The sequence below is a fragment of the Erpetoichthys calabaricus genome, chromosome 13 (genome assembly GCF_900747795.2).
Source record: "Erpetoichthys calabaricus chromosome 13, fErpCal1.3, whole genome shotgun sequence".
Classification (NCBI taxonomy): Eukaryota; Metazoa; Chordata; class Cladistia; order Polypteriformes; family Polypteridae; genus Erpetoichthys; species Erpetoichthys calabaricus.
The window spans coordinates 145,588,752-145,649,699 of NC_041406.2; the positions used below are offsets into that span (position 1 = coordinate 145,588,752).

Sequence of the window (60,948 nt, forward strand, 5' to 3'; positions counted from 1 at the left end):
AATTACTAAAAAGGATAGAATAATCTGAAATGGCAGAAGATAAAATGCTGAAGCCCTGTCACAGTAAGGCACTATAAAGCCGTATGGGCGCGTTTCTTCACACACTTGGCTGAAAGTCCTCAATGTCAGCGTGTCAGAGGGTGTGTGTGTGCAGCATCATTCATACTGGCCCTCAGTTCAGTCTTCACTATGTCCTTCACTACTACCTCCCCAAGGTCCAGAGGGCATCCCATAACTGAGCCTGCTGTCTCTTAAAATGGTGATTCTGACCCAGCACACCACACTGGCTCTCAGAGTTGTGGAACACGTAGAGGATGTCACTACCAAACAAATTTCCCTCTGGGATAATAGTCTACCTCAGCCAACCTAATCTACCAATAGTAAAGAAACAAAGTCTCATAAGAAAAAGAAAAGAAAAAATCTGCTCCGTCCTTTCTTCTCTGGTTCCTTTGTGTTACTAAAGCAGTTAAGCCTGTTGTGGATGTGGACCCCAAAGTACTCGCAGCAGTGCACCACCTCCACATCCAAACCCTGAATGGTGACTGGGAGTAGAGGCCCTTTGACTTTGCAGGAGTGAAGATGCAGACAATCCTGAAAATTATCCACCCGACTCCAATCTGAGATCGCAACCCTCCTTTGTTGATACACCAAATTTATGCAGAATCATTGGACATTTATTTTCTGCAAGTGACTTGAGCTGCCATTGTATAATCCAAGGAGTGTACAGTGAAAAGAAAAGGAGCTAGGCCTGTTTCTTGTGGTACTCGAGTGTCACTCACATTCATATGAGAGAGACAGTCCTCGAGCCTCACACACACTGTGGTCTACTGGACAGATGGTCCATTCTCCATTAATAGTGTTCTGTGGAGAGAGGAGTCTTAAGTAGACCTGTTTGGACAACACAGGCCCCACTATGTCCGACTTTAACATAACACAGCGGTCAACAAAAAGAACATCATACCTAGATAAAAACATGGGGGATGCTTTGGAAGACTTTCCATCGTTGAAGGAACCAGGAACTCTACACTTTCCCAGAATATTCTTGAAGAGAATGCCGGATTATCTGTCTGGGACCTGAAGTTGAAGTGTCATACAGTTATACAGCAAGACAATGACCCAAAACACAACAGCAAGTCTACAGCTGAACAGCTAAGAATGTGTGGCATGACTCAGTCAAAGTACTCACGTGAACCTGATAGATAAGATCTGAAACGGGCAGGTGACACTCACAGAGATGCATGCCAATGTGCCTGAATGAAAGCAGCTCTGAAAAGAACAGTGAGCTTACGATTACTCGACAGAAATGTGAAGGACTGAGATCCAATTACAGGAAGTTTAGTAGCAAACCATTGCCCCCCCCCCCCAGTTTCAAAACTTGGTTGTGGCAATTACATTTTTACATGGGTGATGCCTGTGTTGAATATCTTTGTTACTTGAATAAAAAAGCCCCTATTTAAAAGTGTAGTGCGTGTTCACTTGGATCCCCTTTCTCTAACTTTGCATTTTGTCTCAGGACCAAAGGCCATTCATTCTGTAGATTGTGAAGAAAACAATGACATGAGGGGTAATTACTTTTTCACAGCACCGTATGCTTTGTGTGGTTTATACTTTTGTGTGTGTCCCTGAACCGAATCATCCCTGTTCTAAAGAGAGATGTTAAGTGGGAATTTCACCACACTGAGTACACAAGACAATGGCAGACATGATGGCACATCCACAAAACTTCTAAGTCAATATGTGAATAAGTGACATCCATCTAAAATGTTAAAATTAATATTTTGGAGAAACGTGTTGTGACAATACAAATAACCAGAGAACACCAGCCAAAAATGTTGCAAACTGATCATCTATAGATGGCGCTATTGCACTAGAATCTGGTGGGAGTGGGCCCTGAGTGTGTCACAGTGCGTGAAAATGCATCAATTACAACAAAGTGTAGTGCAAGTCAGGGTGCTACTTAAGGTCCCAGAACAGACACCTATCTGTGACAAATTACTAAAGATATGAACACCTTGCTAGACACACAAGGCTCATGAGATGGCCGACTTCTTCTGTTTTTTTGTCTAGCTTGAAGGTGGGCTTTATCTTAAAAAACTGTGCCAGCGTGAGCGTGTCTGCTACTAAGCCAGATATGGTACCTCGATCTGCTGGATGTCCTTCTGTCCTTTCCAGTGCCAGGTTCTTTTCATCTGTGGTTGTACAATACAGCAAGTGCTAAAACTCTTGTCGCTGTCATCTTGACATTTCCTGGAATTCTGTGGATAATTTTCTTAGGTATTAAATAAGAAAAATTATATAAGCTGTTGATTCAAATATGTAAGAATGACACATTTTCATTTACACATCAAGTAACGTTGCACATGTTATAAGAACAGTGTGCGATGACAAAGATTTCAGCTGGAATTAAAAACACATGTGCTAGGATAAACCATTCCGACAGTCTGAAAATGGTGCACAAAGAGGGAAGTGTGTGAGCGCCCTTTCAAAAAGCCACAGAAGGTCAGCCATAAAGACTGTGGAGCATGGAGGCCAAATGCATTTATGTGACCTACCATGTTAATGACAGAGACCTGGCCGCAGACGAGAGAAACGTGGCGGAGCGAGGGCTGAGTATCTGACTTCTCTCAGTAATGGCTCCGCGTCCGGGCATCTCGTCCAGCACTTTACCAGGTGAGCTGGCTGGAAAAAGAAAATGTGCATTAAAAGGGAAACCTAACAACTTCTAAAATCATCAACGGTATGACGGCGGCTAGCAAGGTGGTCTAAAGATGATAAGGTTATAACCACCAAAGAGCTAATGTAAGATTTATCTAGAAACAAGATATTTGATAGATAATTATCTAACGCACTCTTCCAAATATTGATTGCTTCCACATGAAGCAGATTTGCTGTCAACATACATATACTTGATAATGAAGGCTTCTTCAGGTTTGCAGTTGCTGAACTTGAACTGCAGTCCATTAAAGCGACGGCATTGTTAAATGTAACTGAATCCTACCCTGGCGGCAATGGACTCCTCCTGGATCCTGGGGGGATGGCCTAAACACAGCTGGACACACAAGCTCCATCCTGGATTCACCCAACAGCCTGGAAGCAAGTCTTAAGAAAACTTGAAGCTACAATTCTAATCTTCAGCCAGTATTTAAATTCCCAAAAAGAGACAAATATAAAATCTTAGCTACAAAAAAATTTTAAATAAAACGAGTACATTAAACAAGTGTTAGAAAAAGGTTAGAAAAGGCAGCAATGACACACAAACAAAATACAATCAATGGCAGCACATTATTTTTAAAGGTGATGAGGAACCTGCTCTGTCCAGGTAGTTAAAATGTCACTTCACCGATCTACATAACACTTTGACGATGCAGGAAACAGAGCAGTCCTGACTTTATGGACGCCACTATACAGGATGCACACGTGACACTTAAATGCTCATTTACAACCAGTGTGGTTCAAACATGAACCGAGGACACCTACTCACGTCACACGTCTGTCTGGGTGACCCCAATGATAACATGCACTCCTCTTCACTGTAGATTTGATTCAGTTCTTTGTAACGGGATTCACCAATGAGTGGATACACCTCAGGTGCTGGATATAAAACGTTTAATCATCAGTCAAGTTAAAATGAAAGTATTAACAAGCAAGTTAAATTGTACCTTACAACTGAAAAAGGAAAACATCAGAAGGAGGCTGAATTAATGTAGTAGTAACTTATAAATAAAACCTTCATCCAATATTACCGACTCAGTCTTACGTGGCCACCGGCAGGTGGTCAATAAATTAGACAGGACGCCAACAGTAACAAGTCCCAGTTATCAGTTATGTTGGTGATCAGTCCTTTATTGGAGCTACTGAGCCGATCCTTTTCATGTTGAACTCCATAATGATGACGGTAGTGAATGCACAGTGTTTAAAGATGAATTCTTCTCTGAAAAGCTCCGGTGGTGTGGCGAGCAAAGCTGCCGGTCGACAGACAACTTGACTCAGGTCTATGATGGTGTGATCTGCATGGCTTCCAACATGTCCTCCACCGCCTTCACTGAGCACTTTGTCCCCTTTGCTTCATGGCCAGCCAGCTAGAATGAAACGAGAAAAAAATATTAACTGTAATTTAACTGAAACATTTAACAACAGCATCAGTACAGGACATCTAAGGTAAAGACTGCTGACACACAAAGACTGGCGTAAACCTGACACCGCCAGTCCTTCATTGTAGATCCTGAATGTCACCGGTAACTATTGGCAGTTATCCATAGATCACCTTGATGTCACCAAAACTGGACTCCATGCTGTTTTGAAGAAATTAAATGAATAGGGTCAGTGAGCTTGCTGGGCTGAACGGTCCGTTCTTAATTGAATTTTCTAGGCTGTATAGTGTGCTGGGGGCAATGGCTACTTCAATCATGGGAGTCAGGATGGACACACTGCAGGTGGTGGTAGAGCAGATAGTTACCCCATATATAGCTTTGACTAAACAGAAGAGCCCCTTCGGTGGACTGTGTTGCTGCACAGAGCGCCATTGCCTGGTAGTATTGTGCATAAAAGACCCCCAGAGGTGCTTCTTGGCACACCATGGATGGGATTTTTCATGATGGCAGGTAATTTTGCCACCATCCTCTGATCCACAACAGCTTCCAGTGAGTCTTGGTTCGGCCCTGTGATGGTGCAGGCTTTCCTGATAAGTTTTTTCAGGCATTGTCTGCCTCAAGATGGTTCCCCAGGAGACCACATTGTAACTCACACTCCATCTAATACAGACTGGCAGAACATTTCCAGCAGCTTGCTGCACACATCAAAAAACGGGAGTCTCTTCTGGAAGTTCATACAACTGAAGTGTATTTGTACCTTGTTAGCTTATCAAATACTAGTAAAATATAATAGTAAGTAATAGTAATAAAACCATCACAAAATTCGACCACCGCTTCAGTTAAATGTCATATTTGCAAAATAAATAGCAAAACAAAAACAACATTTACATACTGCTAGTTAAAGTAACAACAAAATCAACACCACTGCCAACTTTCCATGATCCCTTTCTGCTAAATGCTCTCATTAAAATACGAGCTAACTGGAGTTATCAGACCAGCGGCTGCTGTATGTGTCGTTTTACTATTCATTTGAACATTACGTATATGTTTACAGTGTAGTTTTTATTTCTACATGGTTGCTGAATGCAGCAGTTTGCCTAATAATGCACTTGCACCCAAGATAATTCTGGATGTTCTATATTTGCCACAATTACACTCCAGAAAGAGCAATGACTTCTAACACAGAAGGTTGTGAGCCTGATTCAGCATATTACAAGATGGACTGTGAACTAATAACCGAAGTCACTGACCATTTGTTTAGAGTGCAGACATAACTAATCAGCCCCTTTCAGTGGTTTATGACGCCCAGGGTGACCGTCCAGTGCCAGTTCTGAACAAGCAGTTTCAGTCAGCTACTCTTTCTGGTTTCTTCATTCATTGCGTGGATAACTTTATTTATTTACTTTTTTAATAGTTTCAGTTTGTATATTTAATTTTCCTCCCATTAAAAATCTCCACAAAGCCTGCTGCTGCTCTTTTGATAAGCAGGGGCCTTCTGAGCACAAAAGTGAGCGGATGCCGCTTGTCTCTTTCATGTACAGAAACAGCGGACCCGAGAGCTGCACTGATTGGCATTTAGTCCAGCGGATCTCAGCCTCAGTCCTGGCGCCGCCCGGTGGCTGCAGGTTTTTCCTCCAACTAGTTTGCAATTATTCAGTCATTTTCTTCTAATTGACCTCATTGTTAAATGAGTTGGTCATTTTTTCACTTCTCTTATTCTACTTTTAGAAAAGCACAGCACTTGCATTTATAAGACATTTAGAAATTAGTATTTTTGCTTTAAATGCTTAATCCTGTTTTCCTATTAATTTGCCATTTTCCACTTGATTGTAACTTTATAATGAGAATTACAAAGAAGCAGTGCAGACACCCAGGCAAACGACACTGAATGATGAAAGGCTGGCACGTCCTACAGTGTCAGACCAGATAATTAAAGGTCATGTCACACTTGCTGACTTTTCCAGTGGTTTTCAGCTGTAGCCAAGTCAGAAGCTGTTGACAGTGTGCACCTGTGAAGGCCATTGTGAAATCTGACATACTGTACGTAGTAGCTCGCCCCCAGACAGGTTTGATTTTGTCTTTAGATGTAGGGGAAGCTCTGGGTGCAGAAGAACTGACAACCAATGACAGGTCAGCTGGTACTACAATGCACATAATGCAACAACGTGGAGTAAGGGATGTGGGTACAATCAGTGAAGAGGCTCATCAGTCTGACGTTTCATGTTTTAAATACGACGACAGAATGGGGGGGAAAGAGGGAATGAGACTGCGGCTGAACTTGCCATACATGTGTCACACACACACACACACACACATGCGTGCATAGGGCTCCCCCTCGAGGCTCTGTAAAGCCAGGCCCTACCACTCTGGGGCAACAGGAGGAACTCTCGCCATAACTTTCACATCTTCCTGCAGCTCTGAGTGGCCTGACTAGGATAATGCATGACCGTGTCTTCCCTCAATTCACAGGACCTACAGTCCCCCCATCCAGGAAAGGCTCTATATAAACTGTCACGCTTGGGTCACAGATTTACACAGAAACACAGGAGGTTGTAGAGACAGGAACTTTATTCAAACACTGCAGACATACATTTGTCTCTTTTTCAAAAGTTTAAACGTACTCCAAGGCAAGACCAAAAAAACACGATAAGTTTATAGAGGGCACTAAACTAGGAGGAAGGGCAGAGAATCAGCACATCTCGACTTGACGCTACTCTGGAGAGCAAGACTGGCACCAGCGTTGGGCTGAATGGCCTGCCCTCACGTTTAGGATATCTCTGTTGATAAGCCCCAGCACAGCTCAGCACAGCTCTGGCCTCTTCCATGACATTTTCAGCAATTCTCTTCGGATCAGCAGAATCAAGGACTGGCTTAATGCAACTTGACAAACACTTTGAAGTTGAGTTTAGAAAACAAAAATGAGGGGCTGAGTCACCAATCTGTGCCAGTTTTGAGCTCCGAGTCACCAACCTGTGCCAGTTCTGAGTGCCACATAATGGGATAAGGACACGGTGATAACATTAAGAATACCAATTGCTGTTTAAATTGAGGAAGCAGGTTCTCTCCCCTCTTTTACTCCATTTATCTTTATTCATTTATTATTTTATCTATGCATTTGTCTTTACTAGCTAGTTTTACACTGCTGGCCCAGCTCTCTTTCTCGGGGGTGGGGGTTGTTTTTTCTTTTTCTTTTTGTAAAACTCGAGTTGTGTGTATGGAGTGTTATCTATACTAATAAAAGGCAAAGCCCTCACTGACTCACTCACTGACTGACTGACTGACTGACTGACTCACTCATCACTAATTCTCCAACTTCCCGTGTAGGTGGAAGGCTGAAATTTGGCAGGCTCATTCCTTACAGCTTACTTACAAAAGTTAGGCAGGTTTCATTTCGAAATTCAAAGCGTAATGGTCATAACTGGAACATATTTTTTGTCCATACACTGTAATGGAGGAGGCGGAGTCACGTATCGCGTCATCACGCCTCCTACGTAATCACGTGAACTGAAAACAAGGAAGAGATTTACAGCACGAGTCACACGCGGGAACGAAGGTAAATGACGTTAATTTTTGACTGTCTTTTAATACTGTGTAAGCATACATATTAACACATGTGCAATTAAACGTGTGCATTTACGGGGTGATTTCTCAGGCTTAAAAGCTCACCTTTTATCAAACGCGGGAACAAAGGTAACTGACGTTGTTCACTGTCTTTTAATACTGTGTAACCATACATATTAACACATGTCCAATTAAACGTGTGCATTTACGCGGTGATTTCTCAGGCTTAAAAGCTCGCCTTTTACTAAAAAGGTAAATGCAAAACTATTTTCAATCATTCTATGATCTGCTTCTCACAACTGAAGGCACCGTGGCTGATGGTAAATGACGTTAATTTTTGAGTGTCTTTTAATACTGTGTAAGCATACATATTAACACATGTGCAATTAAACGTGTGCATTTACGGGGTGATTTCTCAGGCTTAAAAGCTCGCCTTTTACTAAAAAGGTAAATGCAAAACTATTTTCAATCATTCTATGATCTGCTTCTCACAACTGAAGGCACCGTGGCTGATGTTACGTCACTTGCTGTCCGACCATAAGCTTTACCTGGTAGGTAGCCGGACACTCACTTCACTCCCTTTCGGGGATCGAACCTCTCAGGTTTTCTTTTGTTCTTAATTAAAATTTAAAACCAATACTTCACCGCTGCTAAGCCCCTCTAGCTCTGACGTCTGAGGTTCGATTACCGTAAGCAACTGCAGTGAGTGTGTAATTACATTCACGGCATTCGTAGTCTGATTCACAATCTGATTGTATGGGTGCTTACTTTCAGGTAACGCTTACACTTGGCCACCAAGTCAGCTCGAAGTGATCACTCGAGTAAAGGCAGCTTCACAAAAAAAACTGATCCTTAACAAACTGTTATTAGTATATTTTCCCTCAATTTAAAAACGTTTTATTTTCTTCTTAATAAAAATTTAAAAGCGGTACTTCGCCGGTGCGAAGCGCCTGGATTTCACCGACTGACACATACAGACATATTCATGAGTGCAGGTACTTCGGAAAGAAAGCACCGCGTAAACCTAAACTTTAAATTAACTTCATAGACCTACAAAAGGTTGCCATTCATTTGAGGCAAGATTGCTTTTCTTCTGTACAACTATACGTTGCATTCTCAAAAGAGTGTGCTTGCACGGCTTCGGATATAGATATATATATATATATATATATATATGTATGTCTATATATAAATATGTAAGCTTATAAGTACTGCTTTACTTCTCTTTAAGAAAGGAAGATGTAATGATACTTGATTTAAACGATTCCATGTCTTCCTGGGTTTGCGTAGCTTATTGTCTAAAAAGGAGAAACCCTCATTTATAAAACTTTGCTGCAGATGACTTAGCTTATTGTCAATATCTTTACACGTTTTTTTAACACTTATTGACTGAAACGGGCTTTCACGAAAAAAGTTACGGCTTTGCTACAGGATACACCCTCCACAAGTTAAGCAAGTAAAAATAAAATATATATTTCTGTTTTATTTAAACCTTTTAAGTTCGTATGCATAGCCCCATTTGGCTGTTTAATTTTTTTTTTCTTTCTTCAGTAATATTTAATCTCCTTAAAGAAAAAGAACATATCCATTTTACTTTTTTTCTATCTCTGTAGTAATATTTTAGTGTAAAACAATAACCAGTATTTAAAGTTTTTATGTTACTTTATACATTTATTTTACACAATGTTGAAAAATTAATAAAAAAGCTACATATTTTGGCAGCTGCTGCTTTCATTTTCAATAAAATGAAAAAAGCTCTCCAAGAGAAAACGTCAATGAAGAAGAAACAGTTTGCACTATCTAAAAATCAGAAACCCTCATTTATAAAAGTTTGCTGCAGATGACTTAACTGAAAATAAATGAATAGTTCCTATGTGTATAATACATATTTATCTATTTTACTTATGCCTTTATTCCACCAACTTACAACATCTGAGGTACAATTTGTTACATTACTTTTGTTTTTTGCACAACATGCAGGTGAAGTGACTTCCTCAGGGTCACACAGTGGTGTCAGTACCAGGATTTGAACTGACAAGCTCCGGGTTTACAGAAATATTACTGAACAAAGAAAAAAAACGAAAACGGGCAAATGGGGCTATGCATACAAATGTCCATCCGTCCATTATCCAACCTGCTATATCCTAAATACAGGAGCCACTAAGTACATATGTATATATACAGTGTATATATATATATATATATATATATGTGAATGTATGTATGTATATATATATATATATATATATATATATATATATATATATATATATATATATGTATATATGTAGATATGTGTATATGTAGATATGTATATAAGTATATATGTTTATGTATATATATGTTTACATAACCTCTTTAACACACTACTTCTCCGCTGCGAAGCGCGGGTATTTTGCTAGTTTGATTTTATAAAATTCAATACAATTTAAAAAAAAAAAAAAAAACTAAAAGAATACCGATTGCTATTTTTGTTTTTAAATCACTGCCAAAGAGCAATAGCAACACACACTGGAGGAGTTCCAGTGAAGACAGATCTGCCTTTACATCTTATAGATTTTATGGTGGCAGGCCTTTGTACATCAGGATTTGTTTGTTTTGTTTAAAACTTAAGAATATCACTCAGTCCTCTCTACTGATATAAGAAGCACTGCTCTCCTGCAAAACTGAGAAATATTAATAAAAAAGCTAAGCAAATACTTATGTCTCCACTTTTAACTGGTTATTTCAGCCAAACCACTGATTATTATTTCCAGTTTTCAAAAAATTATGTAATAATTTTCACGAATTTTCCAAACCAAGATTGATAACATCAGATGTCAACTTTCAATGACTCACCACCATGGCATTTCACGTCACCCTCTCCCCTTAATGTCTTTACGAGTCGCACTATCAACTCTAATTGAAGTCATGATTACAGCTTCATTTTTTTTTCTTAATTTGTCAAAGTAATTTGCAATGCAAACATTTAGGTAACTAAAAAGTTTGAAATGATTTACAATCGAGCAAAGCTTCTCAAAGGCCTCATTCACAAACAGCACATCCTCGACCTCCTCGTCATCTGTTTTGGGCAAATCCCTAAACTGTTTAAACCTCTGCTTATTATGTCATAATATCATTACTTTAAGTCATTAAGTCTGCTTATTACCCAAAACAAATTAACTACAGAAAATTTATAGTGATGGCAATGGAAAAAGAACGAGGCACACTAGTAAGTACAGAATACACAGGCCTTTAGCTTACTGAACTGACAGTCATAATAGTAAATCGTGTAAGAAACCCTGTGACTCAAAAAATACTTTCTACCTATTTGTGTGTGTGTGTGTGTGTGTGTGTGTATATATATATAAAAGCTGTTGTGGGAGGACAAACAAACAAAGATTTTCATTGTCTTGAGTATATTAAGTATTATGCACATATAACAACAAACATGCACTTGGTAATTCAGGAATGGAATTTAAGATTAATAATCTGCAATTAAAGAGGCCTAAAGCAGAAACAGCCAAGTGATGAAGGCCTCAAAGAGGTGCACAACTCCTTATATTTGAAGATCTGGACTACAAGATACAAGAAAAAATAAAAAGAAATGGCGGTGTTCTCCTAGCACTGAACTTAATGGGCAGGTCGGCCACCCAATACCCATACGTGCTGAAGGCACTGAGGCGTCCACAGCCTCAATGCAAGTCACATGAATTTTTTAAATGGCTCTGAATTCTCAAGTGGAGATGCACACTGCAATCACATCCATGGTGCGTGTTTGCTTACTGTCACAAGGCGCTCCTGCTCTTTCTCTGATCTTCTTTATGTCAACTGACGGCGCTAAAATAAACCTCACCTTGCGTTACTCACATGGCACAATGTGTGAAATGGAGACCACCACACAATACGCCTTCCTTCGTGTGAATCTCACTGCGTTTTGCTAAAACAATTTTTTTTTAAATGAATCTAAGTTTCCCCACAAATTCAACTTCTTGTGGATCACTAGCTCATCACTAGAGCAGCCTGTGAGGAGTCTGTTCTTATGAAGACCTGCTGTAACTCTGCCATGCCTTCACTGCTCCAGTTGGGTGTTTTGTGTATGGTTGGTTTCTTCTGTTTCAGGTGTTGCTTGCATTTTGGAATTAGATGAATAAAAAGGACGCACCCACAGCTGCCCCATGATACGAGTTTTACACTCCAGAAGTGTTTCCATAACCTTTCACTAGTTTGTTCCCCCTGAAGTATTAATACTAACACAGTGATGGCAGTGTGGCATTCCAGTTTACACAAGCTGACATCACTCATGTTTGAATGAGCTGCATGAAGGCGTTTCCAGTTTTTGAATAATTTAAAAAAATCATTTCAGTTACAGTTGCCACATCCACATGTGCTGTAATAGAAAAGAGGTTAATCTCAAGCAGCAGGTAGTCTAGTAGCTCAACCTTTAGGCAGCAGAGTGGTCTCCGATGGGGAGATCTTCATTAACACACAGCCAAACCCAATTACCAGAAGCTGAGCTCCTGCCTTCACTGCCATTCATTGACAAATCTACCTATTTGATTAGTTGGTCTGCTGTAGTAAAAAAAAAAAGACCAGGGCTTAAATTAGCAGGCGTCACCCTCAACGTGATAACCAGAATTCAATATGGACGTCTTCATATAATAAACACAGGCACACAACCTGCTGCTTCCACTATAAAATGGCAGCACTCGGCTTGTCCAGAGAAATCAAGGACAAGGGCGCCCCAGCGTAAGGGGCATCACATACAGAATGAAGGTGGATGAACACATGACTTTAAATGGTCCGCCTGCAAAGTATCTCTGTACAAATTCATGCAAAGTCAAAAGACTTACTATTCATATTTACTATGTTTGTCTTACTTTACAGATTTCTTTGCACACGTCATCTTTATCAATAACACATATTCAGATATTGGCTGAAAATATGCGGTGGGTTGGCACCCTGCCTGGGATTGGTTCCTGCTTTGTGCCCTGTGTTGGCTGGGATTGGCTCCAGCAGACCCCCGTGACCCTGTGTTCGGATTCAGCGGGTTGGAAAATGGATGGATGGCTGAAAATAAAAGTACGCTTTCTAAAAGGTTTTTTTTTTTTTTTTTTTTGGACAACGTTTGCTGCCCACTTTCAAGAATATTTGGCTAAAACAAAAACAGCCCAAAATACACCTGTAACCTCCAAATGCAGAGGCAGCAGCTGCATGTTTACCTTACTGGCAGACCTGAGAGTGGTGGGTGAATCAGCATACAGAGGTCACCATGAAAGCTGAAACAATGACGCCTTCATGCGCCTGCCCTAAATGCCGACACCCCATTCCGTGTTTTCATCGATGACACCACTTAGTACGCGCAGAGAATCCCGTTTTCCTGAATGGCTGTGTTTTCAAGTGTCGCATTCGTATGAAGGCTTAAGTTCACTTGCTTAACTAAAGCAACAGCTCTCGGGTCATAACGACTTCATTCTTTATGGACACACTGCTAGCAAAAAGGTAAAAATGTTAACATAATGGAAACACACATTCGGCACAAACTTGCATGTACAGGCTTTGACTCCTAATTTTTGACTAATATGAGAATAGGTGTTTGTGTTTAATACTGAAAGTCAAAACTCAAATTGAAAATTTCACAGTACAAATTAGTGCATTAGTTTGGCAACACCCTAAGGCTTCTGATGTGCCCTCTCATCTCCTGCTTTTGCCCTTTTCTTGGTCTACTGTTCATCTCCTGGTCTTTCCTTCACAATTGCCCGTAACATTTTTATTTTATAAAAGTATTCTGTAACACAGCTGACTGAGGTTGTTTCCTTGCATTGCACAATTCAGTGGTGTTAACACAGTTAAGTGTGAGGTCTTGTCAAAAACAGACGGCAACTGATAAGCAGAGAGGTGAGCTAAGAAAATGTCAAGAGGGTGGCAAAAACACAACAATCTTTTCTAAAGTAACACTGAAATAATTCTTCTAGAAGAGGTCGTGGCCAGTCAGAGCGAACAACTCGTGCACTGTGCCAGCCACCAGATGCTGTTCCATCCGAGCCAGACGGTAGCTGGCACTGAGTTATGGGGTTTGACGCCACCTGGACGGGAGACAAAACGTATAAACTTGACACTGGTATACACTCAGTGGATGAACTACATCTATGGATTTACTTTGGGAGTATCTCACACTTTGTGAGCGGCATATCTTTATGAAAACAATGCTAATTTCCTTTTCTATGACTTTAGAACCAGTTGCCTAGGCCACTATAACCATTACACAGAATACTAACACAAATAACAGAAAATATTCCATGTAAAGCACAAGCACAACAACGGTGGTCTCTAAGTCAGCAGCCATGTCACCTGCACTTTGAACAGGTAGTCCCCCTAAAGCTAAACATGCTCAAGCCTGGTCAGTACTTGGATGGGAGACCATCTAGGAAAAGCTTGGGTTGCTGCTGGAAGAGGTGTTGGCAAGGCCAACAGGGGGCGCTTTTACCCCATGGCCTGTGCGTGGGTCACAATGCTCCAGTGCAGTGATGGAGACACCGTGCTGTTTAAAGAGTTGGGTGTTCCCTGATGATTGCCCACCACGGACTGGTTATTCAGGCCCCCTAATTGTCCCTGTCCTTTATTAGCTAACTATCTGTCTCACTCATAAAACCACTTGATACAAATGTGTGGTGAGCATACTGGCGCAAGCATGGATGCCACTACACGATCCATGTGTATTTTGCACACGGGTGGAGCTTGAAGTGGTTGCTCACTGTGTATGTTAAGCACTTTGGATGGGTTAAATAACACACTATATTAATGTCATTATTATTAGAATAAAGATGACATAATGAAGTGCCAGGGACACGTCTAAATAACACACAGTTTGAACCCACTTGTCTCAATTAAGGGTTGGTGTTTAACCCTGCGGCTGTGACGACAAAGCATGAACCAAATCCCGATGAGGTGCCAGTTCATCAAAAGGCAGAGACCTAAGCACATCCATCTTGCCAGCACATTTAAAGATGCCAATGAATCAAACCTGCAGAGACTAAAGACATGGGAGGAAGATCAGGGTTACCAGCAGCAGACCTTCACACCAACACGGGAACTTCACTGAGACAGAGAACAGGGTTAGGGTTCAAATCCTGTCTCCTTGGGCAAGGAGGCACAATTGAGCCTCCCCATGAAGACTACAGGACATTGAAGGACTCAAAACCTGAAAGGTTCTCATTACCCTTTGTTTGAATGATGCAGGTTTTGGAGAATTTACATTATTAGAAAAAGGCAAAATGGGAATAAAGAAAAATGTATAAATATATTAGAAGGAATACATCAAAAGACACTGTAATTGAGATTGAAAATTGTTTGAAGCTTCCTCATTTAAAAAGTTCTATTAGCAAACTATTACTTGCCTACTGCCAAGTTTGCAGGTTCTTTTATAATTCAAATTTGAATTCTTTTTCAGCAGGTTATTTCTTTAAGGAAACTTCAGGTCGCCTCGCAGAGATGACACATTTCCGTTCCCTTTACATGCCCTTGAAAACTGAGATCGCCTGTGGCATTTGCCACCCATTAAATGTGCTTTTTCTTTGCATCAAGTATGATAACAAGCAATTTCCACTGTAAAATATCTCATTCTACCATTAATCAAATGTGCCCCCACCGTGATGGGCCACACCAACATTTCATTTTTTTTCTCCTACTTAAATGCCACTTTCAACCCCTAAGGCACAATACAAAACCCTTTAATTTTACTCTTTTCTGGAACCAGTAGGTGCAATCTACCTTTTCAAGCATACTTTTGGTTCCCAGAACTGCCTACTGCGATTAAAACACTTTTAAGCAGTAGCAGAGCCTGCTTATTACTTCCTTTCCCCAGCTGATAAAGACAGTTATGCCTGAGACATGAAGGGAACAGAAGGGCTTTTCTTTTATGGCTCCTATTCCCAGGCGCACAGAAACGGTCCTAATCAGATGCTTAGGGAGTTCCAATTCCTCAAGAATGAGCTTTGATGCAAAGAGAGCTTAAATTCCATTATGGTTCTTGGGAACCTCAAGATAAAAATCACCGAAGCTTGAAAATAGCGAGGTCATAAGTCCTTGCTTAACAGCTAAAAGTGAAAATTCACAAGTGAAGAAAATGCGTGTTTACCTTGAGCAACTTTCATTTCTGCGTGTATCTCAGTCGGAGATCTGACCAAACGCTGACCTGCCCTGTGATGTGACAATTTTCAAATGTGTGAAACGTCTGGACAACTTTAAAAAGTGAAACAGCCAAGCAATCGCATGTGAAGGCAAAAGAAAGGAAGTAATGAGACCTAACAGATGTACACACTGATGGTGTTACATGAAACGACTTGACTGCTACACACTCCTCTGATCGTTCACTTCTTATCCTAAACCTGAAGATTTAAAACCTTCAAGCAGGATTCATGTGTATAACTCCTGTCTTGTGAAGCCCCTTCACACTGAGAGGGGACCCCTCAAAAAAGCCAGCACAGATTACACACCGGCTGACCGACTCTCATTCAAGAAACCAGCAATGACATTTTTAACAGTTAATCCCTAAATCAGCAGCATATTAACAATACTAGTATTTCCATCTCAACAGAGTACTTGTTTGGAATAATTTCATTCACTACTCCATGGAAACAGTACAAACTGGTCGGCCATCACCAAGGATGTCATATCATTTTTTCCTCTTGCAGCAGCACATCAGCGGTGTGGCCAAATAGTTTCCTTGTGAAATTCTAAAAAGCATTTTTGAAATTGCAAGTTATACACATTTAACAGATCAGACTCGCATGAGCATTAACTTGACAAAACTTGTAAAAGTGAAACAGCAAACTTTACTAAACACTTGCTAATGATGTAGAAGTTCTATTTCCATAATCACAGGAGCTAAATGTCCTCAGCTTCTATAGTTCTAACTATGACAGCCATCCCATCCATGCTCACTTGACTACCAGATCACAAAACTAACAACTGCTACACAATCGCCTGAAATACCGGCCCTCTGCATCTCAGGCATCTTTATGATATTCTGTGCAGTTCGGCCACACTGATCCACAGATCTCGTGTTATCCCCTGGTAACGATGCCAGTTCAAATCATCATTTCATTTTCATCAGAAAACAAAAACTGGATTTGTGGAATGAGACCTGGATGAGACTGGTGTGAAGGCAGCGACAAGCTTTTTTCTTTCACATTGCAGTCTGAAAACATAATGTCTGGTTTGTCACAATACATCTGAGTTCTTGCATTGGGAGCTTCGCTTTAGCAAGACAAATGATCAAAATTAATTCCATCTTAGTCTTTTGTTCTTGGCTACTAAACACAAAACCCCCACATATGGAGCTCATGACATTTTGTGCACAAAGCTGTGATTTTAGCAGCCCAATATTTAATGATGTGCTGTTGACCAAAAAACAAAATCCGATTCTTGTGTCCTTCTTGTGCTGATGTTGTTGGGAAACAAACGCGTGCAAAAAAACAAAACCTTCCATTTCAGCAAAGCACAATCTACTGCAGCAGGTCTGCTCAAAATCTAAAGGCTTTGAGACTTTTATTACACTGACAACAGTGAGCTGAAGATTGAGGGACTCAGTTTTGAGATGCGGAGTTCACTGAAGTGGTCAAGCGCTGTTCTACATTATCTTTGTGGTATATGAAGGATTAAGCACCAATCTGAAATGATATTCCTGCATGATATGTTTAAACATCATTATCCTAAAAGGCTGTTCATTCTTAACAATACTCCTTGATGATATTTTGGTAAACATCTCCAACACCTTTTATAAGTAAAAAGACAATGAGCACAGATTCCAGCCCTTTAGTGGTTTTAATATTTTGAAGGCTGACAACAGAATGTCAGTTATTTATATATTTTTTTCTTTGAATTTAGAATGTCTGTGCATTCTCAAGGGTGTAACAGTCTGGAAAAATCCGTATCTCCACAAAAACACATAATCTTGAGGGAGTGACTAGCCAAGACAGGAACAGTGGAGTTATTTCTGTACTGTGATGACCGTAAGGGTACAGAGGGCACATGAATGTCTGATAATGGTACACAAGTATTCTGTTCAAACCACTGAGTGATAGAGTTTAACCTTCTTAGAATGTTCTAGGGTGACACATGCCAATTGGTGGGGGGGGGGGGGGTGCATGGGGGGGGGTTTGGGGTATGGTGGGAGGGAAGGGGGGGTGGTTTGTCTTTTTAATTAAGGACTAACTTTTTAGTTTTCATCTGGATTAAACAAAAAAAGGAAAAAACAATGAACACACAATGAAGATCAAATTAAACCAGTCTTAGCATGTCAAAAGGCCAGGGATTATTAGAAAGAAAATCTCACTTGCAGTAACAGATTCCAAAAAAAAAAAACTTTCCTGATGATGTGATCTGCTGGGCCCCACAAAAACTCAAATCTAAGGCTTTTGCTCCTGAAATAAATGGAATCTATTATTAAAAATTAGCCTTGTCCATTCTCAAGTAGCAGGCTCGAGGCATGCACAGGTCTAACAACAATGGGCCTTAATATTCACAAATCAAAAGAATAGGAAGCTGGTGGACCATGAAAACAAGGCCTACAGTAGCAAGAAGAGAATTCCTTTAATATTCCAATATTAGTTCTATTACCCAGCCTGGCCTGGGAAGTTTCCTAAGACAATGGGGCTCAGTTACAGTGCTGAGGGTTAACGGGATCAATGTAATACAAGTACGATGTAACTAACTGAGTAGTTTACTCTTGTTGGTTCCCCACAATCCCAGGAGCTATTATTTATTAGTTTACTGACGCTGGTTACTGAAGAACACGCCACATACAATTTTCCAAGAGAGACATATTTCTACTTTTTAATGGCCAGTGCAAAACACAACTTTATAAGAGACTGTATGCCTTTGAATTCTGACAGATAATTATTAAGAATAACGAGAAGTTAGGATATAAATATAATTTCACCCTGTAGCACAGGGTGGATTCAGTGCTACAATGTAACACTGTGATCTGTAATCTTATGCTAACAATACATGAATTGGCTAATTTTCTTTTTTCAGTAAATCAAATCAAAGAGTTTTTGAGATTTTGGGATATTTAGTTTTTCTCTTCTTATATTTGAAACTCAATACTGATATATTGAAATGTCCTTTCTTAATGGATACATATTGCCCTAGATGTACAAACCCGTCAAATTTCAGCTCTTTAACTAAATGGGAAAGAGTGTTTTTGTTGAAGAGTGGGTGAGTGACTCAGTCAGTCATCTTTGCATTTGTTATATGAACAGATTTATTGTGAACAAAAACAAAATCAAAAAGGAACCAAAAATGTATTCCAAAAATGAAAACCTGGAGTAAATTAAAAAGACCACAATCCAAACAATTATCCTAATATCATAGCTAAAAGTCCAAAACTATAAAATAAGGAAAATGTATTTACAATACAAAATTAAGCAAAATAACAGAACAGTTAACACAATGCAGAAGCAAAGCACTACAAAATGTTTACAGGCTTAAAAAGAACACAGCTTCAAGATCAAGGGTCCCACCCCCTCGGGCTCAACATAAAGAATACAAGGGACACAAAATAAAGAACAGAACATACCATTCAGGAATATAAAATTAATAACTAAAATCATAGCATAATTCCAAACCACAGGAAAGATAGAAAAAAAAAATACCCTAAGCCATCCCAGTACGTACCCCGACTATTCCATAGCACCCAAGCTGCAAACACGACGATCAGTCTTTAAGGCTGCTGGCCATATCAAATACAGACATGCCAGGCTGAACAAGATACGGTTGGCAGAAAAGAAAAAACCTACAGAGAACAAGAACTGGCACAATGAGGGCAAGAAAAATGTATTAAAATGCCAGGGCTGAGAAACAACATGACAAAACACAATATAAATGCCTGGGCCACATGTTCAGTTTTGTATTTAAGAGATAGTTTTGTGTTTTTGAGAAAGTTGTTTGTCACCGTTGTATCACACACACACACACACATATATATATTTACTAGCAAAATACCCATGCTTCGCAGCGGAGAAGTAGTGTGTTAAAGAGGTTATGTAAACATATATATACATATACACATCCACATATACATACATATACAAATTTACATATCTATATATCTATATATATATATATATATATATATATATATATATATATATATCTATATCTATATCTATATATCTATATATATATACACATATATAAATATAGACATACATATATACATACATACATTCACATATATATATATATATATATACACACACACACACACACGTTCACGGCATTCGTAGTCTGAATCACAATCTGATTGTATGGGTGGTTACCTACCAGGTAACGCTTGTGGTTGGCCAGCAAGTCAGCTAACATCTGCCACGGTGCCCTCAGTTGTGAGAAGCAGATCATAGAATGGTTGAAAATAGTTTACTGTCAAATAATGCAAAGAGTACGCGACACGTGTTTCGCCCTAATTCTGGGCTCATCAGGCGTACACACTCACTGCATATAGCCAAATTCCCGCGCTTCGCAGCTGTGAAGTATTGCTTTTAAATTTTAATTAAGAAGAAAACCTTTTTAAATTGAGGGAAAATATACCAATAACAATTTGTTAAGGATCTGTTTTTTTGTGAAGCTACCTATACACAGCCTGTCCACTGTTTTATAAATGAACGCCATATAAGGCCGTCCTTTCTCCTTGCTTAGCGGTTCTCTATTGTTTTATTGTTCGTTTATTACGATTGTTATAGTTATTGTGTAGGTATTTGAGACTCACTTTTCTGTTCAGGTACCCATTTCCTTTATGTAATCCGCGGATTCTCCGCTATTTTTTGTTCGTTTATTACGATTATAGTTATTTATTGATTCCCTTCTTTAGCTGACTGCCTGCTCATATAAGGCGCTCTGCTGTTTTTTTGTGAAGCAGTCTTTACACAGCTTCTCCGCTGTTTTATAAACGAACGCCATATAAGGCCATCCTTTTTCCTTACTTCGCCAAGGAAGCAGCCTTTTTATTTAATCCACGGGTTCTCCGCTGTTTTATTGTTCGTTTATTACGATTGTTATAGTTCTCTTTGTATACCACGTTGTCAGTTCAGCACTCCGGTTGTAATATGACCAAGTCGTGCAAGCTTACTGTTGAGAATGCAACGTATAGTTGTACAGGAGAAAAGCAATCTTGCCAAACTTAATTTAAACTTACGGTTTACACTGTGCTTTGTTTCCACCTTAGCTGCACTTATGCATATGCTTGTATTCGTCGCTCGCTTCTTACTGTTTCGCTGCCTTCTCAATTGTGTAATGAATGTTTTCTTCAGCGCTCTTTGGGGCTCTTCCTTGTTTTCTATGTACTGCGTTCACAGTCAGCTCACGTGATTACTTGGGAGGCGTGATGACGCAATACGCAACTCCGCCTCCCACGGCCAGCTAGCTGCAGTCCATTACAGTATATGGACAAAAAAGAGGTTCCAGTTATGACCGTTACGCTTTGAATTTCGAAATGAAACCTGCCTATCTTTTGTAAGTAAGCTGTAAGGAATGAGCCTGCCAAATTTCAGCCTTCCACCTACACGGGAAGTTGGAGAATTAGTGATGAGTGAGTGAGTGAGCGAGTCAGTCAGTGAGGGCTTTGCCTTTTATTAGTATAGATATATAAATTAAAAACAATTGTGAATAATGGGACACAAGAAAAGTGAAACAAAGCCGTAATCTTACCAAACACGTCTAATTTGAAGCTTCAAATATTCCAGTTTCAAAAAACACACCTTGCCTTGCACTGTGACCACAGGTCCGTGGTGCGATCATTACTGAGGATGTAGACGACAGCCACAGTAAGGACTGCTAGCCAGATGAAAACACCACAGACAATCCAGAATTAAGACACGTGCCTGTAGCTGTTTAAAACATCACTGTCTTTCGGTTAAAATGTTTTTTTTTTTTTTTAATGAGCAGAAGCAGGTTGTGCGAATAAAATTAATAAGGTACAGTTGATTGCCGTCCACTTTGGCATTGTCAAAGCCAACTTACCTGTCAGAATTGTTGGCACATGTTGGAAAGGAATGAGATATTTGGGAAGCCAGAGTTTGTTTGAAGCGGAAGAGCCTCACAAACACCAAAATGGACAGTGCCTGTTCTTTGGGAATCTCACAGAATGAATACAACATTCTGGGTCATTCTCACGTTCAAGGCGGGCATATTCAGTCACGTTTAAGCCTTTTGTTTCATGCTTCTTCTGATATCACAGTCACAAGAGTAAACAGCAAATGCAAACTATTTATTAATTTAACAATTCTGCTTCAGTCTCGTTTGTGATCAATTCTTAACTAAACATTTTCAAATGTAGCGAATTAATCATAAGCGTACAGATCACATGTAACAGGGCTGATTACACCATCCCATCCTGAGGGAATGAAACTCAGAGGCTGAGACGTAGTAAGAGATTGGCAGCACACCCTTACTTTTCATATTTGTGTTAGTCATGACTTGTTTTTTTTTTCTTCATGCGTATGCAGCACTATTTTTCTTTTTAAAGTGTCAGAGACAAATGGGAGAATAAGAAAATCCAGCCATCCATCCAACTTCTAACTGGAATATCCAGTTCAGAGCTGCAGTGAATATTTGCTTATGAGTAGCAAAATGTGCTCCTCCCAGGCTGGCACTGTTAATGACACCCAAGTTGCCAGTCTAGTAAAGGTATTTATTTAGAAATTAAACAAAACGCTTCTCCTCGATATGTTATATTTTACATTAAATGGCCAAAGATCTCAGGTTAATAATTTTTTTTTTGCCCACTTCTTCAGGGTGTCCGTGTTCATTTTCATTGTATACTTGTCTGCGACACCATTTATCACAAACTGCACAGAACCATCTGGTAAAAACCAAATGAATAAAATACTTCACGCCACCTCCTATAAACAACCTCCTGTTGGTATGTACGTCCCAAATGTGAAATGATCTACATACCGAATTTGAAAAACAAATAAAAACCTGCATAGTGAAAGACAGCAAATCTACAAGGAAAATTACAGACACATATTCAGCTTGGACTGATAAATCATTTAGATGTAAACTGGTCACTTTCTGACCACATATTACATTGAACACCACTCATTTTTCAAAATTTTACTGGTTTTAAATTTACTTTTTTGTCCAGTGGTAAGGATGATATATGCTTGTGGGCAGAAATTGGCATTCTTATGGGAATCACATGGGACGCACAGAACTGGGCATAATAAAAAAACACTAACTGGCCATTTTTCAGCTATTTTGCAGGTAGAATCACCTGAAAATAATATAAAGGTAAGCGACTTTCCAACAAGAAAGTTAAAAGGCTCTGCATCTCGATTAGATCCTCGGCATCCTACTTTTAGCACCTCCAATGTGCTGCCTGACTCCCCAGTGTTGAACTCCAGCTCACACAATAAGAGGTCTACAATGGAGTGGACCCAAAAATGACCAAACCACCTGTACTACATAAAATAAATGTACTCGACTCCGACATCAGGAACTGCTGTTGTTTGCTGAAGCTGCACCATTCTACACTCCACAACACCATGGACAGTATTAGAGGGGTCCAAAGTGCCACCTGCTACAGACGGCGGACTAGCAGTTAACATCATTCCACAGGTGCCAGATGATTAACCCCCTTGTTTAGTCTCAAACCACAATGTTAGCATCTTCTGAAATGACTTACCTGGTAAGCTCTGTTGATCTGATTGGCTGCCCACGCTGCGTACTTCATGTTGTCCTTTTTTACTTTAGCGCTCACTTTTGGACTTGCAGCTATGTGACTTGCAGCCTGAAATTAGCAGATTAAGTTGATTGTGTGTATAAGTGATAGAAATAATAAAAACTAAATTATAAATTGCATTCACAATTAAAAAAAAACAAAACTATTTTCAATCCTTATAAGTATCTTAAAGCTGATTTCAATCCTGACCTTAATCATTAAGTTTGCTTTATTTGATACTTATAAACTGCTTAATTATATTTTACAACAAGCAACTGTCAAACAGTACCAGCATCACACTTCATGCCAAGAAGTGCTTGAGTAAACAGAACTAGAGATGAGGGAAACGCTCTTTACAAGAGAAATAGCAGGCCAGCTTAAATACCCAATGGGGCCAATAAAGAAACACAAAAAACATTTACAGGCCGAGAGCAGATGAAAGATGCGTTTCAAGTGATCAGTCGCAAACTACACACTGCTGAAGTGTGAATGTATGGAACGGCACCGACTCCTCTCCTGGATGTCACTACCTACTCAATTTTATTCAGCAGCAGCAGGCCGAGGTCAAAAGCTGCTTGCAATCAAACAGAAATGAGCAATCATAGCTGCAGATTCGGCTACAGCTTATTACTTAGGCCTACCATTTCAATGAAAATGCATTTGTAAATAACGTGCTTGTTAAAGTGTGCAGAAAGTGAAGGGGCCCAAATGCTTTCTGAATCCATTGTAACTGGCTTCTCTAGATAGAGCAGGTTTTGAGCGAATGCAGGCGTGCGCATCGGACAGGCACCTTGTTTAATGCTGGCGCCTGCTTTGGCTCATAGCAGACTTGAATGTTCATTCAGACAATGGATGGATGAACACTCGATCCTACCTTTACTTCCCTTGCCATGCACCATTATCCTGACTAACACTTGCTTCATTAACAATCACTGAGATGCAAATTATCGTCCTCAACAGTCCAAGTTAAATGCTGGTAACATTTTCATTTTACTGAAATGTGAATCAACCTCTCCGTCCACAAAAGAGCCGCACTCTTGACTAATGGCTACGCATCATTTCTGCCTTTTTCATTTTTGGAACACTAATTTCAGCCTAAGTTTTATAAATGTACTACTTACTTTAAATATCAAGATGTGTTTCTGTGACGTTATTATTACTGAATATGCTGCAAAAATTCTAAAGGCTAATCTTAAGAAAATAAAACCACCATTTTGAAATCTGGAAAACATTTTGACATTCAAATGAAATCTGACAGTCAATGGAATATGTAATTGGGCAGCACACTTCATTGGAAGTGATGGATGCTAATAAAGATGGGACACTTTTTTAATATTTAAGAAGCTAATGTACCGCCCCAACCCCATCAACTGCTGCAATTTTGCACCAGGGTATTAATCAAGACAGCGGTAAAGATTCAAACTCAGTTTTTCAAAAGTATGTGGCCTGCTCCAAGTTTTATTCAGCCATAAATGTGGATTAGGCATCTTTGGTATAAATATGGGTGGGTGGCTGGCCGACTGCTGCTTCACATGTTTTCATATGGCCTTTAAAGAATTCACACTTAAGTATGCTCTTCAATCATACAGGAAAAATAAACATCTCAAATTACTGTCAATCAAATTTCCATTTTCTAATTGTGTTTCCTGTAATTCAGTCATGCAATAAACTATAAACGTGCATTTAGTGGCATGCTGTAGTTCGGCACTCACTCAGTGTGGCTTTGTGTGTCATGTGATCTTGTTCATGTGCAACCACAGTGCTGTTCTTGTCACTTGGGTCAATCTAAACCATAAAATGATTTGACTGCATAGTGTGACAGCCTAGAGGAAGAAGGTCAACCTTCCTCCTTTAGGCACACACACTATGCAGTTATGATGAAGAGGAGGGGGGAAAAAACATGTGGCCTACAGCTGCAGTCTGAGTGCTTAAGTGAAAGGGGGGCAAACAGGGTCAAGAAGCTCAGTGATGGCAGCTCAAACCAGAGAGAGCATTCCGAAAGCTGGCACCAAAAGACAGACAGGGCAAGTACAACCAAAGTATGCAATGATGCGGCTTTCAGATTCTTTAGTGCATTACCATGTAAAGCCCAAACAAAGCTCTCATATTCCTGTTGTTCAGCTTCAAAGCCTGAGCAAAATATTTTCTTGACAGTTCTAGATTTTCAGTTCCACCTTGAGTATATTTAACCTGACAAAAAAAATGAAAGAATTATTAGTATTGTATTCAATGAAGGAGGGGAAAAAAGACATAAAAAATAGAAAACAAAATCATTTTTTAAATACCTCTGCATACTGCTCACAAAATAAGTGATTGTGTGGATTGGTCATCATGAGCTCCTCTAAACAAAATGCTGCTTTGGCATAACTGCAAAAAAAAGAAAACTTCAGCATGAAAACAAAGCATCATAACTTGCATGATCTCTTCACGCTGATTTATGTCAGTTAAGCAATAAGGAAGATATCTTCTACAAAGAATGAGCCAGTCTTAACAGCAGAAAAGTAAATCTGAAACAATTCAGTTTAAAGTAATCCAGAAATCAACTACTATCAATCCACTGGTTTTTCCTACATTATTTCAAAACTATCACTATATCATAAGGGTATCCACTGCCAAGCTTTGCAACCAGTGAAATCATTACAATATTACAGGAAAAATGACAGCTTGCTCTCTTACGAGTTTTCAAACTAAACAATGGCCTGTTATAAGACATTCAAATGATAACTGCTTCCTTCACTCAGTACCCTCTGATGCCAGTCACAAGGACCCTCCTTCAAATTCAAAGGACAGTTTAACGTCATCTGACATTCAGCTCCATGCCATGAGTCGGTTATCTCGCTTTGTCTTCTTGAATAGTTTATTTAGTTGGTCATGTTGATGATGTGTGCCAGCAAGTCCAATCCATCTGAGGAGTGTTTCATTCTCTCTGTGGTTACCATTTTAGAAGGTTGACAAATTCATAAGAGAATAATTATTCTTTTTTTAAAAAATTTATTTTTAAAGAGTCAAGTCTTTCGGAGACTAACAAATAAAATGTAGCAATCTGATAGAAACAACAAAAAAAAAACAAGCACCCTGCACCACTTGAAGTTCACGGGTTAGAACGGGAGACAATCCACTCAAAACCGCAAAAAGGATCATTTTTGAAACTATTCACTTGTCTTTTCTGCGTCTCAAAGGAAAACGGAGGAGAAAATATGATACAATCTATGCAGGAAAAGCAAAGTTAACCACACAGAAAAAAATGACACGCCTTAAGATGGAAGGTGGAATTAATGCTCTGATATTAGAGTAGCCGGGCTAAGCTCTGAGCTAATCCTCTCACACTGGGATTTCCTCCAGCCACTACAGCAATAAAACCACCAACAAAAACATTAAACATCTAATAATCAGCTTCTTACGATGGTCAACATTCCTACTGCTTCTGCTTTTCTACCTGGGTGACAGACTGTTTACTGTCCAAGGCCTCAACTCCTAATTCTTAGCTTTACACAATAATAGAGGATAAAAAGTGACACAAACAAAATGATTTTCCTGCCATGCTTGTCTGAAAGACAATTCCCCTAGCAACTGAGTTATCAGCAGGAATATGGGAAGTTCCTACTTATCCAAAAAGTGTGAGGGCTTTACAATCCAATCCTATTAAACTTTGATTCCTTGAAACAAACAAGGACAATGCTCAATATGGCTCCAGCAGAGCATGACATTTCGTGGCCCATTGTGATTTTTTAAGAACTTGCTTAGATCAAGCTGTGTAGTAATGCAGTGGAGATCATGAAAACAACACAGAGAGGGACTTAAGTGATTTATAAAGGAGGAGTCCATAGCCATAGATGTTATATGTGCAGTAAAAAACGTTTTTTTTTTTTTTTTGCCCTGAATCCGGGCTACTCGAGTATTCACCCTTAAACTGGGTATCATTGCATCAGCGTTTCTAATACTAATGGAGTCGGATTTGTTTCAAAAACACATTATCACACATTGTCTGAGGATGAATCGCCTAACTAATTATTAACGTGCAGTAAAAAGGTAACGTCACACAACAGCAAGGACAAAGTGGGACACATCTTTTGCCAAAATCTAAACTTGTGCTGATCAAAGATGTTTTACACATGCAATTCCCTGTGGAGTGGCCAAAGCATTTTTAAAATTAAACTGTTTTTAATGTATTTGCTTCAACTGGGGAAAGTTAGAGTATAAACACCACCAAAGTCTAAACTTTGGGCATAACATACATGCCAGAAAGGTCACACGGACAACGAGGGGGATGCATTTCAGTTTCTGTCTAAATAAGCCTTCAAATGTAATTGATTTTCCAATTTAGCTCAAAGCAGGACGCAGTCATACAAAGATATATGTGTAGAATATCCTGACATTTAAAAAAAAAAAAACCCTTTATTGTTTGTGCTGAATTTATGATAACTAGTAGCTTAAAGAAGAGCAGCAAATCTAATAATCTGTGAACTCAAAGTTACACTTCTTCAGTTGTATCTTCCATTGCAATTTATAAACTTAAAACTACACAAAATAGATCTGACTTGGCCAAATCTAATAAGGTAGAGCTCTGTGTTTGAAATGTTCACAAACCGTACTCATTTGCTTTTGTGTTTTTTATGTGATGATAAACTAGACCTGCTCTCAACTTGAGGAAACGGAGGGGATGATAAATGGAGAGCAACATTTTTTTTTTCGAAAATGTGGCTTAGTGGAAAAAATCTTTTGAGATAATGAGAGAAAGCTTCATGTTGAACAGAAATATACTTTCAGACAGACTGTATCAAGAAGGACTATGGAGAAATAACAAATTCCCTTTAACTGAACTTAGTGTGTTTTTTCACTTAATGATATATTAGTTCAATGGAGCTAAAAACGCCTTCCTGCTTATTACCGTTTATACTCCACATCTGACTTGTCTCATTTCAGTGTCCACATTCATGGATTCCTCTTGCCCACCATTGCAATGGCACCAAGTTTGTCACTGACTGCACTAACACTAGTAGGGAAGCAGTCCAAGTGTGAATGCAGAAAATGAGTCTCTTCCAACGTGTTGCACTTTCCGGTTTTGTATGCTTGAAACACATTGTCAACCACCTGGGCCTACTCTGGTGCTCAGTAGTGCCATGAAAATTCTTAACATCTTTGAATGCCTTCCATGTGATTTCCTCTGGGCGCCCTGGCAAATTTTCTAACTACTTGTCAGTGATGATGTGTCTGATTTGTGGAACAACAAAAATGCCTTCTTTAATCTTAGCGTCAGTTATTCGTGGAAACATTTGCCTCAAATATTGAAATCCTTCACCTTCCTTGTCCATCAAAACGTTTTCATCAGCTCAACAATTTTAAGAAGGACAGGCAAAAACCTCTTTGTTGGGTAGACAAGCAGTTTGTGTGCCACAGAGTTCTAGTAATGAGACTCTTCAGCATGGCTGTCCCATTTTCAATGAAACAACAGGACTTGGGACATCTGAGCTGCAGTGACACTCATTTTAGATCACCGCAGATGATTTGCTTCCAGTTTCTCTACTGTACATTTTACTTCAAATATGGGACAAAATCACATTTTTGTGATCAGAAGGTCAAAATCCATAAGATACACCCAAAGTGTTCAGGAACCCAAATCCTTTGTGTCCTGTGTGGTAATCTAAAATTCCTAAGGATAGTGCAAAGTAATCAGTCAAAGGTAAGAGTTTGTGGCAAACACTCGAGAAGCTCTCAAACTAACACCGTTAGCTGAGCCGTAAACAGAAGCACAACTGATTTTAAAGCTGGTATATTCCGTGTCACAGCGTAGTGTTTGCTGTAGCTTCCTCATGTGTGTTTCGGATCTGGTGCCAGGAGTCTGCAACATTGCTTCTATGTAATATGAAATGCAAATCAACAAAAATGACTAAATCATGCAAGGAAAAGGGGGTTTTGTTGATTTCTCCATTGTAAATATTGTTAAAGGATGTGCATTTCAGAGTTCTCATTGGATCCATGTGTTTAGGGTAGCGCTGTGTTAGGATATAGCGGGTTGGATAATGACTGACTGACTGCATTGGTACTGAAATTTTAACTTTTGTTATCATACCAGATTTTAGGCTTCAGTACCAAAATGAAAAAAAGTTAAGTCTCCCCACCCCAGTTTTACGTCTGCACAGCTCCCTGCTATGCTGCACTCCGTAAATCACTAAAGGGGGGAGAGAGTTGTTGGTCCCCTTTGGACACTCCAGCGTGTTTATGTTTGAAGACTGGAGTGCGGGTTTGTTAGCGATCTCGCTGAAATGAGGTACATGAACAGTACCCGTTACTTCTGATACCAAAATTAACAACATGCTGGTACCACACCATTTTAATAATATACTGTGCAACCCCACTTCAGGGTATCAAAACTTGCCCTAAATGTTCCTAAGTAAATACTTTTCATGTAAATACTGTAACAAATTAAAGGTTGTATATATTTTGTGAACATTTCACAGCTGTTGTCAATTTTACACTGAATGTGCAACTCCAGTTTTTTGATTTTTCTTTTATTAATTGAAAGGGGAGATTCAAAATGCACTATGGGTTTTATTTGCTGTTTTTCTTTTGCAGTTCTCAAACATTTCTGAGTAGTGGAAGAAATCCTCAAATCAAAGGCAAATATCTACTGGGTGATCCTCTGTCCATGTTCAGTGTCAGCTCTTCAGATCATATTTACTTTGGTCAAGCCGGGGCTGAGGTTGACTCTCTGCTTGTAATAAATCGGGATTATGGAGTTTAGCTGTGCTTTCAGTAAGAGTAATAAGAATATGGAGAGTGCCGTGTTCCAGGTTTTTCTTCTTAGGGACATAACACCAAAACATAATTCAAAAAAAGAACCATTTATCTGGTGAAAAACAAAGATACTTCTATTTGAACTTGAGTCAATCAACTCATGAAAGGAGAAAATATATTTTTATATACTCATGTTCGTTGATGTAAAGCTCTGCTAATTCATGCCATGCTTCTTGGTCCCCAACAAATCTGCAAAACAGAAAAGGGACAAATCTTTAGAAATGACCAGCACAAGAAGAAAAGCACTATAAACAAAATGTAAATTCCATTTTAATTAAAAGTGATTTATCAGAAGCATGTGGCTCAATCCTCTTGCAAAAACACTCACTGTTCCAGATATTCATTCAGCTCTCGGATGGCCTCTGTGCTTTTCCCTTGGGCTTTGAGAATGGCAATCTTACGCTTCCTTGCAGCCTGTGGATTGACATTAATAGAGGATTAAGGTCTCAATTCCTCAAGTGTTTGTTAAAAAAAAGGGTAATTTGACTGTGCAAATTATTATCTCACTGCCAGAGGAATTCCACTGCTAAGTGACTGCATGACTAGAAGTTTATAAACATTCCCAATGAAATCTCACAGGGAGACGTAAAAACTTCACAGTCTTATTATGCAAAGTTTGGACTTAATATAAAACGGGGCCAATGCCGTTTCATTCAGACAAATGACAGTCCGGGTTCTAATGAAAGTCTATTACATTCACGATCATTCTTTAAGTCCGTCATTCAAAAGATTTACACCTCGGTGACACTGCACATAGGCGGGTTATGCAACTGTTCACTGGGATGAGTTTTTACTTTACATTTTACATTTGATTTTACAATAGAAAACTTACAAATAAAACGTAGAACCTATGTTAGAATATCTTATTTGGGGCTGTGTAGCACATCTGAGAAAAAACTAAGACCATAGCCCAGAGTTAACAACAGGACAGCTTTAAAGACAACAGAAACAAAAAGAATCGCTGATGCACAGCCTTTGAAGCATGAGCAAACCAAACAGCAATTAAGGCAGGCTGGCAAAATCCCAATACTGCTCAAGTGAATCGCTAGGAGTGGGCCATACGATAAAACCACTCGCCAGCACTACACGGGGCTAAAGCAGCCAAATACAAAGCCACAGACTAATGACTACTGGACAGACATCACAAATAAAGTATTTCAGATGATACGCAAAATAGGTCAAATTTTAATAACCCAGGCATTAAAATCTAAAATGATTCTGCATACATGTTAATAAGTTAGCATTTAATTATACAGTATTACAATGCATGCAGTGTATGCTCCTCAATTTGAACAAAAATTACTATAATCAAGAAACATCACCATTTTCTTATATAACTTTTAAAATATTCTTACATCCCTGAGTTAGATAGAATGCATCAGGAAATAAATGTTCAAAAAAGTGGAAGAGTAAATTACTGGTGGATTTCAGAGTCCAACAAACATTCATAACCCAATTTTGTATGTTGACTGGAACTTGTACAGTTAATAGGAACACACAATGCTTTATTACTAATTATGATGAGAAATAATTTATTACCGTATATACTCACGTATAAGTCGTGTCTTGAAACCCGAAAAATCGATCATCGACTTATACGCCTGTTCAAAAATGCGACACATAAAATTTTTCATTTTTACTTTAACATCTTGCTTCCTCTCAGATGCATCAAATTTTGTTGCAGCAGCGCAGTTGCCAATTTCTTTCACTACTTCATTAATGTTTAATTTAAAACCAGCTTCTTATTTTTTTCTGATCGAATGCAGCGTCATAGATAAGGGATGCTTTTACGATGAAGGTGTAGGAGGGTGTGAGATACAAAAAACACAAGTCAGTGCAAACGTTGCTTTGGAAAAGTTTAGGTATTACTGTGTGGTCACGAAGGCACAATGCATAGAAAAAAAAAAAAAAAGACGTGTGCTCCGTTGTTACTCTCTCAGGTGGGCGTTAGGATATCATAATCTCTTGGACCAATAGCACCAGTTTTCCACAATCGACATTATAAAAATACCACAAATTATCAAGACATTAAAATCAATTTCCGACTTATTCACAAGGGAACTTATCTGTGAGTATATACGGTAATAAAATATCAGTGAATCAATATTCTAATACTTTATAACACAAATAACTTCATCTTTTAGCCACAAGCATGTACCGTATGTTGACCTCAAGCTTAAACTTCCTGCAGTTTTTAATATGTTACAGTGCAGTTTAATGAACCACCAACTTGAAATTATGAGACACGTGGGTCACCGATGAGAAGTCACTCAGGAGTGCTGGTGATCCCTCCCAATAGCTACACCCTATACTGGAATACAGCATACGTAGGATCCTGGGAATTGTAAGCAGTCAGTTCTATTGGCCTGCAAGTTGCAAACCCAAGGAACTGCTGCACCAAAGAGCCTCTACACCCGGTCACTACTCATGGAATGGGGGGGGGGGGGGGTATTGCTGATACAAGTACTGGGGGGTCCGTACCAATAACAGGCTGGACTGGTCCAGTAACACCAAACTGGAACTTTATACAAAATGCAGAGGTGACTCTTGTTTGTTAGGAGAGGAGAGGAGAGATGGAGAGATGGAGAGATGGAGAGATGGAGAGATGGAGAGATGGAGAGATGGAGAGATGGAGAGATGGAGAGATAGATAGATAGATAGATAGATAGATAGATAGATAGATAGATAGATAGATAGATAGATAGATAGATAGATAGATAGATAGATAGATAGATAGATAGATAGATAGATAGATAGATAGATAGATACTTTATTAATCCCAAGGGGAAATTCACAGTGCTCCTTTAACGCTAATGATTTATAGAATTAATATTAGACTTCACATCACCTGCAGGTACAGAGAAAGAGGGCAAACTAACACACCTTGACACAATATCTACAGAAAAAAAAGTGCTTTTCTTAAAATAAATACATTTCACACAAGTTTTCAGGTCAAAAGAAAGATGCACATCTACTAAAAATACACATGTATTACAAATATTGCCATTTTCTTGTAGCAGAATTTCAGATCGCGCTCATATGAGATGTGAGGACACTGTGCACCTGTGGACACAACACTCAAAGTCGTCTACAAATCTTCTCAGGCCGCAGCAGCAGCAGCTTCTGTTCACTCGCTAATGAAAAGCGCCAGAGGAAAAGAAAACGGAGCCCAAGTAATTTGTAGATTGATAAAGATAAAAATCACACTGAGAGACACAATTTAACAAGCGAGTAACAGTTGACATGGCATCTTTAGCGATTTAAAGTCTACAAACGCAGCTATCTACTGATCATGCTCTGGCTGATCATTTACTCTTATTATAAACTAGCTGTGTTAGCCCGGGCTCAAAGAAACTACTGAAATCGTCAGGAAAAAAAAATTGAAATGCAGAGTCAGCTGTTTCGTTTTACAGACGTGCTCAGCCCCATTATCCATCAGCAGGTAAAGCAAGTTTCACTCTCTCATTTGTATTTCCTTGGCAATTTCACTTTGGCGACAGAGTCGCTTTCTTTCAGCTTCATGCTGTAGCCTTGTCCTTCTTTCTTCATTTGAATCATTAACTTGGGGCCGTCTTGCCAGCTCTTTGAGCTTCACATTGTATCCTCACACTTCGGGGCCAAACAGACAGACACACACACACTTCCACGCGCAGACGTTTATATACAAGATAAGCAAGGTTTAATGTACTTGGTCTAAATACAATGTACTTTTTAACCGTTAATCTTTCTTTACAAGAAACATGAAGTCTTACCCAACACTTCAAATCTAATCCGCCTCTGTTTTTGGTGATTTACTCACTCACATAAAACTTTGGCCATATTTCATCCCTGCAACCAATAATCTGCATTATGTTATATTTTATATTCCAAATACAATAAACCAGAATCTGGTTGTTTGTTTAAATGATCCAAACTTCCAATATTTTATTCTTTGGAAGTTCTACTGCTTGCACAACTTGTTTTAGATGACTTTCTTTTTTCTGCTGCTAAATTCAGCAAATGCATAAACATGTATAATGTAACTTCTAAGGTTAAATTATATATATATAATTTTATATATATATAAAAAAAAAAACTCGTATGAAAAGCTTAAAGCAGAATAACTGGATGTGTACTCTTATTAATTTACTAAAGACGGAGAGAAAATGATCATTGTGTGAAAGAGTTTATTGATTTTGCCAGTGGGCATCGACTTGTTTAAGTCGGCCAGCCAATGCACTATGTAATTCTTAAATGGATTATGAGAACACACGTTCGTACTTCACTCCTAGCAACTGCTAGGCTAGCAAAAAAGTTTAATATATCTAAACAAGTCCATGTGTTAGCATATTAGAAAAACTGATGAATGTCTATAGCAGAGCCAAACCAAACAAAGACAGCTTCTGTTTAAAACCTTTAACAAAATATTTTTCTTCTTAAAGTTGCTTGACCTGATGGAAACAATTAATGGCAGGTATATTCCATATGAGAAGCAGCACATTATTAAATAACTCTGGAAAATGCTAAACATCCAATAATGCAGTAATTTAACCACAAGTGGCAATAACGCAAAGCATAACAGGACAGATGGCAAGAGAATTTACAGAATAAGCTTAAACACAGGAAAAAAAGAAAACAGAGAATGGCCAAAAGATCTTTTAACTTTAGGCACAGCTAACAGATTCCTTCACACAGTGTCATATTGTCCAGATTTGTAGAACTGGAAGGACTGGCAGGTGAAGAGACCTGTGCAGGGTCACACATGAGCCTCTTCTATGCAGTTCATACTCGACTGTCAGTGAAGAGCAGCCACAACTGAAGCCTCAGAAAACGCTGCCTGGTCAAGGACCTACAGGGGGCACAGTAAACACTTTAAAATCCTCATTTTTGTGTGTGTGGATGTTTCAACATGTGAGGGTTGTGTTTACAAGGTTTATTGTTCAGTTGGATTTATTTTGGCAAAGTTCATTTTCGTTCCCCCACTTTTACTTTATTTATTTATGCAAAGCTGTCCGAGTGCTTCATGTGACCGTAATCAATGTGCTGGTGATGTCACAGAAGTAATGCTATAAATATGGCGGTGATCACTCTCTGCATATGTAGGATATCCACCAAGGGATAACGTAGAGTCTCCAAACGTAGCTGGCTTCTTCATAGGTCAAACCCAGAGACAGGACTGCGTTTCTGGTTCGGGCCTTGTCTTGCCTTCAACTATTTGGTACCATTCTGCCCTTTGATTCTTGGTTGACCATTTAGTTTAATCTCGTGGTTTTGGCTCCTTGCAATTGTTCACTGTTCACCAGGTCTCGGCCTTCATCAATCATTTCTTTTTCTGTACCAACGGTTATCCTCAGGCACTGCACATATCTCATAACAGCATAATTTCTTAGCAATCGATCACAGCAACATGTGAACAAAGCCATAGCAGTAATGGCTCAAATAAGGAGAATATCACAGCAGCTTTATTAGTGACTCGCCATTTTATTTGATGCCCTCTCTTCACACAAATTCTTCTGTGATCACGTTGTGTGGACTAAATCAGGCAGACCTGTTTTCTAAAGTCAGCTGGTGCTCAAGAAGAAACAAGTGACCTTAGTAACTCTGAAGATGGCATGAATGCTGGGGGCTAGGCATGCCGGCTCATGCACTTCCAAAACGGCTGTTGTTATGGGATTTTCACTTACAACCTTTTCAAAGGTTTACGGAGAATGATGCAAAAAAAACAAAATACGACCAGAGAGAAGCAGTCAGTGAAGAGAGCTTGTGGATTAGCGAGGTTAAAGGAGAATAACGAAACCATACAAATACACCGATGGGCCACAACTGGGCAAATCACATCCCAAAGTCAAAATTGGTGGGCACAGTGCCACCTCTTAATGAACCACTTATTGGTTAATGGGCTAAAACACTCAAAATTCATCTTGGATAGAGATGTCAGCAAACAAACAAACAACGTAACAAAGTAAACACTTAAATATAATCAAATCAAAAACACAATACACTGAAGAATCCAAATACTGTACAAGCATTAGATCTGAATAATAAAAACTGAACAAACATACATCTGCACACAGCATAAGATACCTGCTAGAAAAAGAAAATATCATTCCAGAGCTGAACCAAAAATGAAAGTTCACTCAACTGCAAGACTGCTCAGTCATCATCGGAGTTTATCACAACTCAGCAGGGAACAAGTCATAATGGCAGGAAATCAAAAATTAGTGCCAAGATTGAAATGCATTATTCTTTCACAGAACATTATCCTTCAAATGCCAAAATGCAATTAGAACCTTACAAGAATTGCAATGAGAAAGGGCCATCCAGCTCAACAGGCCTGTCGATCGTATTCATCTACATGGTCTAAACTAACATCACCTGAAGGTCCACAGCTGTCCTCCCCACTACCTGGTCACTTATTCTTTGTGTCTGTGGTTCATTGGGGGCATTGCTATACATTTGACAAGCGCTCAATAAAACAAAAAAAGAAACACACCACAATGAAAAGGGCCCATGTTTGAAACAAACTCCTGTAAATAAACGGCACATTCAATTAGTTTGTACACACATGGCCAAGAAATAGTTTAAGTGTTACTCCTTACTGTGTTGGTGGCGTCATCTTGCAATATGGCATCATATATTTTGAAGGCATCGTCATATCTACAAATACAAACAAATCACAATGAGACACTTTAATGAAGAACAGACAGGAATGAATGGGAGTTTGGGGTTTGTTAGATTATCACGTTAGGCTAACTAGCCACTTCATTACTTCAAATCACATCAGTACACTTTAAATGTTGGGATTAAACTGGATGTGCCACGTTTGAAAAGCTTCACATCCTACTTCTGGTTCTGCATGATAAAACTTTGAAACCTTATTAAAAATAAAAGTCATTTTCCAAAAATACTAATGACCTTTTTTTTCTCTTTGGCAGTTTTTCCTTTAAAGTTGTATTATAATTTAATACTAATTATCTGCCTTCAAATGAATTTAGTTACTCATATATATTTGAATGAACTCTCTTATATTCCAAAATTAAACACAACTTCCACGCTTGTCAAATTCCTTATTAATTGGCATTGCTTTTAGGTTTTTGCACAACATTAGAACTACAATTAGCAGTGGGCACTATACCGGTTTACTCAATGAAATTATTCCTCTGGTATTTATTTAAAGAAAACCATTTAACTGGTAGGCTAAAAATGAGAAAACGTGAGAACACATTTAAACATAAAATGAACTGAAAATGTGATTTTGTGCCAGTGTATTTGTGTCTTAAAGTTAACGTCTTTGTGTACGGACTTGTACTGTATGTGACGTGTGTGTGTGTAGTTAGTGAACCTACCCCTTTAAAAATACAGTGTTACCCAGAGTGCTGTGCAGTTCAACCTGAACGGTCAGTCAAGCTCCAAGTAGGCTCTCCTGGGTCTTCTGGCTGCTCTGCAGTGGTGGCTGTCCTTCTAAACATTTCTCTTCCCTACACAGGGTCTCTGGAGCATGTGTCCATACTGTTCTTATTTAGCTGGTTTTGTGTCATCATCTAGCACCCCAAGAAAAATCACACAGACGTGGCAGGAATATGTAAACTTCACTGAAAACGTTCATGAGGCAAGGAACTAAACCCAGGACCATGAAGCAGTGAGCCAGTAGTCTCAACTACAGTAATGTGCCACCATGTTACGTCCACAGTGTGTGTGTGTGTGTGTGTCACTCAAAGTGTACAAAAGGGAAACTTAACAGTCCTCACCTGAAAGATGTTGATCAAGGCCAAGAAATACATAGCTGTCACAATACAAGACAAAGGAGGCGGTCCTGTGCATAGCAGTCACACTGCGCTGGGCTGACTTTGTCTTTTCAGATTTAAATACTGGCTGTTTGACTGCTCTTCTACAGTTTACTTTATTTAAAGTTTATTTTGATTATGTTTATATTAACAAGTCAGGCATTCTCCATTTGGTTCCTTGTAATGACAAGAAGGAAGAGTAGCTTGCACAGAGGATGAGGAGGAGAAGGATGTGCAATAAGAGCGAGATTCAGGATGTGGTGAGCAATCTGACAAGAGCTCGTTTTAATTGAAAGTGACTTTCCAAAACAAACACAAACTAGCATGAGAAGCAACAAATGCATACAGTGAGTGGGCAAGGCCACAGAGTGACTTCTAAAAACATCAGCTTTTGTTCTCTCCCCCGCCAGTTGGCTCAGGGGGTCAAGAAATGCAAATGATAAAAACTCCATTGCAAGATGGAAAGAACTACAGTAGTCATATCCATAATTAATGCAAAATACGCATGATGACTTGATGGATACCAGCTGCAACACTTTGCTTTATGATCACTAGATTGAGTGCTGCTGTGGCCCATCTTAGAGCGTGCATGTTTGAGTAAAAGTGTAAATGTGGGGAGGAACCACTAGTAATAATTCCCATTTCATTTTAATACGGATTGCTGTTCATTCCAGGGAGATGTCACTTATCATATTAGGTAATGCTGAGCTTGAGGCAGTTCAGCACATTTAATCCAATTTTAATGTTGCTGGCAGCATGAGCCCTCACCCGGTAATGTTGGGTGACCCTGAAGTTGATGCCAGTCCAGTGGAGGGCAGGCATCCCACATTCCTTCAGAAGAGCCAGCTGATAATTAATTTAGAGCCATGGTAATAAATATTAGGAAGAAATGAAAAGAGCAGGCCATGGAGCCCAAAATTATTAATATCCACAACACACACTTTTGTCATATTTGACAAAGGAAGCTAATAAATATCACTCTAGAGCAACATTTAAAAAATACTTTATTCAAGATACTGTGGAAAGAACCAAAAGTATCCTTCTGAAAGAATGGATTTATTTGCAAAAAGAGATTTAAAATGTTGGCCATCCCTCAGCTCATTCTCGAAAAACATTATAATGTATTATGATGTTAAGGAGCAACATGGGAGGGCCATTACATCATTCCAGGCCTGTGCTGGTCACACACCCCTTACTCATGGAAAATTCGAGTTATCGGGTCTTTTTTAATTTTTGGAGAGCAAAATTTGATTTGAACAATGAATCAGAACAGCCTTCAATAATTAACAAAATGAAATCAAGCAGTAGTGATGAGACTGTTAAATGACACCCAAATATCAAAAGCTACAACACTAAACTCATAGGTGTCACAGCTGCTACCTGAATGGACCAAAGCCTCAAAAGTGAATTCCATTAGATGACATTCTTCCAAGGAGTGCCTGGACACGTTATGTGACTTCCAGTCTGACTAGTCACTGGACGATGTCAGTTTAAATAACAGAAAAGCACTGGGCATGTCAACTTTAGTAACTGTGTTACGATTTCGCAGCACATTCACGTCTGCACCTTTTTCTGATGGTCAGTGCTGCCTCGTGGAGCTGTAACAAAGGGTTAATAATTATGGAGAGTTCGGTTACAATCTCGTCCATTTTTTAATGTTTTTCCATTCCGCTGTAACTCATAAAACACAAGATATCAGACACAGAAGCTTCTCTTCTTTTTGTGAAGGCCTTCTGCCGTATTTTATGCATTGTACCTCCTGCTGAGCATTCACTGGTTGTCAGCTCTCGTGCACACACTGCCTGCCACTACGACTGAAGACAAACTAAAACCTGCTTGATTTTGTCGGAGTGACTAGTTGGAGCAAGTAGTAGGGCATGCCACAGTACACAACTGAGCTGCCTCTGACTTACTAAGATTACACAAATGAAGACTACAACTGAAAATCGCTGGAAAAGTCGCCAAATGTGACAAGGCCTTTAGTCACAGTCACGGTAAAGAGACACTGAACTGTTAGTGCTCTTAGGTAAGAACAACAAGCTGGAGTGAGACTCGAGACAAACAGCACTTCAAAGCTAAACTCATCCTGCTTACAAGCAAATGGAAAACAAAAGGCAGGTTTACTTAAAACAAACCTCAAAATGGAACTCATTAAATTGTCAATTTCTTTTTATTTAACACAATTGTGCCAATACTTTGCTCTGCTGAAGCCCTCCATTTCTTCTGGGTCAGCCCCACTACGTACAACCAGGCCCCTTGGGTTTAAATGTATGAGATGTCTTACTGTACTTGTATGCTTAATTTTTATTCACAGTCACAACTTGTGGCCTTTTATTGATCTCTTTTATTTTCAGGCTACAGCTTGAATGCAGTGAAGTGTTTGTAAAAAAATCAAAATAAATACATAAAAATAAAAGCATTTTTCTCCTGAATATTCTATAGGGTACTGCTGCTGTACTGAAGCAGGGTTTAAATACAACACGCACTATTTGTAAATAAAAACACATTTAAAGAGTTTGTATAAATGAAAAACACGCCAGCGACAGTACTGGAATCTACACAGTAAAACCTGCCGGTATGAACATTTACTGCCTGTATGACTTGTTAGTTACTCAAATCAGATAAACGGTTTAGCAGCCACAGCCCTACAGTACTCCTCTATATTCAATTCAAATCAGACTCTCGGTGGCATTCAGTGCAGGACAATGGCACAGCCTTGGCAAAATGCTGATTTAGTATCCCATTTAAACATTTCTTCTGGGATTCTGACATGTGTTTGGACAAGCTGTCATTCGCAATGATTCACTTGCTTTTGTAAGGCAACTGGAGCTTCTGGCTAAATGTCCTGGAACTTGTCTTACATAAGAACATGAGAAATGTGACAAACTAGAGAAGATTGTTCAATCCATGAAGCTCATTTGGTCAGCTGTCCCAATATCTCATCCAGATCCTTCTCAAAGGTTGTCAAGGTTCCTGCTTCAATGCCATGTCTTGGTTGTTTATATTCCTAAATCCCACAACTCTTTGCGTAAAGAAGTGCTTTGTGGCTTTGCTCCTGAATTCACCTCTCTTAATTTCCATGGGCTTACAATGAGTCAGTGGAAGCTGAAGAGCTCAAGACAACTAAACAGCCATCACCACGTTTTACATTTAAAAAACTAGGGGGCTCTGCCACCTGCTCACTTCGCTCATCAACCCCTAGGCGGGCGCTACACACTAGCCACTTTGCGGTTCTGCCGCTCGCGTATGGGGAAGTGGATGTACAATTTAAAACATTGTTAATTTTCATGGGAACTGTTATATATGCTTAATAGAACCAACTATTTTACATTACAGCAACTAATTAACAGTAAACAGTAAAACGCAATAAACTGAAAGAAGTGTGTTTCATGTTGCGTTAAGAGATATTCGTTGCGTAATACAATTTTGTTCCGTATGGCTTTGAAATTAACACGGAAATACTTTTTAAACTTACACTTTTACTTAAAACTTCAGTAAAAACAATTTTTGGAAATAACTTTTTGTCAATATCGCACTGAATTTTGATTTCGTGTTTGGACTCACATCGTGACAACGCAACGTTTAACTGCCCGTGAGTTGAGTATCGTTTCTCTCTCTAATAAATAAACCGACTTTTTCAAATGTTTGTCCCTGTGATTTGTTAATTGTCATAGCAAAAAAGATTCTAACAGGAAACTGTAAACGTTTGAATACGAAAGGCATATCAAGATCTCCTTTGGTGTCTCATATAATCCCCTGAAGATGGACTACATTACCTTTCTTGTCGCCTGTTAAAATTTTACATGTCAGAAATGTTCGACCAATTTTTAATACAACTAATCTTGTCGTACTGCATAATTACGGACATAAATTACACAATAACATTACAATAAATCCTTCTTTCAACAGTAATTCAGCCAGTGGAAGACCAGACAGTGTTAACGGTTATAGATATTCTATGTGATTTTGTAAGTTGATGTTTTCATCTTCCGCACCATCACCACCAACTATTTCAGCATAGTCTATTGATACACATTTAATCAATTTGCAGTGTAACCAATCGACAATTTTCGCCTTAATTCATTTAACTTCGTTTCTCACTGCTAGGATTGCCAGTGAACTCATTTCTTCTGTCGATAATCCTTCTGGATGAAATTCTTCAATAAGATTTGGACATAATAAGTCTACTTTTATTGGGAACCTAAAGTGAGGAAAACATACAAATTTATAAGAGCTGTGAGTGCAGGAACTGTGTCTGACAGAAGCATTCACACCAATGAGAAGCGAGAGGAACGTGGATGTGTTTTGAGAGGAGGGCGGAACTTGAAAAAATCTCTTGGCAATAGTCTCGTCTCAAGATTTTCTTTTATAATAGAGAGACTTTCACACCTTTGGTACGTGAGTCTCCTGGATGCTTTGAAAAGGGTTGTTCCTCACCCTTTACCCTTTCTGTATACCCAAATGGCATGAAGCTAAAGAAATCGAAATGTAGTCTGAAGAACTGAGGACCTCAAAATGTAAGAAATTCCTGTAATTCTCAAAATGGAGCCTTACCTTTTCACATTAATCCTTCTTCCCCTACCCAATGCACACTGGAGTCCTAAACCAAACAAGTATGTAGTAAGAGTTCTTAAGTGGTTTAAAATGTCTTAATTATTGCCCAAATAGATATAATGCAAAGTTTGCAATCACATGTTTCCTGTTCTTCCTCCTTCTTGCATTTGCTTTATGTCTGTTTTATTCCTCATTCAAACTGGAAGCCTCAGAAAGTCCATTAGGACAGAGATGAATGTAAAAAGCAGAGAGTTAATACCAATTTCACTCTGGGTAATTTTATTTATAAGAAAGATTAGAGGTGCCAAAAATTCTGACATCTATCTTTCTTTGTGAGAAGCAAATGCACTGCTTGTTTCCCTCACACAGGCCAGAGATCATTACGTGTGTTATTTATTCTGCACTGTGCGATTAGCTCATCAGTTGACTGTGCACTTTTTGGGAGTTTGTCAGAAAAATCAAACAAAAACATACTGTTAGGGATTTCAGACATGGCAGACTGACAGGTTCAACAAACTGCTGCATTGCAGGACTTGTTTAGTTCACAGGTTGGATACAGGACTGTGTCTATGAAATGCTAATAGAAAGGATTCAGGTAGCTCTGTGTTTCTCCTGCTTGACAACGGAATGAGAATTTATTCCTTAGATATGGAGCAAACTGTAAAGTTAATACCTTCACAGGAATAAAAACTCCTCAGTTAAGAGTAAGAAGACCTCATTTAAAGATTTCTAATATGAACATTGAAGGAGCAGACGAGGTTTATGAGGACCACGTATTAAATAAACACATCGTAAATTTTGATAATGCTAAACCTCTGCTGGAGCACAGAGGAGCTACGGAAGGTGCTGCAACATCACAGCTCCACAGTCCCGGGACTGAATTACAGCCTCACTGTTACGCAAGCATTATTTGGATAATTTTTTGATCCTTTTCAGGGTTGCATACTGTATCTATCATCAGACGCTCTTTATCTGAGCTTTTGAGGTCACAGACCTACGTTTTCAAGTTTCAGTACCTTGTTTAGAATTCTTCATTTTATTTTGAACCATTTCAGCCACTATTCTGTTTATTGCAGGTGTCACTATTTTGTCTTTCTGTCACTAGGGACATCTTGTGGTTGGTGGACAGGATCACAGAGGTCGCCACATGAAAACTAATCCTTGCCCGGTTAAAAGGCTGCCTGACGCAGTGCTTCGCTATCAGAGTTCACGGCTAAACTCTTACGTGCCACTGTCCTAAAAACGTTTTCTTTTTGTGTACTTTTGGTTACGACCCTGCTCTTGAATATTTTGGCTTTGGTTTTTTCCTCACGTTTTTGTTTTGAAGCTTATGCTAGCTAACCCTTTCAGTATGTCCTGATCTTGTCTTTTATGCTGATCGGCTTCGTTAAAAACACAAAACTGGACACCATCTGAAACACCTCACAGGTCTGCGTGGATTCTCAGTTCCTCCTTCTTCACTCTGAACACTTGTGGTTCCGGTTACCTGGGCACGTTGTTACCGAGTATGAGGTTGGATGGACGTACTCCCCTGCTGTGGTCTTAGGCCCAAGCCTGGACTGGGTGGGATAGGCTCCGGCTCAAGCCAGCCTAAAGCAGATTATGCAAGTCAGACAATGGACAGTTGGACAGGCCAAGTCCATAGCTTGTTGGTTTTCATACACTATGATTTCTCAGCCTGTATGGATGCCATAACTGCACACTTTATCTTTACCATCTCCTCTTCTTGCTCTCATCTGATGGCCTGGTGTGGGCACTTGGGCCCCTGCCACTGAAGATTCAGATTTCTTTCGCTGGGTTCGAGTGGCAGTTGGGAGGGTGGAATAGGGGGAGTGTTTTAACATGGGCTGGATAAGTTACTGTTTTATTTATTTATTTATTTTTATTTTATTGGACGGAATTCTTGTTTATTAAATTTGATCACAAAGAAAAATGTACTCGGTCTTCATAGGATTCTTTACATTTATGCTCCAATTTAGAATGGCAGAACTTGATTCACATTTTTTTTACACTTTCTTTGAAAAAACGTTTTTTTTTTTATTTTTTTAAGCCAAGTCTGCAGTTTTCTTCTATTTAGTAATTGTTCATGTGTACTTGAGGGGGGTTGTTGTGGTTGTATGTTATAATGTTAATTGTGCTTTTGTAAAAAGCTAAATTTCCCCCTTGGGAGAAATAAAATATTAACTACGTATCCATCTATCTATAAAAGTACATATTGGTGTTTTGACTTTCCACTTGGGTATTTGTGTACAAACATTGAAAATGCAGAGATGTCTCTGGTCAGATCAGTAGGCAGCAGAAATGTAAAATCTGATAATAGCACATCGTATTGAGCCACAGTACGTGTCAGGCTGTGTTAAAAAAACTGGTACTGGGCACGTGCTGCAGCTCTAGTGTGCGCGCACAAACGTATTTCACAAATATTGATTTCCCAGTTATTAGAACCTGCTCAGCGCAGAGTCAGAGACTTCGCCTTCACCAGCTTCATGTCAAACACCGTGTTTTAAAAAGACAGTACCTTTCCAAAGATTCCAATCTCATGCCGGTCAACCTCTTCACTCTATGACTGCCCTGAAATTGCCTGCGCAGTTCTTGAAGGCAGGTCTGGAAACAGAAAGTCAAACACCACAACCAGTCAACAGAACTTCATTCGCTTTTACAAACTCCTTCATTCTAATAAAGCACAGACAGGATCTTCCATAAAGTCACTACTGCACTTTCACAGTTTTTAAATCAATACATTCCAACTAAACTGTGCAGAACAAAAGGACTGGACCAGTACGGTGAATTATTATTCCAAGATGAAGGAGCTTTTTATCCAATGACCACTGTGACTAAGTAGAAGATCTTTAATACTGAGATCAGGGCTCCATCCTTCACTGTCAATTTAAATTTTGTTTCATCAGTTTAAAATCATCAGCCCCAAATACATGTAACCTTCACTAGCTACTCCCTCGTCGACACCATATACTTGGAATAGTCGTCATACTGTCCTGAGTTTATATATTAAAAAAAAAAAATAAACCACACAACACTAGGAAGCCTTTGCGACCTTTACATGAAGCGATATCAGATCAGGAGCAACATAAAATAATGTCCATAAGCTACAGAAATGCTTAGACAAACGAAAATTAGAAACAAACTTACCAACGCCAAGTCATCTCTGCTGCAGTCCAGGGCAGCAATCATCACTTGTTCATAAATGATCCAAACTGAGGAGAGGAAAAAAGTATGGCAAATTATTAAAAATCTGTCATTACAACTTTTTTTACTGAAACCTTTAACAAAAAAATCTGTTACACAATCAAAGATAAAAACTCCTCCATGTCACATGAGTAACCATTAAAAACATTGCATTTAAGAAATAAGAAGATAAAAAGAAAGTTGCAAATTGATTTGAAAGGAAACTGCAGCCTTTAAAATCCTGCATGGCTTCTCAAAAGGCGTACAATACAAATATAAAAGTTCTGCTCAGCAGATGTCTATAGTATGAATTAAAGAATGCAGGACTGGCATTACAGGTGGCACAAATGGCTGTAGCCTTCCACCTACCACTTGTCAGGGCACATAAGCATTGTGGTTTCCCACATAAACAATCAATTTCTACGCCTCTGGCATGGTGTCTCTTCTCTTTATAATTTTAACTTAATACACCTAACAGAATTTAACTGATAAGCTCATAACTCGCATTGAAAAAGGGCCGAATGCCTTAAACCAAAAAACAAGTGATGGGGAAAGAACAGTAAAAGGTGACGAGCAGCTGGTGGTCATTTACATGTGTTACTAGCCACAGTACCTGTTGAAATCAGATAATGCAGTCACTTAAATATATTTGCTATCTCTTGCCCTACCTACACTCTGCTGTATTTGTGTGTGTGAACGTCACTTAACTGGCACCCCCCCCTAAAGCCTGCTTCTCAGACTCTGCCATTATTTACAAGGCACATTTCTTACCGCCTGTCCACTTTTCACACTCTTTGAAGGAGACTCTCTCTGTGTGCCTCACACGTCTTTACTCCTCCTTGTGCATCTCACGCTCCCACTTCCTGTTTCGTCACGTCACCAAAGCCAAACTGACCAATCAGATTGCTGTATGCACACACCCACCCTCGTGTTTTATAATATAGTAGAAAATATTTCTGTATTTGTTGAACTTCTATAAAAGTTGTGTCTCCCCCAAGACTGATCTACTCCACATACACTCATGTTCACAAGTTCGGGAGCACCAAGGTACTATTAAATTGAATTTAAAACGTACAGTAGCCAAGACATAATTATTGTTGTAAGCGACTATTACTTCTTGAAATGACTGATCGATAATCTGTTATTCATATCTAGCTGCAAAGACCCACGTTCAGCAGCCATTACTTCACCATGCCAACAGTAAACTCTCTTTGCTCATCCTTAGGTAATCCCGTTAACTTTGACATTTGGTTATTAGAGAAACCTCTGCTGTTGTGTTAGCCAAGCTGAACCCTGCCATTCTGTTCAATAAAGCAACACAACTGCCTCCCCCTGGGCTGTAAAGATACTCGCATTCTGGGTGCAAAAATGGCCAAAACAAGACACACGTCAGTCTACTGTTGTTTTGCCAAGTGACAGGTAGTCCGTGTGAAAGGAATCTGAGAATTTCACACAAAGGTGTCCACCAGGATAGAACAAGAAGCGCAAGTCCCAGAAGCACATCTGCATAAGGGGTGAAGCACGTCAGAGGGTGCAGTTTGAGAAATACACGCCTCACAGATGCAAAGATGGTGGCTTCCTTAAAGAGTGGACACCAAATCCCAGTGTCATCCACAACAGCAAAAAAAAAAAAACCAAACAAATCACAGCAACACAGACTCGTCCATTCAGAATATTCTTTTCCAGCTAGCCACTAGTCTGCATTTTCTTTTGCCTACTTTATCCTTTTCTTTTTATTTGTTCATTTTACATGTTGCTTTGCCTTTGAATCTCTAACTCGAGATCAAGGATCCTGGTGTTGTCTTTTCACAGATTTAAAATAAAAAGATAAAAAATAATAATAATAATAATAATGAAAAGAGAACCGTTCTGGAGCCTTTTCAATAAGCTCTTACTTATTTACGACACCCAGACTCTCTCATCAGCATGCAGGCAAATAGCTAACTGCAGAATTTAGATAAACACACGGGACTCAAATTAGTGCTCATTACAAGTAATTAGAAAGGTAACCAATCTGGTCTAATCGCTGCTTGCTCCTGAAGACTGCAGTTGCGTGCTGTCCTAATTGCACATAAACACTCCACTACATAAAGATGATTGCTCCACAACTTGAAAAGCTAGACGAGACTTTTATAGGTTTGTGATCAGGTCTCACTAGTAACGGAACTTCAGTTTTCAGAGGTGCCCTGTAAAAAGGCAGACTTCATTTACAGGTAAAAACGGAGCCCGTCGTTGACAACAACGCCAGTTTTAAATATAATTAGAATGTAAAATTTAGGAATTAGCTGCCAGAAAATGCCTAACAGACAACCGCTTCTGTAGGCTGTGTGGTCCAAATCTGCATGAAAGGGGCAAAGTTTAATGTTTAAGCAGAACTCCGGCTGTGAGAGTCGGTGCTAAAAGGCTTTACTGGCTATGCAAAGAGCTCTGTGAAAACAGAAATTCAGAGTATAAGCAATACAAATAAAACACCACTAAATGTGACATTAAAAATACTATAAGCTATAATACTGGAAAGACAAATGTGGGTACAGTTCGATCATTTGTGGGACTGGACTTTCATTATCTGTATACCTTTACACTACACTTTCAAAATCAAATCTGTTATAAAATATTAAAGTTATACGGAGGATGTAGTGGTGGCTCTGAGTCTAAGGGTCTGCACTGGCAATCGGAAGGTTTGAATCCCGTAAAAACGCCAAAAAGAACTCTAGTCCACTGGGCCCTTGAGCAAGGCCCTTAACCTGCAGTTGCTCTGTCCTGGGTATGACGTTAATCTGCATCCAGCCCTGCATACAGGCCCTCCAATCTGCTGGGAAAATTCTCCAGCCACCATAATAAACCTCCCCCTGTTCCATTCCATCTGAACTAATGTGGTGCCGAGGTGTCACCCATCACATGGCTGCACTCGGGTCCTGATCTGGGATCCTGAGTTGGTTTGTCATGTGGTGGGTGTGGCAATGAGCTGTACCAGCGCCTGCTCCTAACCTTCAAGTTATACATGAAAAGAAACACCAGCCTGCTGGACGAATCTTCCATCTATAATAAAAATACTCAAAAATGACTCCCACCAACAGCACACAATGAAGAGCATGGCAGAAAAAGCTCTGCCACTCACAAACAGGAGCCAATTTTAAAAATCGTCACTTGGTTCAGATCAGGCAGGGTGCCGACTGAGAGCCTGGATGCTCTGTCAGGGCTCCCAATACTTGCTCAAATTCAGTGACCCCTTTCATACTCACCTGTACAGCACAATCATTTAACGGGAAAACCTGACCTAAGCCCGACCTCCCCAAATGGACATTGGATTCTGCATGAGGATGAATTTGCTTCTCAATAAAATGATTGTTTAATTCATAGCTGCAGCGAAGAACCTCTACCCTTCATCCACAGTGAGTTTAACATGTAAGAACGTCTGAACACCACAACACAACACCAGCTGATCTTTCCTTGCTGGTTTAACCTTTCATGAGCAAACGGCAGTCAGCAGCAGAGAAAATGAAGTGGCTCCTCAGAAAAGTTGTCTCTGGTTCTGTTCAAAGATGGCAGGAACATACCGTGCTGTCTTGTTGGTCTGACTGATGAACTTCATAGTTCAAACTCCAGCAAGCTTATTTTTAAAAACACTTCAGGTGCCAGGACTGGATGGATTGTGCAACCATTAAAGAACAACAGGGGCTGTGATGGGTACCATGCATGTAAATAAGAGAAACGGGTTTTCTGAACCTTAGAAACGCAAGAAAAATATGCTGAAAGTGCAAGAGTACAAAAACTCCACGGTTTTATTTTTTTATGATCCATTGTTAGTTCACATAAAGTTGAATTCACTTAACTTTGAGTTGTCCAGATGACCGCAGTGCTCTTGGTGGCACATAGTGGTGAAGGAGGTCACAGATATATTTTGGAGAGAGGCTTTAAAAACAAACAAGATTTTAAAATCAATGCGACACCTCACCGGCAGACAGTGGAAAGAGAGAGAGGCTAAAATGGGGATGGAGATGTGATCCCCTTTTCTGAACCCAATCAAAAATCTAGCAGCAGCGTTCTGAACCAGCTGAAGGCGTGACAGAGCAGATTTTGGCAGACCCACATATTAGGAATTACAATAATCAAGGCGACATGTAATAAAGGCATGAATAACTGTTTCCAAGTCCGTCTGTGATAGAAAGGATTTTAGTTTAGAAATTTGCCTCAGTTTGTAAAAATTGGACTTTACTACCATGGAGATTTGTTTTTCAAAACTTAGTGATGACTCAAAGATGATACCTAGGTTTCTGACATCATTTTGAATCATTGCTGCCAAAGGTCATAAGTGCATGCCGACTTCAACTCCAGATATGGTAGGACCGAAAATAATGACTTCTATTTTATTTTTGTTTAATTGCAAGGAATTTTGTGCCATCTAATAATATTTGATATCCTCAAAGCATTTTTTTTTTTTTTTTTACAGATGAAGTGATGTTAGAACTAACTTTGAGGTACAGCTGCATATCATCAGCATAACAATGATAAGCAACATCAGGTTAGTAAATGATGGCCCTCAAGGGGAGCAGATAAATATCCTCCTTTTAGCATATAAAGCATTAAATGGCCGAGGTCCGGCTTACTTGTCTGAACTTATCATGACTCACAAACCTGAGCGCACATTAAGATCTCAAGATGTCGGTCTGCTTAGGATTCCAAGGATTAATAAAATAACAGCGGGAGGTCAAGCTTTTAGTTACAGGGCCCCTAAACTGTGGAATGGTCTGCCTGCTACTATAAGAGATGCTCCTTCAGTCTCAGCTTTTAAATCCTGGCTGAAGACTCACAACTTCAGTTTAGCACACCCTGACAAGAGCTGCTGATTAACTGTACAGACTGCATCTCTGTTGTTAGTCATTAGCACTAAAACATAAGTAACATGATAGTTAGAATTGGATACTAACCCTCACCTATTCCGTTTCTCTTCTTGGTACTCAAATGTGGCACTTGGTGCCACAACCCACCTGCCAAGTTGTTTTGCCTGCCTAATGTAAAGTCATCCCTGATGGAGGATCGCAGGAATCGTGAGAAAGAGGGGTCCTTTCATCGGATTGGCTGGCCCAGCGCTGTTTCAGCCGTGGAATGGCCAAATGGGGGAGGCAGCTTGATGGAGGAGGTCTCCAGGACTCTAAAAATATCTAAATCTTATTATATGATATCATCTACTGTTAAATTCTGCTCCGTACTTTTAAAACGTATTACTTCTAAAAAAACTTATTTTATACTGTATTGAGGATGTGTTCTCTTCTGTGTATTGTACTGTATTGACTCCCTTCTTTTGACACCCACTGCACGCCCAACCTACCTGGAAAGGGGTCTCTCTTTGAACTACCTTTGCCGAGGTTTCTTCCATCTTTTCCTACAAGGTTTTTTTTGGGAGTTTTTCTTTGTCTTCTTAGAGAGTCAAGGCTGGGGGCTGTCAAGAGGCAGGGCCTGTTAAAGCCCATTGCGGCACTTCTTGTGTGATTATGGGCTATACAAAAATAAACTGTATTGTACTGTATTGTATTCTTGATCTGATGTAGAACCCTCGTCATCTAAGTAAATAACTCAAGGTAAATAGGTAAATAACATTAGATCTGGCTTTTATTTATGTAAGGAACATATAAATGTTAATGTTTTGGGCACATGCACCGTCCTTTGTATGTAAGAGCCAGATCTACAGCATAAAGTTACGAGTGCAGAGCTTCCCATGTACATATACAAAGTACAGCGATGGCAAAAGTGCATTCTTGATCCGATGTAGAATCATCGTCATGATTTGAGTTCACCTGTTATAGCGCGTCTATGTGAAAACAGCAGTGTCAAATGCAAGATGGGGGGTATGGGGAGTTGGGATCGTGAACACTACTGAGAGAATAACAGAATAAAAAACACAAAGCTAACCTTTACAAGTATCATAAATTACACTGGCTGTTACAGACTGGAATCAAATGTAAGTTTTTATTCTAAAATAGTAAGAATATGAGCAGCTCAGTTCTCAAAACGGATTTGTCCAGGATCAAACCCGTGAAGCTTTGATTACCAGTCAATAGCTGATAGCGTTGCGCCACCGAAGCTGTCGTAGCAAATGCGTGTCAATGTCGCAGGTAAACGCAGGTTGTTTTTCTGCAGTTATATTTTTGAATAAAAGTGCATTTTTTCTGTTATATTTGTACCTTTGGTGGCTCTGAGGCTAGGGATCTGCACTGGCAATCGGAAGGTTGCTGGTTCGAATCCCATAAATGCCAAAAAGGGACTCTGCTCTGTTGGGCCCTTGAGCAAGGCCCTTAACCTGCAATTGCTCAGCGCTTTGAGTAGTGAGAAAAGCGCTATATAAATGCAAAAAATTATTTATTATTATTACCTTTTGTGAAAGTTGTTTATTTGATATTTGGAATTCAGGCTTCACACATTATACACTTCATGTCTACATTTTGTCAATTATTACCAAAACATGAAAAACGTTTGTTTTATTGATGTGTTTACTGTACAGATTGTTGTTGACATGGAACACACATGAAATGCATGGGTTCCAAATAACGATATAGTATTTATAAAAGGTGTCATTTTGCTTGACTTCTCACTCTATATATACAACTCTAAGCAACTGACATGAAGGTAAACAGACTTGAGCCGAGAAAACTGTGTGGTGGTGGGGGGATGTCATAGTAGGCTGCTTGCCATTTGCTGCTTATCCACACATTTAGAAGACAAAAGACGCTGACGGAGAGGTGCGAAGCATATTAAGGTGGGACGGATCTACGAGTTTTTTTGTAGGCTCTGGTAATTCTAGTGTTAAGAGAGTGTTTAGGTGCCAAACAATGACATGACAATACACAATGACATCCCAATACACCCATGTGGGTACTGTGATTTTAAATGTACAGATCTACTCAAGGTAGTTATTAAATGTAAACATGAATTGTGCAAGGATAGGCTGGCATTCCAGTCAGGATGGATGAGGTTCCCTTACGCAGCTAGGAGGCCAATATCATGGAAAGGCAGTGGGAGTCTGACACCTGATGCCAGGAGCTCTCCAGTATACTGGATGGCAGCCTCCTTTTAGTGTCTCCCATTTGGACACCTGCAGAGCACCATGGGCTTTGTAGCTCCAACGAGCAACCCTGCTGGTTGGGGCTTCCCTGACACGTGGAGGTTCTGCCTGATCCAGAAGTGCTTCTCGGATGTTTTACTATCGTATCAGGAGTACCTTCAAGGTTCATCATGATAGACCACCCTTGCCACCTAAGCCAAGTGAGTCAGTGGAGAAATGGCAAAAGTCACCTGCTGAGGAGTGGAGGAGCAAACTGCATTGGATTGTCATGCATTGTGTTGTGAAGGTGAAACCGGCATGCAGGTGTTTTGAACCCAGGGCTTGCGTTTGTGAAGTTCTGGTCTGGGTTTGTTGTATGGGGTCCCCCACCCCGGTCCACAATGTGACATGTTCATGAAATCACCGCAGAGCCTTTGATTTCAAAGAAACCTCCTGATAAAACATGCTGCTCTGAAACCCAAAAATCTAAAGTTTTAAGGGGAGAGCTGAAGTTATGCGAAATTTCCACTTTACTGCCTAAACCACAAGCAGGATAGAGTTCTTCTAAGCTGTGTGATGACAGATTCATACAATAACTGTTTCCACATTTGTCAGCTCGCATTTGTAAAATCCTGTCCACTATCATTATCCCAAACTCAGTGAAGTCTAAACACAAAGACTCAAAGTACTAATAACAAACTCAGCTCCTCAAAAATGTCAGAGCATGGCACATATCAAAAGTACTTTACACAAATCCAGTGACTCAGTCCTTACAGAATGCGGTGACAGAGGAAACCGTACGCCGATTTATTAGACAGACAGGACAGGGTTTGTGGAGTGTGCCAAGATACACAAATTAGCAACAATTTAACAGCAAGATAAAAAAGGAAAACATACATGAAAAAACAAACTGGGAAAGACTTGCCATGCACCTTCCAGCAGGGTCTGGAACATTGGTTAGCATTTCACTGCTCTTCTGATTGACAGCACATTCAGCAACACTTCAACGCAACCCTGCAGAATGTCGGCATTTCATTTAATGAAAACATTCTGAGAAGATTCCCATTATCTGGGAACCGAGCAACAAGCCCAGCAAGTGTCTCTCCCATGATGCAGCTGGAGCACAACGATTACTTACAACATACAGAAAGGAGCAAAACCAACATCATTAGTGCTTTGGACTCCACTTCTAGGAGCGTTTGAAAAGAGCCAGAAATCTGACCAGGCCAGTCAAAACCCAAAGCTGCATTAGGGACCTTTAACAAGCCATATTTAAAATGCATACTGTACCCACAAGCCCAGCTGAGCTGGTCCTCAGAGTGAATCATCTCAGTGTTTTACAACAACTCCAAAAATACAAATAGGAAAGTCAAATCGAGAACTTCTGGACATGGGCTGGCTTTAAAAGTTGAGTCTGGACAGACCGGAAGGCAATCACAATGCAAGAGCATAGCCAGTGCCTTTAAAAGCACACCAACGGGCTGACGGCAAACAGAAAGGTTGAAAACCCAATGCAGATCAGATTTTAACAGACAGCTAGTAAGGAATGAAGGGGTCTCCTTTAACATCTGCTATTTAGAATCTGAATTGTTGACTCGTTTGTGCCTCACAGGCTGGTCTGGTACTCCTGCCTAAGACAGAAAAAATAAATGACATGCACAGAAGACCAGGTCTATGGAGTCAGCACACAAAACCTTTGGCTCCACCTCTGACATTTGGAATTACAAGGCATCGCATCACTGCCGACTTGAATCATTACGTTACTTTTTAGCAACCTAACCTGATAAAGTTTTGGATTAAAGGCTGCAGTGATACTGTTGTGGCTTTTTATGTTATTTATTAAAGACGTTAAAACACTGTGCAACAAACAGAAGAGAAAACTTAAATTTAAAAAGAGGCTCTATTTTTAAGAAAATGCCAGAAGAAAAAATTGTTTATTCGCATTAGTATTTAGGAAATTGGAAATTTTAACACATTATACAACCAAAGGATACAACCACAGTAGGCCTCATCAGCAACGATGATAGCACATCCTACTGGGAGGAGGCTGAACATCTAGTGAGCTGGTGTAGTGAAAATAATTGGTCTGTTAATGTCAATAAGAGGAGAACATCGGCTGACTGTTCATCACTGCTCATCAAAGGCTCTGCTGTGGAGAGAGTCAGCAGCAACAAGTTTCTTGGGGTGTATACTTCTGATGACATCTACCTGACAATCACCACCACCTCTATTGTTATGAAGGCACAACGACGCCTTTATTTTCTGTGGAAACGGCAGCTTACCACAACCCATTCTTACCATCTAGAAAAGAGGGACGGTGGAGAGCATCCCGACGTCCTGCACTACTGTGTGGTTTGGGAACAGCAAAGCCCATGAGAGTTAAATTCTGCAGTGCGTAGTGAGGAGTGCTGAGAGGATCATTGGGGTCTCCCTGACTGAGATCCGGGACATTTTTCAGACACACTGTCTGCGTAGAGCCTACGCCATTGTGACAGACGTCTCTCACCTGTTTGACCTCCTGCCACAGCATCAGGACCAGCTCGGCCAGGTCCCAGAACAGCTTCTTTCCCCAAGCTGACAGACTTTTGAACTGCTATTTGTCACCCAATACCGTATCACTGTAACAGTCGACCAATGATGTACTGTCACTGCACACTCTGCCCTTTACTATGGATATTAAGCACTGATCGGACTTTATTGTCCTGCGTCTTTTGTTTTGTTACATTGTATTGTTGCACTGGTTTTGGTAATGTTATGGAGGTTGTTTTGCCTATCCACTGGGGACTGTAAGGAAAGAAACCTAATTCAGCCACATATACTATGTATGTGGACAAATGACAATTTAAACAAAAAAAGCAGAGTCGAGTTTATTACTATTTACATTTAGCACATTTTTGCCAAATCCAGAAACCCAATAATTGCTTCTGACCCTGAGCCCTGCACAAGGCGACAATGAATCGGATCATCATAAGAAATTGAATGCTCAAATTTCAAACTGCAAAGCTAAGAATAAAATAATATGAAAATCAGAAAGCTACAAAGACTTGGGAGCACATTTTTGCTCATTAAACCAACTTAATAATGTAACCAGGTAAGACATCACATCATCATCAACACCACCACTGGTTTAATGGCCATTTTCCAGCTTTATTCAAGTTAGCCAGTTGCCCCCCAAACTTTTTTTTTCTCTCCAATCTCCGCAGCCCTGCCCAACCATTGGGGTGAGACTCGTTCTATTAATATCATGTGACATCACTTCAGCGTCCCTCTTGGCCTCATCTCTTCTATCTCCATTTCCATCTAGGGGAGCCTCTTCACCCAAACATCCTCTGCCTTTTGCCCCACATGCTCAAATCACTGCCACACCAAGTCAGCATTCGTCCTCCTCTCACTCCATGACACCATGGGCCCATCCGATTATACTCCCATTTGTCTTATCCAGCTTTCCGTCATGCTCAGCCGTCACCGGCCATGTCTCACTGCCATACTGTACTACTCCTCAAACAGCTTTCATAAATGTTGCGCTTCAGTGTCAGCGTAGAGTTTAGATGTTTTAATGCGTACATTTAGTCCAACAACATTTACAAAGGTCACTGTCTATTCATAATTCTCTCTGACCCCAGCCACACACTCTCTAGAAACAAGTATGAAGGACTCCTGAAAAGCCTATCTAGTGGGAATATGTGAAAAGGTTCTGGGAGTGCTGGTACATTTTCTTAGTGGAAAAGGGAACTGGTAACTGCTAGCTGGAGTCCTACTAGACAAACTGAGGGTCTTCAAACAGATAGGTGCACAAGGCAAAAAAACAACAGAAAAATCCTCTAAATAAAGAAAGAGGGTTATCTGATAGGTCAGATGCTAATGACACCCCTGGGGACCTGGTGCCAGTGTGACACGGCTGCAGATGTGTCCGATTCTGTAAGCACAGCTCTCAGTCCACTCCTGGAATTTACAGCCCCACTGTCTGAGGGGGGCCAGGGTCAGAGTCTCATGTGTTCTTTATTTACTAAACAGTAAATTCTAAACATATTAAGCACAGAGGCATCAAGACGATGGCATTAACAGCTCCAAGCACTGCACAAGCAGACCTACAGACTCCAGATGCAGACAGTGGGACTCTTTCATGGTAGAAGTTACATGACATCAATTCTGTGTGAGCTGCATTTCCGTTACCTGTAATGCATCTGCTAGAGCGTTCAGTAAGAGGTGACACTTGTGCCAGACCCCGGGCTTGTGGGGGTCCCATGACAGTCTGGGCAGAAATACACTGTTTTCATAACTGCATAATCAGTAAAAATATCAGCTGGAGTGACGGCGACAACTGTGCAGAAAGTGGAATTGGCTAATGTCTTGAACTTAGTGGGTCACTGTGCAAATCAGCCTCCTTTGGCTAGTGCCCCACTGCCTCCCACCCAGGTTATTGATACTTCATAGTGGCTGACCAAGTGGTCCTTCTAAAGACAGCGGTCTGAAAATCCATCAGAAATCAGTTACTTATGTGCAACGATGTACCAAGAGAGACCAAGATGAGAGTGTGCGTGTGTGTGTCAAGAGAGTTTTGTGGATGTCACTAATGACGTCACAACTGCAAAAGCTCAGAGGTGGATTCTGTAGAAAGGAGTGCATTAGGATATGACCTGTTACTTACCACATTGGTCTTGCATGATGTCAAAGGGATACTTTGCTGAATTTGGTTTGCAGTGTAATAAAATATGAACTGATGAGCCTTTAGGTCTGGCAGAAATGCGCACTGGTAATGTGACGAGATATTATAAGTCAAACAAGGACAATGTAATGTTAGGATTGGTGTTGTTAAAAGGCTGATATGTTGTGAGGTTGAGGAGGAGCCGATTACTACAATTCTGTACCAAGCCCCTCATTCAGGACTGAAGACAACATCACCGCTTGGTCACAGGTGAGTCCTCAACCCAAAACTGCATAACCTAACGTCTTAAATCAGGAAAGAGCATGACAGTGAGCCCTGGCCAAGTAGGGAATGTGCCGACACTAAAAATCATCACATACTCTGATCACATACAAACTGAACATATTTGGTTTCTGTAAGCGTGACACACCAAATTAAAAACGTCCTTCAGCGAGGAAAGAAAACATTCAAGGCCACCTTTCCCAATCAGGATGAATTACGTCAAAGCAATAACAGTAAAAGGCCTGTCATCAATAACAAGGAGATATTTTATCATTTGAAACTCTTAAATATTCAGTCATGGTGGCATCGCTGCTACTAAAACAACACAGATAAAACTATTAGCTAATTGACTGGCAGCGGATCAACATTTTTTCCACCCATTTTTAAAGAAAGTGATGTCATAAGAAGTGTTGAAAGCAGCAGTAACTTGACTGCCCACCCCCCCCCCATCTCAATTTATTATAAAATAACCATAATAGTTGCAATAACAAAAGAGTATTAAATGAAAGAGTAATCTGATTAGACATGGAGCTGCTTCACATAACCGTGCATAGCCCTGGATTTCCTTTGTGTTAACAATCACTGCCATCTCTTGAAGAAAAACATTAGAAGAAAAAAAATAGAAAGTACCCAATTTCTGATTCTTAAGAGATATTCTTTCATTTTTCAAATATGCATTTGGATGTTTTTCATTTAGTTATACTGTATACTTACTATCATCTCCAAGCTTTGAGGCATGTTCGTTAATTAGCTCTTCTCCAACATCAACTATCTGCTCGCTGTTCCGGTAATTTTCTTCTCTCCATTTTCTAAGTTTATCTCGCATTTCTTTAAAAAAAAACAAAAAACAAACTGAAGGTGTGCATTTTTAAGACATAAAATCTGAAATGCCTTTTATATCAAAAAGAACAAAGCATTTTTTCACTTAAGGTATTAAAAAACAATATTTAGCATATCCTTAATTTAGTAAATAAAATAGGACGACGTGTACCATTAGTGATTAGTGCCTTGGGGTTTTTAGTGTGTTTTAACTCCTTCTCGGTGTAGTCGGCAGGATTTGTGGAGTGCAGTGCAGGGAGCCGATTGGGAGTACAGCCAGCTAACTTCACCAGCGAGCGCTCAGCTGGCATTGCCAAAGCTCAGGTCACATCAGGCCATTTTTCAGTCACAATCTTAGCAGGTTTGAGGCAGTCAGGGGTGCGCTCCACTCCCGTGCAGGTCATTCCCCTCATGTGACATACCCAGAGACTCACCCCCAAATTTTTGTCTTTATAGTCACAAGAGTGGGCTTTGTATGCATGAAAGATAACAACAGGATCTTGTTTTTATATACCATAACAGAACGTAGAAAAAAAAAAAGGGGGGGGGGGGTACACAAAACAGATGCTACCAGTTAACCCGTTGCAGCTTTCTCAGGCAGCAAGTGGCGGTCAGAAAAACTGCTCAAACTGTGCTGTAAGGTTGGCATGCAGTCGCCACATTTGAAAAAGCCAGCAATTTTTAGTCAAGTTGACATGGTCTGGAAACGAGATAAGCCGTATCTGATATCCCCAATGACCAGAAGTGACATCAATCAAATTTAGAGGCAGTCCCTCCATAGACAGACATAGGAGCTCTTCTATTGCTCACAATAAGGCAGGGGTGAGCCATTTGGAGTGATCGTCAGGTTGTGGGCCTTGCTCATGGACCTAACAGAGTAGGCCTTACTTACCCTCTGGCATTAAGAGATACCAGCACTGATGCCACCGCTCCACCAGTAATGTTGGGCCAGCGGAGCTCTTAGCTCACAGACAGACGTGTGACAAAGGGACTGAACGGCCACCTCTCGTTTTGTAAAGTCACAAGAGAAACCTGGGAATCACCTCGACTGATGATGGACACCCGGTACACGCAGAACTGAACGTCAGTTACCAGGGGAGGAGGGCAGCGCCACCTGTCTTGCTCCGGATAATAAACATTTCAAAAGTGCACCGTTTTTCCATATGTATCACGTAACCATTTTAGATTTAAAAAAAGACACTAAAACTACGGTAGTAAGCAAAGAATTCGTGTTTCAAATGACGTGGGCATTTTCAAAGTTCTGTTAAGTGTTAACCTGCCTGACCTCTCATTGTGGGTTTTATTTTTTTGTCTGTTATCGGCCACGTTTCACGTTTTCTTGTATAAACATTACTAGATAAAACCCTAAACTGTTATGACACGTTTAATATATAAATGAATAACGTTTTAGAAATACAAAGGTCGGTAACTCGTCTCTAAGTCAGATTCTCGCGTTTGTTTCTCACACAGCAGCAAACACGCGTGAACTCGAAAGCCGTCCGAACACGCAGCTTTCAACTAAAACAAACGGACGTGCGGGCCGGGATTCGTTTATATTGGCACTGGCGTCACCCTGCTGAGCCTTCGCTCCTTGTTAAAATGTCGACGTTGTCCCCCTTAGTGCCCCCTGAGCTCAGGAGGTCCGCCGGGAACGACACGTATGGACAAAAGCACCGGCGAGGACAACAACGCCACGAGAACCTACTCAGTCTGTGCTGACAGACAATTCCATACTATAAGAGTCGGCCAGTCCTTCAACCGTTAAGCACGTAAAGCCTTCCAATGTTCATTAAACGCGCGCTGCGTTCCGCTCCACAGTTTCCATTCACCTCCTCCTGCCCAGCGTGCTACAAGTCGGCAGCAGAGCCCCTTCTAGTGTTGAACCGTCACCCCTCAGTGTTTATTTCAAATGACAGTCACGGGGATGCAGCACCTCACCTTCACAACATTCAAAACGTTATTTAAAATGAAAAAAAGTATTTGCGTGAAACATAAAAGGTCAATTTACCTTCCCAGGTTACATCATATAATTCAGAAACAGACGCCATGTTTGCGATGCAGCAGCCGCTACGCCTCCCGCAAGCGTGCGTCACAGGTCGCGTAAAGGTCACGCCGTTGTGGTGACGTCACCGGACCCTCCCTGTTGGAGGCGGAGCGGCGCGGTGACGACGGGTGATTATGAGAATGTAACGGTGATATAACAGCGAAGAGCCGTTAAAGATATTTGGGTGTCTTTAAGGTTATTGGGACGGGAAGCGGAGAACTCGTAAGAACAGCTAGTCAGACTGCACCGCGGACTTTCACGGGGTCAAGAAAACGGCAACTGAGAAAGCATCGCTCTGTGTAGAAAATGTAGTCAAGCTTAGAAACGGTGACTTCTTGTAAATGGAATAGCCCGTGTTTTCAAGGTTTTAGAAAATGAAAAAGAAAAAGTTTTTTGTCTTCATGCTCTGATTTTAAATGACACGGCAACTACTAAAACTACATTTGAAATGTGTTTGAATACGCATTTAACG

The 60,948-nt window shown here is 39.9% G+C and overlaps 1 protein-coding gene across 1 annotated transcript; it reads right to left on the reverse strand.

Annotated features, from left to right (window-relative positions):
- Nucleotides 1–3,589: 3,589 nt before the first annotated feature.
- emc2 (ER membrane protein complex subunit 2) lies at nucleotides 3,590–60,559 on the reverse strand. The gene is made up of 11 exons (XM_028790913.2): nucleotides 60,441–60,559; nucleotides 58,328–58,441; nucleotides 45,612–45,676; nucleotides 44,983–45,068; nucleotides 36,726–36,783; nucleotides 30,476–30,561; nucleotides 30,277–30,336; nucleotides 25,638–25,719; nucleotides 25,432–25,542; nucleotides 23,317–23,421; nucleotides 3,590–4,079 (listed from the first exon to the last, which is right to left on the reverse strand). The coding sequence occupies exons 1-11, from the start codon at nucleotides 60,478–60,480 to the stop codon at nucleotides 3,993–3,995; spliced, it is 894 nt and encodes a 297-aa protein (XP_028646746.1). The 5' UTR covers nucleotides 60,481–60,559; the 3' UTR covers nucleotides 3,590–3,992.
- Between the last annotated feature and the right edge of the window lie 389 nt (nucleotides 60,560–60,948).

Bases quoted from the DNA above. Each gene is read 5' to 3' on its own strand.
- emc2 (XM_028790913.2), bottom strand. From the start codon at position 60,480: ATGGCGTCTGTTTCTGAATTATATGATGTAACCTGGGAAG. The intron at 36,784-44,982 runs GTACTGTCTTTT...TTGTATTTGTAG, and splicing joins AGATTGGAATCTTTGGAAAG to ATATGACGATGCCTTCAAAA. The intron at 4,080-23,316 runs GTAAGTCATTTC...GTTTCATTCTAG, and splicing joins AGATCAACAGAGCTTACCAG to CTGGCTGGCCATGAAGCAAA.